We start from the raw sequence: 72089 nt of genomic DNA on the forward strand, positions 1-72089 counted from the left end.
AATTTCTTTATTTACATATCAAGTTATATATTATTAAAGAAATATAGTAATATTTGTTTATGCATCTTTTACAAAGACATTTTGTAGCACCGAGCGTGCTAGAAAAACAGACTTTTAAGTCTATTGGGAAGCTCTGGCATGGGTTCAAAACAAAATTGAGATCAGGAATTTATGATGTATATGATACTGACCAAGCTAGAATTGCGCATTGTCCAACTGATGTAAAGTTACCTGATTGGAAAGCATTTATTGCAAATTGTTCACGCGAAGGATACAAGGTATTCATCATATATTATATTGGTTATAAAATCCATTTTGCATATCAAGACTCATATATTATTTTTTTGTAGAAACTAAGGGAAAATGGGAAGAAGGCAGTTCAACACCACAAGATGCCCCATACTTGTAGTCGTAAAGGTTATGCAAGATTGGAAGATGAGTTGGTAATTGAATGATCTATTTTTGACTTGTGAACATTTTCCCCCTTAAGAGTACTTAATATATATGTGAAATGTTTTATTTCCTTGTTCTGTAGAGACGTAAAAAGGGTAAGGTTGGTAAGCCCATTACAAAGGTAATCAGATGGGTTGCAGGCCACAAGAGGAAAAACGGAGAACTAGTAAATGAGTTTGCTAAAGAGAAAATAGTATGTCCTTCACTATTCATAAAATATTTTCTAAGATAAAAGGCATGCTTATTCGATTTTCATGCGACTCTAGTTATATTTTTTATTCTTGTTGTTGTTGTTGTTGTTGCTGTTATAGGATAAGTTGAATGAAATAGATTGTGATATAGAATGTGGAAGAGGAGATGCCCTCTCACAAGTTTTAGGTCCTGATCCTAATGGGCGTGTGCGTGGAGTGGGATATGGAGTTACTCCATCTACTTTGTATGGTATCCAACAATGCAATGGGAGAATGAGTGAATTGCGGGGAGAAATATGATCTTTGTATTGGAAGAAATGTCTTATGTCAAGAAACTTGTTGCCAAACTATTGAATAGTGAAGAGGTATTCAAATTTGTTTGGGGATTCCATATATACTTTTGTTTTGATTTACTAACATCAAAATTATTTTCAGCCAAACCATTAGATGCATTCAACCTTCTCTAGAGGTGGCAATGAACCCTCAAAGTCCATCTTCCCAAAGCAATCACAATCTAAATTCTGTATGTATACAATGTTGGATTCTATTTTTTTTTTTAAAATTTCAAATTCCTAGATTTACATTTATATTATTGTTTCCTTATATTCATACAGGGACGGACTAAATCGAAAGATGTGTCTACTGAAAGATCTCTTGAGGGTCGACGTGACCACCAAAGTCCATCTGCCCCAAGCAATCAAAATTCAGTAAGTTTTCCATGTTAAATCCTATTTCATTAAATTTGAAAATTTCATGTTTTTTTTTTAATTTTCCCTTTCATGTTTTCGTAAAGGGTGGGGCTAAATCCAAAGTTGTATCTATGCAAAGACCTACTCATCAGGCTCAACGTGACCATCAAAGTCCATCTGCCCAAAGCAATCAAAATCTGATTTCCGTATGTTATCCTTGCTAAATGCTATTTCATTTAACATGTGAATTTCTAGAGTCATGTATGTATATCTTTTTGTTTTCATACAGGGTACTAAATCCAAAGTTGTGAAGTGCAAGTTGTTTAGACTTGTTCCTGAAGATGTCGTGGCATAAGGATTGTGGTATCTTGATGATCCAGCAGCTACAAAGATGCATACTAAGCCTTTAGGCCCGGTTATTCAAAGGTTTCTGTTGAAGTTGCAATTCAAAAGGATGCACTGCTTGTTAGGGGGAATAACGCTTTGAAGACGATAGAAGATGCTGTCTCTAGTTTTGTGGCTTGGCCAACCAATTCCATAATTAAGTTGTGATGTGCACTCAATTTTAAGAGCTAGTCTTTTGTTGTTTGAAAACACTTAAATTTTGAAGACCTTTTAACTATGCGTGTTTTGGGCAGTTGTGTTAGTTGGAATTGGACTCAATGAATGGTGAATGGTTTAGATTCTTCTACTCGGTGCTATATGTATATGTTTTCTTTATTATTCTTAGCTTTGTTATTGATCCGTTTGCAGGTTTTAGAACTAATCATTATTCATATATCCATACTGATTGTTCTATATTGCTTCTTGCAAGCCAACACTTTTTAACTCCGCCTTTGTAAAGTTGTCGCTAGCTTTACAATGCCGGTCCCAAGCCCGGATAAAGGAGGAGGGGAAAGGGAAGAGTATAGGGTATTGCAATTAAAATTTTCACTTTTTAAAATATATCAAAGTTTGGGAGTGAAGCAAATGATCTACTGCTGTAACACGGTATTTACTTCACCTCTTTTTGTATTTAGTTTTATGTCATAACCAAATACTGTTACTCATTAGTTCCAACTACTACTTGATAATTTTTAGGAATTAGTTTGATAATTACGGTTTGCATTATTTGATTGTTCATTTGTATTTGTGCTCAATAGGAGCTGAAGTTGTCGACGCATAAAACTTTGCTTGGGAAGTCGAGGCTTTGAAAAGTATGAACATGGATTTTCATGAACCTGAAAATGTTTATCTTGTCGCATTACAGACTATATATATGTACATTTACACAAATGTGGATTCTCGGCTACTTCGAATGATGTTATTGTACCATAGGTGCTGCTATGCTTACTTTTGAAGCTCTTTTCAGACGCGTCCAATTTGCAAGGAAGTGGGTTACATTCTGCAAAAAGTTCAATATAGAACCTCGAGCCCCTGAGTGGTACTTTTCTCAGAAGATTGACTATCTAAAAGACAAAGTCCATCCAAAGTTTGTGAGAGAACGACGTGCAATGAAGGTTTTAATCTTTTGTCCATATTTGGTTTATTTTTGTCTAGTATGTCAGTTCCCAGACACAGCACACACACGCACCCTGTTAGAAGAAATTATGTTGTTGGCCTTAGACAAATTAGTTGGATGTGTTGTCCGATCTTATCTTAGTGTTATCTACTTAAACTATGTTTTACTGATGGTTATGAAACCATTCAAGTTCAAATTAAGTGTTTGATTGCATCATTTCGTTTTCAGAGAGAGTACGGAGGCTTTAAGGTTCGGATAAATAGTTTGGTTGACATGGCAAAGAAGGTTCCCAAGGAGGGTTGGACAATGCAAGATGGAATGCCATGGCACGGGAACAATGTCCGGGATCATCCCGGAATGATACATGTAATTCGCCATGTATATTATCGTGTTTCCTACTATTCTTAAAACCTTAGTCCTTGCATCATCCGCTTTATCAATGTTATGCAATGTGCCCTGTTTCCCTCTCTATGTTTTATCTTTTGGTAGGAGACTATAGACTAAATTTGTAATACTTGTTATCTTGGTGATGTAATTGCATTGATTTGTGTAACCTGAGACCACCTTAGATACTTTTTATATCACCAAGAAACATGAAGACCTAGGGTATGCAAGTTGATCACGAGGGACAAAAGTGGAATGTTTCAAATGATTGTATTTTCTCATTGTTGCTTTTCTATCACCAATATGAAGACCTTTACTCATGGTTGCTATCTCATGCTTGCTTTCTCATAGGCAATCGCTTTTTCTTATGGGCAAAACCAACAAGTGGGAAAACACATACGATCGTGGGTTAAATTTGTTGAACCGTGGGTTATTCGACTTGCCATTCGGGATTTGTTTGATATTATACAAGAGGTAGCAATATTACAAATATGAGCCTGAAAAAAGTTTCTCTATCTTTTTTTGTATATATATATGATAAATGATGAAATGTATAGTTTACCAACGAAATGAACGATGAATTCACAACGTAAGTAAACTAAAACTGGACTTAATAGTCTCAATTATCAAAGCTTCTACTCTCAATGCGAATTGCACTAAGTGGAGTAGGAAGTTCGTTCCACTCCTAGTTCCCTAGCATGGATTGTTTTCTAAGTCTAAGAAATCAGTCGTAAGTCAATGAGAGCTTTACGAAGGGAATTATACTACGATGCAATACCCACGAAATGCAACTAGTCGATTATCAGACAACTAAGGGAATGCTACGTTGATTCGATGATAAGGAGTTAGAGGGGGATTGATTCCACCTTAACTCAACTTAATCCACTAGCGGCGAAGTCGTCAGTAATCGAATTGAACTGCTACACGTAACAATCGGTTCTTCCTAATCCCTAATTACACATGGCATTTCTACCAATTAATAATTAGCATGTGAACGATTAAACCCATTCTCATGGTGAACTAAACATTTCTAGAGTGGAAAGGAAATTACGACAATCTCCGATATATTGGAATCAAGCTTTCATCAAGGTTTCTCAACCCCTCTAATGGAGGTTTAGCCTTGAATCATTCATAATCATTTCCATTTAAATTAAATCTAAACATAATATAAAGCATTGAAATTTACTTAATTAAACAATAATGAAATCTAAATTAATGACTAAAATGAAATAAGAACAAGAATTGAAATTAGATCTAGAATTGAAATGACAAAATCGAAATTGATAAAGAATACTACTTTATTTATCTAATCAAATGAAGAACAAGATTCAAAGGTTTAATCTAATACAATGAATTGAAACTAATTAAACTAAGTTCTAAAACTAATTAATGGAGGCTAACTAATCTAGGTCTAACTATTTACCTAACCTAACTGCCATTAACAAAGAGCTAAGCTTTTGTTTTATACATTCAGATCCAAAAATCGTGCATGGGCTTGGAGCCATGTTTTGGGCCGAGAATCGTGCCCAAAACCCAATTCTTCAAATCCAAAAGGCCTCTTCAGCTGCAGTTGGCTTCCACAGACTTTTGTCCACTTCTGCTCCTCTGATTGGGTCAAGGCTTGGACCATTGCAAAGCTCTTTCCGAGCCGGTCGTTTTGACATAAGGTAGGCCTCAATCCGGTGGTCTGAGTCCAAAGATATGGCATTCGAAGTTCTCAATGACTTTTTCTCCTTTATCTCGCTAAAGTGGGCACATTTCTGCACATAATGGACTTTGAAGCCCGAAATGCATAAAAACACGTAATCGAGTATTAACTCTTACTTATTATTCACATAATTGGTCTAACAAGATGATTATTAAGGGGTTAAAACTACAGTTTTGGGCTCTTATCAAACCACCCCCCAAAACAAAGATTTTTTTGTCCTCAAGCAAAGATGAGAAATTAGAATAAGTGACCAAAAATGGAGTTCTAACTACTCTCGTTTCGTTGAGTGAGACTGCATTGACCATATGCAACAAGGCCTTAAACCACTAGGAATTCCCTAGTGGACGAGTTATAGCCTCGTGAGAGTTTTCCAGTGAAGGTACTCACAAACTTCATCTATACTACAACGACTAAGAAAATAAAACTATTGTTTCCTTATTCATGCTCAACTATCTATACATCTCTCTAGCAATTGAATAAGAATAACCAAGTCAGAAACCTAAGCTAATATATGCATAATAATATATCATCTACAATAAACATATACACAATGAGTAGTACTATAAAAATGTTTAGCGGGTTTGTTTCGAGAACTTCGAATAGCGTCCTTAAGTAGGTTCTCACAATAATAGTCAAGAAACAACACTCTGATTTTTCCACTCAAGTTTATTACTCCAGGTGTACAGTGGGCACACTTTACCTTACAATCTCAATGAGACACGGAAGCGGAGTCGATCAAACACATCGCCACTTACTATCACACTAACCTATTCCTAATTGAGCTAGAGGTCTTTATTAGGTGTTACGGGGGATTAGGAGATGGTTTAAGAAGGAAGGAAATGGATATTCAAAAGGACAAGTCTGAGATAATAGAGTCTTCATATTATGTAACTAGAGAAAACCTTGTTATTTACTTTTGCTTCTACACTTTGTTTCCATCCTTAGCCATATTTTTTTTCTTTTCTTTGGCTTTTGACTCCCTTTTATTCTATTTTTGGAGTTTTTATTTTATTTCTATTTTTATTTTTTCTTTTCTTTGGATGGAAACTTATTTTCTTTATTTTCTGAAGCACTAACTAATTTTTGTTTACACAGTTTTTTCTCTTCTTCTTTCTTCATCATTCTATTCTCAGACTTATTCTAAATTGGGTAGGTTGATTTTTTTTTTTTTTTTTTTTGTTTTATTTTTGTAACAGGGTAAAGGAATTGTGGTTTATGGAAGGGCAAATGAAAGACTTCGATTAGGGCTTACTAAGCGGAAAATAATTCATAGGTTTGAATTTCTGGCTATATCGATCCAAAGAGGGCCTAAATTCTCGCTTAGGATATGGTTTAGTGATCAAGCAAGTGGACGTGTGAATTCTCTATCCGGATTTTACTTCTCCCTTGTGTCATTTCTCAAATGTTTCACTCATATAAGGCTTTAGGCTATATTCTCACAGGATTTGTAGAATAAGTACTCTAGCCTAGATTTCAGAAACTTCATCGCTAACAATCATAGATACTCATGTAATATATTTATAGATAGATGTAAAGATTATTACCTATATATTAACCTAAGTTTCTAACAATTATTCTCGACGCGAACAAACTACGAGAGACTTCTAGATTGTTAAGAGCATGGAGAAAGAAACAATACCAATATTCCTAAGTGTATAGCATAACTTATTTATTTATATTTTTAAATTTTTGAAATTTTAACTAGAAAACAAATGCATATTATATATATTTATATCCTAGCAGATGTCTTAATTACACGTGTTTCTATGCCCCCCAAACAAGAAGCATGCTTTGTCCTCAAAGCATTTAAATAAAGAGGGTAGGAAAAATACCATTGAAGCGCGTTGAAATTCAGAAACATCTGCAAAACAAGGTTAGAACGTACTAATATAGGAAATAAAAACTAACGCAACTCTATAAGAGTTCCACCCATTATGGGGTTAACAGAATTAAATTGCTTGGGACATAAGCAGACACTAACAGAAACTAAAACTTACCTCCACTCCATTATTATTATTCAATATCTTCGTCATCCTCTACTTCTATAAAGAAGTGAGGATCCTTCGCGTCCTGCCATGCTATGATAATTTGCCAGGCTTCACGCCATTTATCATCTATGGTTGCTAACCTATTAAGTGCCACTTGGTCTGATGGGGTTGATAAATGTAAAATGAGTAGTTTACCTACGAAATGAACGATGAATCCAAACGTAAGTAAACTAAACTTGTCCTTTTACGAGTCTATTATCAAAGCTTCTACTCTCAATGCGAATTGCACTAAATGGAGTACGAAGTTCGTTCCACTCCTAGTTCCCTAGCATGGATTGTTTTCTAAGTCTAACTAGTCCCTCTTAAGTCAATGAGAGCTTTACGAAATATTATACTACGATACTTAATTAAGATGATTACTAGAAATGAACTACAAATGCTATGGAAATACTATTGTTTGACTCTAGATAAGGAATTAGAGGGGAATTGAATCCACCTCGAATCTAACTTAATGACCTAGCATAGATTGTGGTATCTCAATTCTTACGGTTTCACGGCAAGAATTCCGAGTCTAATCCCTAGTTTTCATGGCATTTCTACCAAGTACTAACTAGCATGTGAGGTCGCCCACCCATTCTCATGGCGAAACACGACCTTCTATAGTGGAATAGATTCTACAACGTTTCTATACTAAACAACTAAGTTTTCATCAAGGCTTCATCAACCCCTCTAATGGAGGTTTAGCCTTGAGTCATCAATCTAACATTTACCATTGAATCTAAACTAAACATAATGTGAGAAATTGAGAATTACTTAATTTAGCAATAATGAACCTAATTTAATGGCTGGAATAAAACAATGACAAGAATTGAATTTAGATCTAAAATGGAAATGACAAATTCGAACTTGATAAAAAATACTACTTTATTTATCTAATCAATCCAGAACAATGATTCAGAGATTTAATCTAAAACAAGAATTTAAATGGAGCTAAAACTTAATTTAATTAAATAAACTAGATCTAGAATTCTATATTCTAATTTAGGTCTAACTAGCTACCATTAACAAAGAGCTAAGCTTTTGTTTTTATACATCCAGATCCAAAATTCGTGCATGGGCTTGGAGCCATGTTTTGGGCCAGAGAATCAGGCCCAAAACCCAATTCTTTTAGTCCAAAAAGGCCTCTTCAGCTGCAGTTAGCTTCCACAGACTTTTCGTCCACTTCTGCTCCTCTGATTGGGTCAAGGCTTGGACCATTGCAAAGCTCTTTCCGAGCCGGTCGTTTTGACATAAGGTAGGCCCAATTCCGAGGTCTGAGTCCGAAGATATGGCATTCGGAAGTTCTGCTGACTTTTGCTCCTTTATCTCGCTAATGTGGCACATTTCTGCACATAATGGACTTTGAAGCCTGAAATGCATAAAAACACGTAATCGTATTAACTCTTAGTTATTATTCACATAATTGGTCTAACAAAGATGATTATTAAGGGGTTAAAACTACAGTTTTGGGCTCTTATCGGGGTGTAGGGTGCAACCCGTGAGGTTGTATCCGCCACCTACCAAGTCATTACCGGAAAGATCGAATAAGACTATTGGTGGGTCGCGACCGTGTCTACCCTAATCCAATCCGTGAAAACGTGTACAAAAAATAGGAAAGAAACATAGCATAATACGTGAAATTAGAACAGGCATAAGAAGGTACTTATGCCTCATGGTATGGGCTCGTGCTAAACTAGACATCAAAGTTAAGAATGTCATAGAACAGCGCCCCGTGGGCTAAAGCAAGGAAAAACGCTGCAAGTGGCATCATTCACGTAAGAAAAAAACGCCATTCCCCTAAAATGTTTAGCATAATCCAAAACATAACAGTTCCTATGTTCATGGACAGGCTACCAAGGGCAACGTTATAGTCCCCTTTGGTCCTCAATCTGGAAAATGCCCCGCCCCCATAAGCCTCGTGCAAAGACTCATAAGTGTAGACATGCATATTATCGAATCAATAGCACCATGGGTCTTGTATCTCAGCCGGGCATAGCAAGTCCAAGAACAAATGCTAGCAAGAACACGGTAATTTCCATTGGTTCATCGTCAATGTTGATAGAGAATACTTGTTCTCCATCCAAATCTCTCAAAGAAAATGCAGTTATTATAAAAATAAGATGCAAGTCTTTGGAGAATAAAGTTCACCGGTCTTACCATAAGAGGTTCCCAGCAACGTATGTGATCACCTCACAAACCAAGCACCGTAAGTAGTGCTTTGGAACAAATCTTCAAAGACTGTTCCGGTATTATTATAGGAGATGTCATCTCAAAACTACGCCTGAAACAAATTTGCAAAACAACCCTCGTACTACGCCAAAAAACTGGAAAATTTCTGGTCCACGGAAGTCGAGGTGCGAAGCGCTCAACTAGGGCGCCAAATCGCTTTTTTTGTATTTTGGAATTCCAGTGTTTTAGCGAAGTCGCTTTGCCTTGGCGCTTGGCCAGCTCGAGTAAAATTTTCTATCGAAGTGTAGTGTAGGCCTTCCTCCGTAGGCGCCATCTCGAAAGTTGCATTTGCAAAAATGGAGACGAAAACGTGGGAATCGCGGGTGTGAAAGGTGCGTGATGGCGTTTAGGTGTAGTGTGAGTTGTGAGGATAGATTGTATCAAGTTTATATAGGTTTTAAGTTGCTAAAATGGGTCGGAAAGTTGCCAAAACTAATTCACGGCAGTTCAGGAGATCCTAAAATTTCCAAACCCGAAAACGAAACAACTCATTTTCTTGATTCTAATTCAAACCCAAGATCTTTTAGGTTGATTTTATGATTGAATGTACCTATTTAATCTAGATTTCATCCTACAATGATTCTCACTCATAGATATGCCTAAACGGCCATATTTTCACCTTACTCAATAAAAATTCTAACACTAGGGTTATATATAAAAATAAAGCTTGAATTGATAAAACCACCCCAAACAAGTTGGGAAGGTGGGATCAATATGAAACAACCACACATACTGAAAATAACCCCTTATATTAAAATTTTCATTCAGAGTACCTTTCACTACAAAATTCAAATTACTAAAAATAAAAGTTACATTACAATAAAACAACAAAAATAAATAAAAGAACAACCACTATCAAACCTCGGACTCTCTAAACACCTCGCCATCGGGTGGCGGAGGGCACACTCTCTAGTGGTGGCTCCCGGGCTCCCGGCGGTCCAAAGCAGCGTCGCCTTCGCCGACGACGCCATGCCTCGAAGTTGTGTCCTCGGCGAGTCCATGTATGAGGTGGGAAGCATGCAAGCATATCCACTCTAAACCGGCGCTGGGCTTCCATCTCACCTGCTCCCCCCATCTCATCCTCTCTCTGGGTGCGGATCTCGAAGTTGTGATGAATAGTCGCCTGTCGAGTCCGGAGGTCTGCACAGATAGTGTTTAGTGAACGCATGCCCCTATGAAGCATAGCCATGCGTTCTGCATCAGACCAACACCTCTGGAAGGCATCCGTATCAAAGCAAGTCACGTCCTCCTCATCCTCCTCCGAATCATCCTGATGTCCCCCAGCCTCCTCTTCATTCTCAGCTCCACCATCCTCTTCTTCTTCTTCTCTATCCTCAGCCCTCCTCCAAACTTGTTGGACACACTCCCTATAGATACGCGTGTTACGGTGCAGGGTAATGTAAATCCTATCGACGGAGAGTCGCTTTCATCTTCTTCAAGATGATCTTGGTGATTAACACAGGAAGAGGTGCCAAAGACTTTCCGACCCCCTAATCATGCTCAAAGAAAAACTCCAAGATACAGAAATCGTATTACGCCCCCCGAGTACCCATAAGACGGGAGGCAGGTCGGACCGATGTCGCTAACCTTGTCCTTCCCTAGGACATTCCGACCAATCCACCATTTGAAGCCACCGGTTGGTCCCGAGGATGCTGGCGAACACAATGGGAGTTTGTATTGTAGCTCCCATTGATGATCCCACGCCCATCGAGGCTCTACCCGACAAACCGGGGCTCCCTGTAGAGTGGCATCGGATGGATTCTAGGCGGAATGCCTAGAATCTCACCCAACGATCCCATCCAAAGAGTCAACTCCTCCTCTTCTTCCTTACCATCACAAAAATCCTACTCCCTCCAACTCCCCTCGGTGTTGTAGAACCGTCCGGACCAAGTCTTCATGGTAGAAGGCTTCGGTCGAAAGTACCACAAACTACCCCAGTCTCTACTAGCCATTTCACACCGTAAAAACGGCGCGAAGTGGTCGGCGAAGAAAAACTGCTCCGGTATAATTCGGCGTTGTTGAGCCATCTAGTGTTTGGAATGGAGTGAGGGTTTAAATATGATGTGGTGGTGGTGGTTTAACTTGACCGACTGAAAGAACAGTGGTGGTGGTGGAGGAGTGGTGGCAAAGACCAAAATTTGTAAATTTCGTGGTTTTAGTGATTTAAATCGGTTGGGGTTGTGGTGCTTTGGTTTTAGAGAAGATTTGGGGTTAGGATTTGATTTTGGGCGTGGGTTTATTGTATTTTCTTTTTAATTTTTATTTTGTTTAGGTTTGGAGCTTTGTTAATGGCGGAATGGAGGAAAAAAAACGATGAACTGTTGCTAGCTAAAAAGGGCCGCTACCGGGTCGTGGGGCTGGGTTGGGCCCAAGCCCAAAATCGAAATTTTTGATTTTTTTTTTCGATTTTTTCGCGAATTTCAATTCAAAATTGCCGCTTCGTTACCGGTCCGATTTTGTGAATGAGATATGGAAATCATCAGGAGAGAATTTCCTATCCAATGATCCATAAAACACTCTCTTCCGACTTCAGATGACATACGAGATAGTGGAAAATGCCTCGAAGTGCGTGTATGACGTAAGTTATGCGAACTAATAAACTCTAAATTAATAGATTATGTCAATCCGAATCGTAATACAATAAAATGGCCTAAGCAACTCTAATGGGACATAAAACATTTTAGTACGGAAATTTAACACCCGACCCCAAAACAAATTTTTTACAACGGCTTAGAAAATTTGTTTTAGCAATGGTCTTTTAAAGTCAGATTCCCGAGACTTCCTAGATTACTATGTGTATTTTTATTTTTATTATTTTTATTTATTTATTTATTTTATTTTATTTTATTTTATTTATTTATTTTATTTTATTTTTATTTTTTATTTTTTTATTTTTTTAGAAGGAAAAACAATAAGCAATAAAGACATAATTCACACCATAGAGAAACATGACTCAAAAATCCGAGAAAAACATGCAAGAGTGGAAAACGTGAACTATGTGAACCGTGGACTTAGGATCCGGTACTTACACCCCACACACTCCATAGGGAGGGCCTCAGTTACCTTAATGGTACACTCACCAATATATTAAAGTGAAAGGAAGTGCACCAAACACGAAATTTGAGTCGTTTATAGTCGATACTTTCGAGACTTTATCTAAAACATATGTATGAACATGCAGTTGATTATATATCAACAACCTAAATAGTTGTGGATCATTCCATAAATAAATATCACAAAAACATATCCAAACACAATCAAGCACCAAGATTTCCCTACGACGTAGCCTAGTGGAATGAAAACGAAAGTCGGATAACCCTATTGTGTAACCTATCATGCACCTTCTTTTTAATTTTTTGAATGAGTGGGTGTTTTAGTAAATAAGTGTGGAAAAGTGAATGGTTGTGGAGAATATGGTGGATATGGATAAGTTGTAGAAAGACAGCCCGCACATACAATGAGGATGTGGTTTTAGCACCGAACTCATTCATTGTGTGTGTAGGGACTGTCTCAATTCTAAAAATGAAGGTGTCAAATAGTTTGTCCTTCTGAAGTATCTGTTTGCTAGGAGGATTTAAAAAATTATGAAGCACAGGAGAAACAAAAGGATCGAGTGCAAACTCGAGATTCCTTTGAAAGGGTGGAAGGAGGGGAATCGAGGTGGATGTTGTGCAAGTTAGTTCTTGATAGGGTGAATTGTCACCTACTCGAAAAAACTCATCGAATTCCTCATCTAGATTGGTCATATCCACATTACTATGGTAGTCCTCTACATCTTTGAGAAAATCATCTATCCCTTCCTCATCAATAATATGTGTATCGACTAGTGTAGGAATGAAAATGTTGGAGTCTGACTTTCCAAAAGAAAGAATTTTGGGCATATGACTATCGGGGAAGCGTGTTGTTGAAATAATCTCGAACAACGCTTTTCGATCATGCTTACCTCTCCATCCATAGATCGAATCGGGTAATCGCGTGTCCTTGTTTTAAAACATTGACTTCAAATGCAAGATGGCCAAAAGACATGGACATTGAACCATCACGGCAATTAATGAGCGCGTTGGCGGTTGCCCGGAAAGGGCGCCCTAAAATGATCGGGACAGAGTCGTTAGCGACTTACGTATCGAGGACTACAAAATCAGCGGATAGTAGAAATCCTGAACTTTTACCAAAGACATTTTCGACTACACCCTTAGGATACTTAATAGACCGATCGACTAATTACAACGCCATTTTAGTGGGTTGCATCTTGTCTAGACCTATTTGTCTATACAAATAAAATGGGAGTAAGTTAACACTAGCCCCCAGGTCTAATAACGCGGTCGTCGTATAGGAATCTCCTAAGGTGCATTGTACAGTAGGACGACCAGGGTCCTTGTACTTAACAATTCCATTATTTTCAGATAAGGTTGGGAATTGTTACGTTAAAAAGTCTTTTGGTATATTTGTCTTCGCCTAGTAGTACACAATTCCTTAAGAAACTTAGCATGATGTGGTAGCTTTTAATAGCTTCGAGGAAGGGAAGGTTTATAGTTAGATTCTTAAAAACGTCCCTAATCTCCTCGTAATTTGTATCCCTAGTTAACATGGCTAATTTTTGTGGAAACGGTGGTTTCGTCTATATTTAGCAATGGTATCACCGGATGTTTTACCGTGGCTTTCTGTTTCTTAGGTTGTGTTGTAACCGGTACCTCTACGGTGGTAGGCTCTTGGTTTCTATTTCGTATCTAGTAAAATAGTAGGTGTAGGGGACTATCTTGGTGGGGTAACTATAGGCATAGTTACCTTGTTATCAACCACTCTGCCAGAACGGAGAGTGGTGATGGCATTTATCTCACATACATTTTCATATTCATTACTAGTATTATCGGTTACCTCAAAGGCTGTGTTTGTTGTTTTAGGATTAGGTATTGCGTGACCTGGCAACACACCTTTGGTTTGGGCTTTATCTTGAGCCAACTGTTGGGTTAAATTATTAACGGATTGTAGAAGCTGTTGGTTAGATTGAGCCATGGTTTGGAAAAGTTTTTGGCTCACTTGTATGAAGGTGTCAAGGCGATCCGGTTGTGTGGGTGTAGTAGTCACGGGTGGTGTGACTAGAACTATTTCACTTGAATTATTTATGGGTGGATTTTGATAATTATTATTGACCGGAACGATACCTCTATTAGCATTATAATTGTTATAATTACCTTGACCTTGTCGAGGTTGCACTTGGTTGTTATAATTATTAAAATTACCCTGACCCTGTCCTTGTCGTAGTGGAGCTTGGTTAAAGCTGTTCGTTGGCCTAACATATTGATTATTGTACCCTTGAGGTGTGACGTGTTGGTTATTTCTCCAACCGGAGTTGGGATTTTGTCTCCAAGGGGCGTTAGGTTCACTATTAATGGAACAAGCCTGTTCATAGGCTATAGGACAGTGGGAGTCGGGATGCTCAGGACTCCAACAGAAACTACATGGGTTTGAATTTACATTCATGACGGGGATAGGCTTTTGTTGTACAGAAATGGCCTCTACCTTTTTAGTGAGTGATTCGATTAGAGTTTTAAGCTCGAATCGTGTTTAATTTCAAACATACCGGGCGGCCTTAACTGTTGAAGAAGAACTAGCAGAGCGAGTAATCGTCACTACCCCCAATTATTATTTCGCTTAGTTTGGTCCTCTAAAATTTATAAGCCTCCGAGGCTCCTTTGCTTAAGAAACTACCCCATTCATTATGTCAAGGACTTCTTTATGGTGGTGTAGAAGTCCTTTGAAAAAGGCACGAACTAACGTGTCTTTAAGCTAAGTTATGGTGTGGACACTCTATAAGCGGATCGGTGAAACGATTCCAAGCCTCAAAATGATTCATGAGGATTTTGTCGAAAGAAATGAATCTTGGAAAGCAATCTCATCCGTCTTTAGGGGTGGGTAAAAATGTTCCATAAACAGCTGAACAAGTTTAGCCCACGAGTCCACAGAATTAGGCGCTTGGGCAGTTAACCAAGACGCCGCCTTATCGGCTAAGGTGAAAGGGAATACCCTTAATTTAATTTGTTCCGTACCAACCGTAGGATGGTGGAATGTTGTTAGGACTTGTTCAATCCTACGCATGTGTTGATAAGGTTTTTCATGGTCTAAACCATGAAAAACGGGTAACAAATTAAAAATATTTGGAGGGATTCTGAAATCCCCACCGGTCCGCTAGAACGATGCAAGATTTGGGGCTATCGCCAAGGCTTTGTAGAAGTCCGAGAGAGAGTCTCTTTCTTCCCCATTATATCAGGTGGTATGTGTGAAATAGTAGTTAGAGGTGTAGTGGGTGGTATACTAGATAGATTTGATTGTTGATGTTGTTGTGTATTTACGTTCGATGTTTTTGTTCGGCCGGACCTTAATCTCATGCAAGACTAAGTACTTAACTAAACATGCAACATTCCAAACAATTCTGATATACTAGTAGAAACCTCTAACTGGAGATGCGAGGTGTGGAAGAAAGGAATACCTGATTGCGTCCTTGCTTCGCTTATGAATAGCGTCTTGTTTACGCTTGTTCAGTGTATAGAGCAGGTTAGAACACTAAAAAATATGAAAGATCAAAGTTCGAATCAAAACTGTCGAAATCCGAAAAATTTAACCGCGGAGCTTCCCAAGGCCGCATAGAAGCGCCAAGTCAGAAGCATTCGAAAGTAATTGTCAAATTACAGTGTTTTTAGCGCTGGTCGCTACCCAAATGGGGGGTGGTCAGCGGTGTAAATTCAATTACAGTGTTTGAGCTGGTCGCGATTTGGTATGCTGCTGGCGCTGGGTAAACGAAATTCCAAGTAACTTAGCTGGTCGCTCTCCTTGAAGCTGGCGCTATCCGCGGTATTTTCTCACGGAATTTGTCACGCTGAAATGGGCAACCACAGTATGAAACAAACAAGGGTGGGTGGGTTTAATGGGACTTAAAAATGAGAACTTCTACAAGGAAAACAATGCTAAAGTGTAACTAAGATGGCAGCGGCGCCATTTGATAGGCGCGAAAAAGAATAGTTTACCTACGAAATGAACGATGAATTCACAACGTAAGTAAACTAAACTGGACTTAATAGTCTCAATTATCAAAGCTTCTACTCTCAATGCGAATTGCACTAAGTGGAGTAGGAAGTTCGTTCCACTCCTAGTTCCCTAGCATGGATTGTTTTCTAAGTCTAAGAAATCAGTCGTAAGTCAATGAGAGCTTTACGAAGGGAATTATACTACGATGCAATACCCACAAAATGCAACTAGTCGATTATCAGACAACTAAGGGAATGCTACGTTGATTCGATGATAAGGAGTTAGAGGGGGATTGATTCCACATTAACTCAACTTAATCCACTAGCGGCGATTAGTCGTCATCGAATCCGAATTGAATCTTGACGCTGAACAATCGGTTCTTCCTAATCCCTAATTACACATGGCATTTCTACCAATTAATAATTAGCATGTGAACGATTAAACCCATTCTCATGGTGAACTAAACGCGTTTCTAGAGTGGAAAGGAAATTACGACAATCTCCGATAATTGGAATCAAGCTTTCATCAAGGTTTCTCAACCCCTCTAATGGAGGTTTAGCCTTGAATCATTCAATCATTTCCATTTAAATTAAATCTAAACATAATATAAAGCATTGAAATTTACTTAATTAAACAATAATGAAATCTAAATTAATGACTAAAATGAAATAAGAACAAGAATTGAAATTAGATCTAGAATTGGAAATGACAAAATCGAAATTGATAAAGAATACTACTTTATTTATCTAATCAAATGAAGAACAAGATTCAAAGGTTTAATCTAATACAATGAATTGAAACTAATTAAACTAAGTTCTAAAACTAATTAATGGAGGCTAACTAATCTAGGTCTAACTATCTACCTAACCTAACTGCCATTAACAAAGAGCTAAGCTTTTGTTTTTATACATTCAGATCCAAAAATCGTGCATGGGCTTGGAGCCATGTTTGGGCCGAGAATCGGCCCAAAACCCAATTCTTTTCAAATCAAAAGGCCTCTTCAGCTGCAGTTGGCTTCCACAAACTTTTGTCCACTTCTGCTCCTCTGATTGGGTCAAGGCTTGACCATTGCGAAGCTCTTTCCGAGCGGTCGTTTTGACATAAGGTAGGCCTCAATCCGGTGGTCCGAGTCCAAAGATATGGCATTCGGAAGTTCTCACTGACTTTTGCTCCTTTATCTCGCTAAAGTGGCACATTTCTCGCACATAATGGACTTTGAAGCCTGAAATGCATAAAAACACGTAATCAGTATTAACTCTTACTTATTATTCACATAATTGGTCTAACAGTATGATTATTAAGGGGTTAAAACTACAGTTTTGGGCTCTTATCAATATATTACCTATGTGAATCATTTTTCAGATATTGATTATATAATAGATCATGCACTTGAAACTTTGGAACCTGATGATATGAATTTTCTCGTATTTTTTTTCCCACATAGCCTATTGGCAAGTACTATCACATACAGGATTAAGACATTCTCTCTGTTCTGCCTGTAAGATGCTAAAATAACTTATTAAAATGACATAGCATCACCATCTTCTTTTCCTCTATGTGGAGTATAATACTTTTGGTACATTTTTTGGTATCTCAAAAGGCTAAGCTTTGGTTTCTTAGCTTTTGAATGGACGAGTAAATGGAAAATTTACAACTGAGTGAAGGATTAGTGAATCCTCACATGAATAATTCGTCCATGACTATGTTCTTCTCTTAGTGGCGAATTCTGTGGCAAGTATGTTGAAATTGTCTCAAGGGTGGGACTTTTCTTCACCTTTGAAGTTTTGATAGGGGAGAGGTTGTTCAAGTTTTCTTATAAGTTTTTCTCAGAAGTGTCACCACTAACATTTAGTGTACTGATGTTTATTTAATTTCAGGTTGGATCGGGAATTTCTTCTGCGCATGTCCTACATGGAAATTTACAATGAGGAGATCAACGACTTGTTAGCTCCTGAACATCGAAAATTATAGATTCATGAAAACCTCGAGGTACCTATCTCCTAATTTAGTAAATGAATATGGTATTACATATATCTTTGAATAATAGTTAACATTGGTGATTGATTATATTCTTCTGAAGAGGGGGATATTTTTTTCTGGATTGAAGGAAGAGATTGTTGCCACCCCAGAACAGGTTCTTGATTTGATGGAGTTTGGAGAATGTATTATTCTTCCCCGTCTTTCTCTTCCTCATTTGTTTTTTGTGTGTTTTTTTTGGCAGTCAAATTGGTAGTAAAGTTGTACTTATTGATGCTATATTCCTCTTTGCAGCTCATTGACACATTGGCGAGACTAATATGAATGTTTATAGTAGTAGGTCTCACACAATTTTTTGAATGGTATGGCATGATTTACGATATCTTTGTTGGTACTGTACACACTGCATTTACCAAATTTCTCAAACTTAATTACTTCTTATTTTGTTTATATTCTCCAATTTGGTAAAACTACAGATTATTGAGAGCCGTTTAAAACGAAGATGACAATGTTGGGGCCTCCTGCGATGTTGTTAGTGTTTAGGTTGTGGTACATATCTACTAAAACGATCCTCTTAAATTTCGTTCGAATAAATTTCTGAACCAGTCCATGTACTTTTTATTAAAGATGGGCATCCAACTTAAAACCGGTTGGTGATAAGTGGAGAAGCCGGAACTTATATTTTTTTATGCAAGGCTTAACATATCCCATGTGGGACATCTTAACATACTTATTCATGTTTTCAATATTCTGTTAGTCCTAATAAATCTTGTTTGTAGAATTTAGTTGACCTAGCTGGTTCGAGCGTCTTTGCTAAGACTAGTCTTTGAAGGAGTGCGCTTTGAAAGAGGGATCTCATATAAATAAAAGCCCGATGACACTTGGGACTGTGATAAAGAAGCTAAGTGAAGGTGTTGAGAGCCAAGGGTAGGTTTTATTCAGTTGTTCTAACACATAGATTTATTGGGATTTATCTTCTATTTCCTTACATTCTTTACCATCTGATATAGGGGACATGTCCCATATCGCGGACAAAGAAGAGGACGCCAAGATTTTGCAACCTTCCCTTGGTGGAAATGCAAACACTGCAATCATATGTAATATAACCCTTGCACAGGTAGTCTTCTCTAAATTTACTATGGTTCTTACTAGTTTCCCTGCATAATGTAAGATAAATATATGGGCAACTCTATGCTTATACTATTTGCCATGTGATTGCAGATTCATGCTGATGAAACAAAAAGTAGTCTTCAGTTTGCAAGTAGAGCGTTACGTGTTACAAACTGTGCACGTGTGAATGAGGTCTTTCTGCACTTTATCTTTCATTGTTTGCACTTTCTTCTTTTCTTTGGGACCTCTTAAAGTCTCCAACTCTTATTCTTATGAATTTCGCTCTCAAAATATAATAGAGATAGAACATGTGCATGGCGCTTGAGTTGGTGTGGTGAGATTTTATAGTGATTTTGGTAACAACTCCTATCATTCTTTTCTTTTGCAGATTTTGACAGATGCAGCTTTGCTGAAGCGTCAAAAGAAAGAGATTGAAGAGCTTCGAGCAAGACTGTAGGTTTGTCTTTTCTGGTACATTTCACTTTCTTTTGTAATAGTTCCAAACATTTGCTTATGTGTGAACTTTAAATTCGTGCAGAGCATTTTGGAGAGGAGATTCTCAACTTGTGGAACACATTGTTATAGGTTCTATTATGTTCTGGTCCACTGTATTTTTTTGTTTCCAAGAATTATGTTGGTTAACTCTTAGAAGTTCCTTCCTATATTTTGAATGTAGAGTGAACTGGCCGAGAGCTAAATAGCTTTGGAGTTGCAGGAGGAAAAGAAAGCTCAAGCCCTTAGAGAGAGAAGGTTACAAGAGCAGGCCAAGAAAATTGAAAATTTAAGCTCAATGGTGTTGAACTCAAGTGTAGATGAAAATCGCTTTACACATAAAAAGGTTTCTGGGTTTTAATGAGAATGGCGTAATCGATAGCAATACCTTTCATTTTCTTTCCTTTTCTTCTTCCTTTGATTTGCATTGTCGTGTCTCGTTCTTATTTAGTTATTTACCTTCATTATTTTCCCCAACTCCGTTCCTTTTTCTTGTTGTAGTGTAAGAGGAGGGAAACATGGTGTCCAAATGTTATGTCACATGATACTCGTGGAAAGGTAACTTTTTTAAGTGTGCAGTTAGGTATACTATGAGGAAATATTTTTAATGTATGTTCACTAATCCTATATTATGTAATCTTCAACACAAAGTTTGTTTTGAAAATATTATGATTAGTTTGGGTATCAGTAAGCTTTTGTGGTTCCCATGAAATATTGTGAGTGTTTTAATTGCAAGTATTAATACTGATAATATAAATAAGCATGATAAACACACTCAATTGTCTTCAAGCTCCTATACAGACTTTATGAAGTACTTAGTGAACCTACTAACTCTGTTCCGAGTTCTAACACAATCATGTGTGAGAACTACCTCTAACAGTGAGGTTCTTTTACAAGTTCTTGGTATTGATGAGTTCAATGTGATTGAAAGTAGGTTAACAAGTTCCAGTTGGTTCCAGGTGGGGCTATGCCTTAGGCAGGCGATTTTTTCCCTACAAAAAAAATGAAGAAATTAAACTTTACTTCTTAAAAATGCACGAGAGTTTGTGGTGCCTGACCAGTATAATCTGTTTTCTTTGGACTTTTACTGATAATGTCTGATATTCTGGAATGTTGATAGGGTAATGATAGGTACTTGGAATGTTGCTGGACGACCTCTGGGTGAGAATCTTGAGATTGGTGGCTGGCTTTATTTGGAAGAACCTGCAGACATGTACATTCTCGGGTGAGTCTTCCTTGTGTTGTGAATCCTATAGGCAGTTCTAATTTCTGAGACCTAGCATACATCTGTTTGAAGTAAGCCCGAAAAGTGGATTCCCGGTTCTATGAAGATAATATGTTATAGTGTTAATTGAGGCCGAGCAATCTTCTCTTTTCTTGCCGCACATCACTTTCGCACAACAGGTAAAAGGTCCTATTCCTTTGCATGACCTTTTATTGTGCCAATTTCTTGGTTCCTACCTCTTACCACTTCGGTTGATCCAATTCATCTAGGAAAAATACTAGGATCATGCTATGTTCTTCCAGATTTTATTCTCGTTTTGAGTATGGTCGGTGTCATCAATAGTTTACCTTCACGCTTGTGGTTGTCTGCTTTTGTCGACCTCCAATTGTCACATTCTCGCATCAATCCGAACGCGTCGATCATAAAACTCTAAAGAGCACTCTTCAAGATTATTCAAAACAGTTGAGTTATATTATTACTAACGGCGTCGAAGAAGAAAGTTCGAGAGAAAAGAGAGAACTGCTTAATTAGTTCCGCCCTTCTCTCACTACCCTGGGACACTTCCCCACCCTTCGGGTGGGCGAACGAAGTGTCCCACCTATTGAATGACTCACGCATAACTCAGGATTTTCATGACTATCCTGGTCGGAAGTATATCTGTCAGTGAAGTATATCTTGTTTACTACATGACTATCTTGGTTTATGTGAAAACCTTAAAATTGTTTGATTCAGCCAAACTTGACTAGCCTATTTCACCCATAGTGATATACTTTCCACTTTCATGAAGCAAAGTTTTTATTAGTACAGAATTGCTTTGTTTTCAAGATTTGGAAGGTTGAAGGTATGTCAAGATTTTTTTCACTCCGTATGCTATTCCTTGTTAATCTTTTTATTTGCTTACCGATTTGTTGATAATTCGATTGGAAGCTGAAATTGTCATTATTTAGTACTGTTTTTTTTTCAGTTTCCAAGAGGTGGTTCCTTTAAATGCTGGGAATGTACTTGGAGCTGAAGATAACAAGCCAATTCCTAAATGGGAGGCAATCATTCGCAGAACTTTGAACAATTCTTTGCAACCAGAAGTAAAATATAAAAGCTATAGTTGCCCTTCTTTGTAGTCAAGCTGTGGTTGACATGGTAAGTGAGCTCTTTACATTTATTTTTATCCTCGTTCTAAATCTGCTCCTGCAACTTAATATTTGTTCGATATTGTCCCCTTTAGTTTATGTGTATACACATTTAAGTTTGTAGCTATAGCTTGCAGATAGGAACGATCCAGTTTGGAAAGGTGGACAAATATCTTCACCTACAAGAACAGTAGGCAAACCCAATTTAAAAGGAAAAGAAAAAGAAAATGAAACAACGAAAACAAACAATAGGCATAGGAAAAAGAGAAAAAGGTTCAACACCATTAACTTCCATATCTGTTCATCATAAAAATTTAGTTGTCGCTTTTATTAACTTCAGAAAATGTTAAATAAAAGTTACGTCGGTATAGTATATAGATATAGAGTTGACTACTTAAAGAGTTACATATGGGTTTATTATCTTGGAGGCTGTCTTCTTTAATAGACCATCTACACCATGAATCAAAGACACAACTTATTTTATCTTTGCCGATACATGAAATTGTTTCATTCTTGTGAATGTTGAGCTCAATTGTTTGAATGATACTTGACACGAAATAAAAGCTTAATTAATGATTTTCTTGTTCAAGCCTAATCATTGATCTGCATAGCCATAGTATCGATGGTACCTTTTCTTCCATAAGCGGGTAGCATGGTTCCTTTTGCAAGAATCTGTTCTTAAATTTGTTCTTGAATACAACATGTCTTGATGTTGTGGTAGAGGAAATAGGTTGGTTGCTTTTACTTGAATGAGAACAAGCTGCCTAGACTTACGGAATCTATTTGAATACATTTAAGGACTTACCAGTTAGAAGAGTTTTAAGCCTCCCAAAATTTAGTCATACTCAATGTGGCAATGAGATGGAGAAGTTTGTATTCTCTCAGATCCAGCTTACGTTATCAAATGGGAACCTAATTGAACAAGGAGAACTTGAGGTATTTTTAACATCTTCTGGAATATGGACTGGAACTGGAACTAAATCATCTTCATGTTAGTTTTTTCACTTTAATTGTTGTCTCATTCTGTTGAAGGGTGGTATACATTATGTTCTCTGGGAGGACCCATTCAAGAAACCTTGCTACTTGTTTGCGTTAGTTGCTGGAAAGCTGGAAAGCACATATGAAACATTTGTCACTCACTCAGGTCGGAAGGTTTCCCTTTATCGATTATATGGTTCTGCGTAGAAAGGATATGTACACTTGGATGGTATCATGAATATGGAAACTCATTTTTGTACTTTTATGTTTTGCAGCACTTGGAGGCAGTTATTAGGGCACGCATACCAAATATCACATCCTTGATTAACAAAACCATTGATGAACTTTAATCTGAGATGGACCACCTTAGCAGGCCTATTGCTCTTGACGCAGGGGTATGAACAATGTTATCTCATGTTTGTCTTGTAGTGACTTTTATGCTCAATCGATCTAGCTATCTCAGATAATAGAGTTTTGAGTTCTTAGATCTAGCTATATCTATGAGAGTTCAAGTTCATAACCAAATTTGCTACAACTTTACCTTGCAGGCTCATTTATATACTATCTTGGAACTTTGTCGGGCATTTGACCAAATTTTCAAGGAACATCTAGATGAAGGGTAAGCCCTTCTCAAAATCTTTGATCTTCCCTCTATTTAACCTAGCCCCATGTCCCCACTGCTGATTTTCGTAGACCAAATAAGAGTTTTTAATTTTTTTTCATTAATCAAACTTTTCTTTATGATGCAAAGTAGAAAGAAGACGAGTTCATATTTCCAAATATATTTGAGAGACCAATTCCATCTATCTTAAGGGACTACAGTGCACCTATTTGTCTTGATTCTGATCTCACTCAAAGTGACCTGCTTTTTCTACTTGCGCATGATTCAGATGAATTTAATCGGTATGTCTTGTCTATTACCCTTTTCTTGATATTGTCAGGAAATACATAATATGTTAAAACAAAGCACATTGTGATGGGTATATATGTGTTATATAGTTGGGAGGCAGGACAAGTCTTTGGCGAAAGCTTATGCTTAACTTAGTCGCCGACTTTCAAAAACAAAACAAATCACCGGTTTTGAACCCAGAATTTTTACATGGACTCAAAAGTCTTCTATCTGACTCCAGCTTGGATAAAGTCAGAGCTGTAACGATTACTTGAGATTTAATAGAGTTTTTGTCAAACCCATATATATTTACTAGCATTGTGGAACATCTCCCTCGGGCGGATTCCTCCTCTTAGAATTCTAACAGGTTGTATAGTTGCATACCAATGACCGAGGCAATCAGATATCTCTATTTCTCTGGGTAGTTTATTCTTCATAAACCGGATTGTTTCAAGTTGATTCTTGCAAAACAGATAAATGAACTAAATCCACTAAAAATTTCTACATCATGAAACTTTTTGTGTATAAAACAGATGATATTGGCTCCCCATTCTACATCGTCCGAGAGTTGTTAATCATGGTGTTTTATACTTTAGGAGATGGGAAACTTGACCTTTTCGATCGACATGATGGGCTATCTCTCTCCTAATTCTTGGATTGGCTTTTTGTGTCCGTGTTCGCCTTGGCGACGAGGGACTGGTATGATACATTTTACTTGATGGGGGCATTGAGAGCCTATTGTGTGAAGTTGTGTTAGTATATTTAGAGTCCTAACGGTCACTTTCACCGTTAAGGCACTTTCTACATCTTTGGTTACTTCTTTGTCAACTTTGGCTCTTCACTCTCCTCTCAAGAAAAAAACTTAACCAAGTTGGACTCTTGCAGGATCTGTTCGACGCGACAACACCGGGTTCGCCCCTCTCTTGCATAGAAGGTTACCGCTAAAATAGGTAGATCCATATTGATTTCTCATCAAAACAAAGTACATCTTTGTCGGTCTTACAAAAGCCGGAATAAGTTACAATGCAGATCACTGTTCATTAGTTCTAACTACTACTTGATAATTTTTAGGAATTCATCGCAAAGGTGCTTACTCTTCCCGGAGATGGGGAGATCATGGATATGATGGAGGTTGCAAATCCGATGTTGTTCATCTTTGTCGACTCTTTCATCGTGAAACTTCTTGCTTCGAAATGAAAGCTGAATTTCTTAGCACAGTATGACATCTTCAAATATAAATATATGTTAAATCAAAATAGTATTTTCTTTTATTGTTCTTATTCTCTATTCATTTGGTCTTCCTCGCTTCATTTAACGCATCACATGTTCTAGGTTGAAAATAATAGGAGTATTGAGCCTTACATCTTTGACCATGCTAATATCTCCAGACGTGCTTTGAAGAATATTTCTCTTGGTGACTCTCCAAGGGTTTTGTTTGTGTAAGATGGATGCAGGAAAACTTGTTATGCTATCAAGTACATTATATGACTGCCTGGTTTTGTTCCTTGTATAGCCTATCTTGCTTCTCATGAAGATCTAGACATTGTCAAACTATTCTTGCATGAGTACAAGTCTGCATTGATTTTCTAGTACAATGTTTCGTACTGTAGAAAAAAGAAAACAGAGTGGTTTGTTAGGCTGTGATAGGTTCTTGGATTAAATTGATTGCATCAAGTCAGGCTGTGATAGGTTCTTAGTTGGGTGATTGTGTTTTCTTTGGCTCAGTTCGGTACTGCAGATTAGATTTTGTTGGTATATGTTGGCTCGTTACAATTTTTTGTATTTAGTGTAATATTTGTAACTGGAGATGATATTTGTGTGATGAATGTGATTTTATGATACATTTCATCTTTATTTGATGATAAATGACTAGGAAAATGGTATTATATTTGGATGATATTGGTAATTTTATTTTATTTATTTTATTTTATTTTATTTTATTTTTAATTATTTTGATAAATGGGACATCACTTTTAAAGTGATGTATAGAGTTATTTCACATCACTTTACAAGTAATTTAGAATCTGAATGAGACGTCACTTCCTAAGTGATGTTAATCGGCCTTATTGATTTCACTTAAAAAGTGATGTTAAACGTTATAACATCACTTGTGGACATCGATTAAAAAGTGATGCAAAGTTATAACATCACTTGTGGACATCGATTAAAAAGTGATGCAAAGTTATAACATCACTTGTGGACATCGATTAAAAAGTGATGTGAAGTAACATCACTTATGGACATCGTTTGAAAAGTGATGTGGAAAACCCTGACTTTTCACGTCGCCACCAGTTATATCACTTGCAAAAGTGACATCGTATATTTTTGACATCACTTATGGAGTGATTTTAAATGTCTTTTCTGTTGTAGTGATTAGATAAATGTAGTTCTAATTTAGAACGCATGCAAGTATTGCAAACTGCCTTGCGTTGCGTTTATGGTATTTGTGAAGATATCCGAGATAGACAGATTGTAATTCGAAAGAAGCAAACGAACCTTCAAACGAGACTTGAAATGCTCGAAGGGGTTCAGGACGATATCCTGTCTAACATGGAGACTATCCACCAGCATCAACAAGCCCAGTATGCATTACTCAGGACTGAGATGGAAGCACAGTGCTTGTTCCGAATAGAGATGCTACGACGCATGCCACCCGTGGAGGACTCTGTTTCAGCCGAGTCCGACAGGCATGAGCGTCGTCGCCGAAGGACAGATGGTTCAAACCATTCTCCATCCCAGGGCCAATCTCCATCTCAGGGTCCATCTTCATCACATAACTAGGTGTTCACCATCAGTTGTGTTCATTTGTTATTTCATGGTTTTGATTGTTTTATTAGTTGGATTTTAATTAAGTAGTTAAATTTAAATATTAATGTGTTTGTTTTATGTTGTTTGGATTTAAATTTTATTTTTAATATAATTGGTTAATTTCGAAAGTAATCGCTTGTTTTATCATTAATCCCACCTTCCCGACTTGTTTGGGGGTGGTAATATTTATACCGAGCATAATTCGTTATATGATCATCCGCGGTAAAGTAGTCTTGAAGGAAAGGTTGATAATTTGGCCGATATCGGCATATCTATGATTTGTGTGGTGGTAGCATGAAATCTAGGGGAGTTTAGAAGTTACTATTCTAAATCCAGTATGAAAGATACCAGGATTTTTAGAAAATCACGAAAATGGTTTTTTTCCGTTTTCGGGTTTGGAATTTTTCTATTTCCGGAAATTGCCTTAAAACAATTTGGGACCTTGCCGATTCATTTTGGAAGCTCAGAACCTATCTAAACTCCTTTCATTCTACACTAACAAACCACAATACACCCCACCATCATCCCGCACCTTTCACTCCAAGCTTTTCCTTCTTTTTCCTCTAAATTTCTGTTTCAAGATTCTACGAAGCGCCAGCGCCTGCCTTCGTCGAGCGCCACTTTTTACACTTCCGAAATTTTGCTCGAGCGACCCGCGCCCTCCTTGAGCACGACTCGCTCCCAAACACTGTAATTGCAAAAACCCGCGAGCGACCGCGACCTTTAAAGGAGCGCACTACCGCCTTCTTCAGGAACGGAAAATTCCAATTTTCAGAGGGTCATTCTAGGATTTTTTTGGAATTGTTCAAAGAGTCATTGAGATGACATCTCCTATAGTCATACCTGAACCGTCTTTCGAAGACGTGTTGGGAACCGAGACCTATGGACATTGGTTCCGGCCACGATCCTACGCAGATTAGGATGGCGCCATCTACCGGTAAGTGATGACGATTCATATTCACCACAGCTTACTGCTTATTTCTACGACCACGTTAAATTCTATTGTAATCAGGATGGAGAACAAGAATTCTCCGTCGTAGTCGATGCCACGACATATCAATTCAATAAAAATGTGGTCGCTTTAGTTTCAGGATTACCAATACCTGATCCTGTTCACCCATGGGCATATATGACCGATAATGCATATCTTTATGATTATACATATTTCCATGAGTATTATGGGGGAGGGGTATTTCGAGTAATGGACCAGGGGCGATATAGCATTGCCCTTGGTAGCCTTTCCCTAAATGTAGGCACCACCATGTTATTCATCCTGATGAATATTTTGGGGGAATGGCAGTTCATTTCCATAAACAGTACTGCTGGTGACATTTTCCTCGCTTTAGCTAAGGGACGTCGCCGATATGACATTCCCCGAGTTTTAGTCGCTAGTCTTAAGCGAGCCCAAACCATAAGGCGTAAGTATCTTCTTATGACTGTGTTGGTAAGCCGCATCATGCGTAGTTGTTTACCAGATTCGTGCACAATTCACGATTGATTGAAAAGGGTTGAAGTCATGAGACCCACCAATTGGGTGGTTCGCTCATTCGCGAATAATGACTTGGCCGGGATAGCAGTGCAGCCTCAATTGGTCGCCTCGCACATCCCATCGGACATAATAACACTTAACAAAGTTAGCATTAGTAGATGATAAATGGCGGCAAGCTTGGCAAGTTATAATGGATGGCAGGGATCGCGAAGGAACCTCATCTCTTTACTAAGGAGGAGGACGCGTTTAAAGCGGAGATAAGGTAAGTTTTAGTTTTGTTATTGTCTGCTTATGTCCCAAGCATATTTAATTCTAACCCCATAATGGGTAGAACTCTTATAGGGTTCGTCGGTTTTATTATTAGTACGCTCTAACTTTGTTTTGCGGATGTTCCTGAATTTCACACGCTTCAATGGTATTTTTCCTACCCTCTTTATTTACAATACTTTGAGGACAAAGCATGCTTCTTGTTTGGGGGCATAGAAACACGGTAATTAAGGCATCTGTTAGGATATAGATATGTATAATATGCATTTGTTTTCTAGTTAAAGTGTCAAAAATTTCAAAAATATAAATAAATAAGTTTATGCTATACACTTAGGAATATTTGTATTGTTTTCTTTCTCTATGCTCTTAACAATCTAGAAGTCTCACGTAGCTTTTGTATCAGAATAATTGTTAGGAACTTAGGTTAATAAGTAGGTAATAATCTTTGCATCTATCTATAAATATATTACATGAGTATCTATGATTGTTAGTAGTAAGTTTCTGAAATCTAGGCTAGAGTACTTATTCTACAAATCCTGTGAGAATATAGCTTAAAGCCTTATATGAGCGAAACATTTGAGAAATGACACAAGGGAGAAGTAAAATCCGGATAGAGAAATCACACGTCCACTTGCTCGATCACTATGCCATATCCTAAGCGAGAATTTAGGCCCTCTTTGGATTGATATAGCCAGAAATTCAAACCTACGAATTATTTTTCGTTAGTCGCCCCTCTGAGCCTTTCTTTAGCCTTTCATAACCCACAAATCCTTTACCCTGTTACAAAAATAGAACAAAATAAAAAAATCAACTTACCCAATCTAGAATAAGTCTGAGAATAGAATGAGTGAAGAAAGAAGAAGAGAAAAACCTGTGTAAACAAAAATTAGTTAGTTGCTTCAGAAAAAGAAAAGAAGTTTCCATCCAAGGAAAAAAAAATAGAAATAAACAAAAACTCCAAAAATAGAATAAAAGGGAGTCAAAAGCCAAAGAAAAGAAAAAGAATAATATGGCTAAGGATGAAAACAAAGTATAGAAGCAAAAGAAAATAACAAGGTTTTCTCTAAGTTACATAATATAAATACTCTATTATCTCAGACTTGTCCTTTTGAATATCCATTTCCTTCCTTCTTAAACCATCTCCTAATCCCCGCAACACCTAATAAAGACCTCTAGCTCAATTAGGAATAGGTTAGTGTGATAGTAAGTGGCAGATGTGTTTGATCGACTCGGTTTCCTTGTTGTCATTGAGATTATAAGGTAAAGTGTGCCCACTGCACACTGGAGTAGTGAAACTTGAGCGGAAAAATCAGAGTGGTTTTTGTCTTGACATTTATGTGAGGACCTACTTAAGGACGCTATTCCGAGTTTTCAGAAACGAACCTGCTAGGCATTTCATAGGATTACTCATAGTATATATATTTGTATCATAGATGGTTGATTATTATGCATATATTAGTTTAGGTTTTTGACTTGGTTATTCTTATTCAATTGCTAGTAAGATGTATAGATAGTTGAGACATGAATGAGGAAACAATAGTTTTATTTTTTAGTCGTTGTAGTATAGATGAAGTTTGTGAGTACCTTCACTGGAAAACTCTCACGAGGCTATAACTCGTCCACTAGGAAATTCCTAGTGGTTTAAGGCCTTGTTGCATATGGTCAATGCAATCGCACTCACCGAAATGAGAGTAGATAGAACTCCATTTTTGGTCACTTATTCTGATTTCTCATCTTTGCTTGAGGACAAGCAAAATACTGTTTGGGGGTGGTTTGATAAGAGCCCAAAACTGTAGTTTTAACCCTGTAACAGTCATACTTTTAGACCAATTATGTGAGTAATAATTAAGAGCTAATACCGACATTTGTTTTATGCATTTCAAAGCGAAAAGTCCATTATGTGCAGAAATGTGCCACTTTAGCGAGATAAAGGAGCAAAGGTCGGTTGCTAAGGAGTTCTATGATTAAAGGCCAAGATTCAAGAACACAAAGCCTTTCTAAAGCCCGGTCAAAAGCTGAAAAGTCGACACGGGCGTAAAACAAAGACTCAAAGTCGCCAGAATTCGGCGGCCGATCTTTGGACTCAGACCTCGGAATTGGGCCTACCTTATGTCAAAACGACCGGCTCGGAAAGAGCTTTCTAATGTTCTAAGCCTTGACCCAATCAGAGAAGCATAAGTGGACGAAAAGTCTATTGAAGCCAACTGCAGCTGAAGAGGCCTTTTTGGACTGAAAGAATTCGGTTTTGGGCCTGATTCTCTGGCCCAAAACATGGCTCCAAGCCCATGCATGATTTTTGGATCTGAAAGTATAAAAACCAAGGTTTAGCTCTTTGTTAATGGTAGCTAGTTAGACCTAAAACAATATAGATAATTCTAGATCTAGTTTCCAGTATTTTAATTAAGTTTTAGTTCCATTTTCAATTCTTGTTTTAGATTAAGTATTTGAATCATTGTTCTTGATTGATTAGATAAATAAAATAGTTATTTTGTCAATTCCGATTTTTGTCATCTCAATTTATAGATCTAGTTTTAATTCTTGTTGATTATCATTTCGTAGTTTAAGTAGATTGAAACATTGTTAGTTAATTTAGTTAAGTTAGAATTTTAATATGATGTGTAGTTATAATTCAATGGGAAATAATGGTTTGATGACTCAAGGCTAAAACCTCCATTAGAGGGGTTGGTGAAGCCTTGATGAAAACTTAGTGGTATAGTGTAGAAGCATTGTAGAATCTATTCCAATCTAGAAGGTCGTGATTCGCCATGAGAATGGGTGGACGACCTCACATGCTAGTTAGTATTCGGTAGAAATGCCATGAACACTAGGGATTAGAACTCGAATTTCTTGCCGTAAGAACGTAAGAATCGAGATACAATAATCTATGCTAGGTTATTAAGTTGGATTCGAGGTGGATTCAATTCCCCTCTAATCCTTTATCTAGACTCAAAAACAATCATATTTCCATTTCATTTGTAGTTTAAATTCAAATAATCAATTTCATATTGTATCGTAGTATAACACCCTTCGTAAAGCTCTCATTAGACTTAAGACTGATTAATTAGATTAGAAAACACTCCATGCTAGAGCACTAGGAGTGGAACGAATTTGTTACTCCACTCTATTTCGATAGAATTGAGAGTAGAAACTTTGATAAACATAGACACGTAAATTAGTTTTAGTTTACTTACGTTTTGAGTTCATCGTTCATTTCGTAGGTAAACTATCAATTTTACATTTTATCACTGTCTTTGGGGCAATGTTTGTTGACGTTTGTGAAGTCTATGCAGAGTCGTACCTAGCCGTTCTTCTTTGGAACGGCTACGATGTTAGCTAGCCAGGTCGGGTACTCAACTTCTCTGATGAATCCAACATTTTTGAGCTTTTCTATCTCTTCATTGATGGCTTTTTAAAATTTGAGTGCCAGTTTGCGAGGTCGTTGTTTGATAGGCTTTACAGTTGGATTGACATTTAATTTGTGGCAAGCGACCTGTGGGTCGATTCCAGGCATATCGATATATGACCAAGCAAAAATATCTTTATTGAGAGATAGAAATTTGACAAATTGCTCCTTAAGTTTGGGGTCTAGATCATCCCCTACATAAACAAACTTTGGGTCATCATTTGTGCCCAAATTAACTTTTTCTCCTGGTTCTATTTGTGCTTGCTTCCCCTTTAGCTTGTCTGCTTCTAATGTTGGAGGGCTGGAAGCTTGAGGATCTTGCAGTTTTGGGCATTCTTTTGCTTGGACGACCTGAGGTTTGGCCGTGGTTGTTGTGTTGACTTGATTGCATCTATGAGCCTCTATTTGGTTGCTTCTTAGCTCCATGATGCCTCGAGTCTGAGGAACCGCAACACTTGGTGCAAGGTGGATGGAACTGCTTGGATCTTGTGGATCCACCTGCGCCCTAGGATGGCAGTGTATGACGACTTGACATCAATCATGTTGAAACGGGTTGAGGTTTTGACCATGTCCTCTTTTTTGCCAATGGAGATTGGTAGGATAACGTCTCCAATGGCATTTGTGTGGTCTCTGTTGAACCCATAGAGTGGTGCATTTTATTCTATCATAACTGAGTCTGGCAGGTGCATGTCTTTGTACGTTTGATAGAAAAGGATGTCGCAGGAGCTGCCTGGATCGATGAGGACTCTTTTGACTATCCACCTATTGATTTTGACATGCACTACCAGGGCATCATTGTGGGGTAGGCACACTTTGTCTAGATCTTCCTTGGTGAATGAAATTACTGTTGTTGTTTGAGGGTTGGTAGTATTGATCACCTCAGCTTTGTGGGAGAGGTGGTAGATCTCCTGAAGCGCTCCTACCCTTCTGTGCTTTTCGCGACCTGAGGTTTCATCGTTGGAGGTGTTTGTAATCATGTTGATTACCTTTTCCTTGTCGTGGTCGGAGGAGTGTTGTCTCATGTTGTGCCTCGACTGACCTGGAGATTTAGGTCATCGGGCAATTCTGCTCCTGCTCCTGTTGTTAGCAGGTTGTTCATGGCTTTGGCTCCTGCTTCTGTGGCGATTGGCATTCATCTTATGCCTGAGGTCGGTTTCTGGCAGGAACTCTTTCAGTTTTCCCTCTTCGACTAAGTCTTGGAGATAGTGTTTGACGCTCCAACATTCATTCGTGTCATGGTGGTGGAGTTTGTGAAAATGGCAGTATGGACGTTCTGATATGGCGATCACCTTGTTGATGTTGGGTTTGAAGTATGGTGTTGTATATATCTTATTTAGGATCTGGCTTGGCATCCTGGAGAAGTTAGAGAATTCTCGTTTTGTGTAGGAAGGCTTGTGGGAGCTGGAGCCCTTGTTGTTGTTGCTTGAGTAGTGATTGTTTTCTTTGGGTCCTCGCTTGTCACTCATTGCGATGACTTCTTTGCCCTTATGCTGGGCCCACCAGTCTTCGTACTTGATGTACTTGTCTATTCTGTGGTACATGTCATCTAAGCGTTCTTTCTTGTTGCACATTAGAGACCCTGCTAAGTCAGAGTCGTCCAGGAGGGCGTTGGTGAATGCAGAAGTGGCAAAACTGTCCTTTAGGCCGTGGCTCCATTGATAGGAGTTCCTTCTTGAAACGTCCTAGGAAAGCGTGGATCGTTTCGCCATGTGCTTGCTTGAGTTGAAATAAGGAGTCCAGGTCAGCTTGTTTCTTCCTGTTGTGGGCGAACTCTGCTGCGAACGTCTCAGCTAGCTTGTCGAAGTTGCTGATTGAATCAGGAGTGAGCATGTAGAACCATTCTAAGGCTCCTTCCTTCAGGCTGGTTGGAAAGAGTTTGCACTTCAAGTAGTCGTACTCTGGAGCGCTATATAATGTGAGGATCAGAGTGAAATGAGCTACATGTTGGCCTGGACACGAGCTACCGTTGTACAACAGGAACTTTGGTTGGATGAATTATAAGGGAGGCTGCTTGTCCCTGACTTCACTTCGGAAATGGTGATGCATCAGACGCTTTGGAGTATCTTCGAGAGCGATCCGATCGCGACTGCTTTTGTTGTTTGACTTCTCCAACCTTTAGGCGAAGTCTTCTAGTCTTTGATTGGTGGTGGTGGTGAGGGATGTGACAGCGTTGTTCTCCAATACGTCTGGAGTGTCGTTATTGGCGTTGGAGGTGGCCTGTTCGTGCATCGTTTGGTTTTCTTGTTGTAGGGTGATGAAGACCTCCTGGAGCATCTTCATCTGGTCTGCTAACATTTGAAGTGATGGGTCCATGGTGGTTTTTCTAACCAGCTTCGTGGGTTTGAGAAAAGAGTATGTGTTCTTTTCTTAAGGAAATGAACCGACAGACGGCGTGAATATAGAGGTTTGGTGTTTTGGGGTGAACGACCTGATGTTCTATTTGATAGGGAATGGCTGTACTCTTCTTGGGACAAGAGCTGCCTACGTATCAAGTTTCTAGGGGTAAACTTGAATAAAGCCTTTCATAGTTCATCTCTCTCTACTTATAGATATTTGAGCTGACCTTCTATATTTGCTCTAGGCTGTTTGTCAAGTGTAGATCCATATTGTGTGCTATCTTGATGATTCACCATTACTCTTGATGTTACAAAGTTAATGTCTCCTTGATTGGTGCGTTAATTGAGCTCTAGGATTGCGCTGGTTGATTTGCTTCCATATATGGTTGTAACTAAGATTTGGGACGACCTGCGTCTGAGTTCTTCTGACGTACTGGCAATGTGGTACGAGTTGATGGAGATACGGCCTGGATTATGGACATTTGTACTGTATTGACATGAAATGTAGAAAGGAGGGTACTTACAACAAGAATATGGTGAGGATATAGGAGAATATATGGTGGCTAGGATATAAGGTATTATAGAATGATTTGATATAATGAAATCTAGGGAATAAGTAATTAATGGAAATTGGGATATTTAATGTGGTGAAAATGGTAAGAATATATGGTGGTAGTTGCAATTATCCTTTCTTGATTTCCTTCCATTCTTGATAGCACAATTTATTACATGAGCTCTCACTTACTGATTCTCTAAATGATCCTCTTTGGCTTATGGGCTCGGGCTTTGATTGGGCTTTGACCAATATCTTTATTTCCTACAAAAAATATTAAACCAAATTAATAAAACATATTTTCCATTGGACTTTTCCAAAGACATGCACATATATGCAAATAATCCTTTATGACAAAAAAATGTGCATAATGTCATGGAATAAAGCAAATGTATGGTTTTACGTTAAAAATACACAATTAAGCATAAATGATATTATAAAGTTCCTATAAAACTATATATAAAATATACAATTTTAGGCACTTATCAACTTGCTCAAAACCTAGCTTGCTCAAGAAGATATGAAAAAGCAAAAGCATAAAGGAAAAACAGAAAGTAACTAAGTGAGGTGTCTTGACTGTAGAGGGAGAGGGAAAATCAGTTTTTTTGTAAAAATAGGGGTATAAGAACCTAAAAGTAGGAGGAGAGAATGCACCTAGATGCATTCTAGTGTCATGTAGAAGTAGAGTGGGATTTATTTTCAAGTAATTTACATTCAAGTCTTGTTTTTTTTACTTTTTGTTCTTCAATTCAATCTTTTTCTTTTCAAGTTTATGTTTCAATCTTCTATCAAAGTTGTTTCTTTTCAAGTTTATGTTTCTATCTTCAATCAAGTTTTTCATTCATCAATCAAAGTTGTTTCATTTAAGTTTAGGAATTTTCAATACAAAGTTTGAGTCATTCAAAATGAGTCATGAGTTCTAGTTAAGAATACTGCCTTTTCTCCTTCATAACTCCCATCAATCCATATTCTAAATAATTTATGGTGAGCCTCAACTTCAATACTCTTTGAAACTTACTTCCATAATCAACAACTTCAAATGGCGTCGCCGTCATGGATTGAAAGAACATGGATTCTTGGTTGAGCAGGAGGGAAGCACCATTCTATCCTTCCATTTCTTTTCATCATTTCATTTCATTATTTTTCAATACTGACCTATTTTATTTCAAATCCAGGTTCGAGGTTGAACTACTGGAGAGGAGCTGGAGCTACTGCCGGAAGCTGACACAACTTTGCCGAAACCGGTGGGGCGACTGCCCAGCCACCTCCAAGCACTCTGCTACCATTTTTTCACAGTTTGATCCAATTTGTTTTGTGGTTGTAACTACAGATTCGGATTTTGTAATAGAATAGTATAAATCAATGGACTTTGTTGTAATTTTTTTTTTAAAAAAAATGAAAATATATATAAAAAAAAAAAAGAAAATAGTTTATGTTAGTTATGTAGATTAGCATGAGTTGAGCACTTGGTTGAAGTTGTGCAACTTACCAAGGATTAGAGTTTTCATTACCTTGGGAAGTTCAAGTGTGCGAGGCAAGTCGTGAATCATACGCTCGCGCACTCTGAATCAACTTTGTAATTAACACTCTAATTACGATTAGCTCTAGTTAATCTTGGTAATCTATTAGTCTTAGTATTAGTATTAGTTTACTTTTATGTGTTTAGGCCCTTGAAGGCAAAGTTGTATAATTATTAAAAACCTGAATTGTGGGCTTTTTAAGTAGACCTTTTTTGTAACCTAAAACAGGGAACGCTCGAACGGTTGGGCCTGATTCTCAAATCACATGCCAACTAACGTCGCCTTCTCCTCAAGCAGCGCGTAAGCACGGCTTGAGAGGTAAACTCTAAACCTCATCAAAATCCATGTAAGAGGATACCTTGTTTGTTCAAGCATGCTTACGTGAGTGTTTGAATTTTAATTTATGCACTGTAATTTCAATCCGTGCATAAGGCTGAACCAGAGCCACATAACAACCATTTGGAAGTCATTCCCCAATGTAGATAAATCGGACGTTGCTTGATTCTTGAAGCCTAGACCAAACAATCAAATTAAAATCAATCAACTAGAGCATAAAGTAGTCACGCTCCTCTAGAAAAGGACAAAAATATAGCCACAAAGATTTAGAGTAATAAGTTACTAGATTTTGGTAGACCAACTACCTTCCTCACTCCCCTCCCCCAGATTCATCATGAGTGAGATTCTTGGTAGCACACCACTTGGTGAAGTGATTGCTTACTCTTATGAGTCGTGTAGTAGATCTATCTTAGTTTGGAGCCGAATTGTTCGTTTGAACAGGGCATACTAATTTATAGACCCAGCAAAGATTTTCTAAACTCCAACTTGCAAAAATGAATTTCGATTGTTTGAGCATCCACTGCATCGTTTGTGCATGTTAGGATAGTTTTGCTATCTTGCTAAAAGTGCATGATACTGCATTCATGCACTACAAAGTTTAGCGAGCATAAAACTTACTCACGTAGGAGAGCACGTCGTCCTAGACAATCTCCAATTTCTCATCCCCCATCTGCTAAGATGGCCATCGAAGTCGTGCAAGCTAAAAAGCCTCTTTCCAACTTCTACACACCATTGCAAGATGGACCTCCATCTTGTATACAACTCACACCGTTCACAAGCGATTTTCGCATTCCACCAAACGTGATCAATCTTCTACCCATCTTTCACAGGTTTGAACACGAGTTACCGTACGAACATCTACGCCAGATACATGAAGTATGTAATACCTTCCACCATTCGGGCGTCACCGATGATCAAGTGAAACTACGAGTGTTTCCTTTCACTGTAGCTAGTAAGAGTCACACATGACTTCTATCTCAGAAGCCTAATTCCTTTAATACATGGGAAAAGGTTATGCTCTCTTTCATGGAGAAGTACTTCCCACCAAAGAAAACAAAAGAGATAAGAAGTTAGATACAGTTCTTCAGATAGAGTCCGAGTGAGACATTTTCCAAAGCATGGGATAGATTCTCTGACCTAATCCATTCGATCATGTCCTCACCATAAACTATAAAAAATCCACTCTTGTCCAATGTTTCTTCAAAGGTCTTCTCCAAGAACACAAAGTAACCCTCGACATCATGAGTAATGGTAATTTTTTGGATAGAGGTGCAACCAAAGCGTTAACCTTTCCTGAAAACCAAGCTGAAAAGAGTACCCATTGGGGCGATATAAACAATTACAGAATAAACCAACCCAGTACATCTAAGGCTAGTGGTATTTTTGAGGTGAAATCCGATCCAAAAATCAAACCTTTAATTAAATCCCTCACAAGAAAGATAGATGCCCTCACGACCAAACAAAAAGACCAAACTCCTCATCCTGTCATGAGCATAAATACCTCGCCATGCAATTTCTGTTTAAGCTTAAATCATATAGATGCCACTTGTCCCTTGATCACAAACCTATCATCACTTCAACCCAAAAAAGTATGTGCGTTCAATGTACCAAATGCACCATGGAGACAACACCCAAACTTCGCATGGACTAATAATCCACAAAACCGGCCACCTTTAAGTTTCAACAACCACATCAAACCACCAAATACATTCAGACAAGGACAAGATAACTATAACAATCAGAAAAAAGCATTGGTTCCATCCCAGTTTAACTAAAACTACCAAAACCCACCTATCAACAACCAAAGAGACATAGTTCCAGTTACACCACCAACTAGTGTCCAAATAGATAAGCTAACCGAGATAATGATATCTGTCATGCAACAACAAACTCAAATCCTAGAATCCATGCTGTAGGAACTGTTATGGTTGCAACGAATGATCTACGAACCGCGAAAACCCACGCGTAGCAGAATAAGGGGTTCTCACGATTTTTGATAAAAAGCATACCTTTTAGATCGGCTTCTTATCTCTGAGAATTCAAGCTCTATGAAATCAGCAACCTCTTGATATTCTGTTGTATTCCTATCTTTAGAATAGACGTTGTGTGGGCAACGATCAACCAACCTTTTCCTTATCTCTTTCCTTGCCACTCTTTTTCAAATAATGAATAGTAAATTCAGCCAGGAGAGAAGGGTTTCTATTTATAGGCTACAACAGAGACCATGAGGTGAAATTAGGGTTAGGCCTCCTGACGGGCTTGGGCTTCCCATGTTCACCCAGAACACATTGCCCAAGTTCGTCAACAAATGGCTTATTCCACTAAAGGCCATTGTTGCACTACTGCCCTAATCCCAAATTGTGTGTTACGTTTATGGGCTCCATATTATATGCTTGTTGATCTCCCCGTGTTTAAGATATCGAATGCCTGTTGATTAAGTCAAGTTACTGACAACTACATTAATCAACTTCTTATGTCCTTGAGTAGTACCACTCAACCTCATTGTCATGTTGGATTAAATCCACCTGCAGGGTTTACATGACAATCCTTATAAGCTCCTTAAGGGGACATCATCAACCCGACTTCCTGCGGGTCATAGATTCCTTCTATAATGAACAGCACACCTTACATACAATGTCATTACCCAATCCATCAAGTTTGTTGATTCACAAATGAATCTCACTCATTGATGATTTAAAGCAATGTACAATGCATGTAAGTGTCCGTTATTATATCCGGATTAAGAGGACAAGCATCCATAATAACAGAGGTGTTTGTTCTCTTATATAGTCAGTATAAAGAGAAACAACCTCACTTGGTCCTGTTCAATACACACAAAGTGTACTAGTGTAATCTTGTAGTTAAGATAAACTAATACCAGATTATACTACAACCGTACCAATGGTTTGTCGAAATCTATTTAGGTTGTGAACGTTTACTTATACTTTATAAGGTATTGATGATATGATCTTTTGTGTGTCACCACACACCATATCATCTACAACATAAAGTATTAGACACATGCATATAACTAATAACATATATAATATACATAACATTTACCCATATGATTCTCATTCAAAATATAAAGAATTAGAGTTAATACAAAAGTAATGCTTTAAGTATATAATCCTATCACATGCAACAATCTCTGAACTTGTTAGCCTAAGACAAAACCCAAAAAGGTATGTTCCCAGGACAAGCAATCCCAAATCCTAAATCAACAAACACAGCCTTTGAAGCAATAAGTGATGTGAATGAAGCTGGAGTGCAAAAACTTCTTTCATGAGTAATCTTGTCTACGATGATTAAATCATCTTTTCTGCGATATATTCCTTCCCCTTTTCCTTCCATCTTTTACTTAAAGGGAATATATCAATAATGTAATCGGACCCTCCATTTGGAGTGTGTGGTTGTAAGTGTCAGAGCCTTAGTCCACGTATATCTCACATATTCTTTGTAAAACACTTTTTACTAGTCGTTTGAGTAAGTGTGAACCTGTGGAGCGAGTATACAATTTTTCTTTTCTTTCTTTTACATTTCTTTTTCAAAATAGTTGTTTTCTCCATTCTATTAATGCAAGATTCTCGATATATCATTAGTCATGTGATTTTCCAAAAACAAAACGGGCAATGGATTCTACACTAACCAACCCCTAGAACAATGCAATCTCTGGGTGGTTTGAGATCAGTTTTGCTTACTAAGGGTCGCCTATATCACCGAGGTATTCGCATGGGTCAGGACATTCCATGTATTGCATAGTTAATCCCCCAAACTCGTGTAACTGAAGCTCTATCTGTCTGTATTGGGTTCACCCCAGAGCCGACACGAAAGTTCTCTAAGATTACTGTTATAATTGGTTTTCAAAAAAATTAGCGTTTATAATCACGACTTTTTTAGTACGAATATCTTAAAACATCTTTCCATAGTTTTCAAAACTAGAGGATATAAAAATGAAAATTATACGCCCCGGAGTAACCAAAATGATATCGGACTCACGTATAATTTTATTTTCTTGTGAAAACCTCTATATGGTTAGAGATATCTTTTTCTTGGGAAAACCAACAAAAAAAATGAGGCATCTCCAAACGTGAATTAAACAAATAGTGTAACCCAAAGTGATATTATTCTCTGTTTAATTCTATCTTTTGCATCCACCTCTCTATTTGTGTCGAGAATATGACGTTAAAAGACTTAAACTTGTACAAATTTTCAAAAATTCTCCCTTTCTTTTCAAATTCTTTCCCTTTCTCAAAACTTTAATTTTTTTTTCAAAATGTCTTCTGTTATGAACAAAAACCTTCCACCTAGCAAGACTAGATAGATCAGTTTCAATGATCGTGTGTAAGCACTTCTTAGAGAACTTCAACTGATGATATGGACACATATACCAAAAACCATTCCTGGTTTGAGTAAAAGTTCATACGCACATAATAGACGAGCTATGAGAGAAGGCTGGTGCTCAAACTGTCAAACACCAACTTGTCTCTGTCCTCAACCTTATAGTGAAAATTCAGTTTTCAAGGTTTTCATGTGCTAGCCACCTGCTCACCGAGCATAGCTGAAGAGAGTAATCTAACCATCTGGTTGGAATTGACTCAAGTTTTCAAAAACTTCAAAAAGTCTTGGGAATCTGACTTAAAATGACCTACCTTTTAAAATTTCAGTTCAAACATATTCAAAACCTAAAAAAATTAATTAAAATTTTTCCTTATTTTATTTGTATATATTTCCATTCAGTTCTTTTTCGTTTCTTTTCTTTATGTATTTTTCATCCATCGTTTGATGTGAGTGTACCCTATATCGTTGCGTAGCATTTTTTATCCTGATCGTTTTGGTACCTCACGGGTCAGGATCAGATGAGTAATGAAGTGCAGATCGGCTTTTGAGTTTGGCAAGGCACTAAGGACATGATCGGAATTACCTGATTTCATTTGGACTTGGGCCAAATTTTCATTTTAACTTAAAAGGCACGTGTGAGGCACGTGTCATCAACTCATATTTAAACCTCGAGACCGCCCAACCTAATCATCGTCCCCAAATTTCCCAAACCCTAGCCTCACCAAATCAGCTCGCGCCCACCCTATATTAACTCGTGATCGCCCACCCAGCTTAAAACACCACCACTCCAATTTTTTTTTACAGTAAACTCCATTTTTACCCTCATTCCAACTAAAAACCCTGATTTCATCAACTCCTACTCAAAATGGCTCGAGTCCTAAAAATCATGCCGAACCAAAATTTCGAACCCCTCTTCAATTATGATATATTTGAAGTGCACTCCAAGGCTGAGATAAGAAGAAGAGGATGGGAGTCTTTGGTTTTGTTGGAGGGCGCGAGTTATTCTCCCTCTCTCACTCTTTCATTTTACAACAACACACAACGAGGGGAGGATGACCGCGTCATGGTTGTCAGGGATGGCCACACGTTTGAGCTCACTAAGGAGGTGGTGAGTGAGGCTCTGGGGATTCCTCTGAAGGTCTATACTCAGACGGAATAGTCCCTAGACAACAAGATGCATCGATGTGATGATGGTAGAAATTCTTCTCGATGGTAGGAAGAACCCTACGTCACACTACGCGTTTAAGAGTTCGCTGCGAAGGAATCTGCTGGCGATATCTCAATGGACAACCTACAACTTTTTAGGCTAGGCCAAGCCTTCTGATATCTATAAGGTGATGCTCCACATCTTATTGATTCTTTAGGAGTATAAGAACAACTTCTAGACCGCCACCTTCGTCTGGGAGCAACTCTTTGAACCCAGGAGGTCCACCGCTTTTTTACCAATGTTGGTTACTAGGATTATGCAGCACTAGGGGTTCGATGCTATAAATGCTCTAGTGGAGGTCAAGGATGCTACCATAGGTCCTATCTATGCCCAATGCGTCCAGAAATTCTGGTATCCACCTGCTGCCAGAGCCGCTGAGCAAGCATGCATTACCGAGCCAGTGGACTACTTCGCTGAAGGTGCCACTCACCAGTTCACTCAGCCCATGGACAAAATTCATTTCCTCCATGAGAGCTAAAGGATTCTGCACCAACACGTCTACCACCTCAGGCAAGGGTAGTGAGTCATTATAGCGGCTCAGCAAACCCTCGAAGAGAAGCAACAATCTTTCCAGCAAGATCAATAATGTTTTCAGCATAGTGTTACAAGGACACAACATAACATTAGAGATGCGCTCCCGCGTAGTGATAGACACTCTAGGACCCAACGTCAGTGAAGAGAAGAATCTTCTCGACATCATGATGAGTCACGCATGGATTCTGACTAGTGATAAGAGCCCAAAACTGTAGTTTTAACCCCTTAACAATCATACTTTTATACCAATTATGCGAGTAATAAATAAGAGTTAATACTGATTACGTGTTTTTATGTATTTCAGGCAGTAAAGTCAATTATGTGCAGAACTGTGCCACTTTGGTGAGATAAATGAGCAAGGGTTGGTTGCTAAGAAGTTCTATGATTAAAGGCCGAGATTCAAGGAGAAAAAGCCTTTGTAACGCCCGGTCAAAAGCTGAAAAGTCAAAGTCCACGCGGGCAGAAACAGTGCACAAAGTCAGTAGAACTTCCGCAGACCGTATCTTTGGACTTAGACCTTTGAATTGGGCCTACCTTATGTCAAAATGACCGACTCGGAAAGAGCTTTCCAATGGTCTAAGCTTTGGCCCAATCAGAGGAGCAGAAGTGGACTAAAAGTCTTTTGAAGCCGAATCCAGCTGAAGAGCCCTTTTTGGACTGAAGAAATTGGGTTTTGGGGCCGATTTTCCTGCCCAAAACATGGCTCCAAGCCCATGCACGATTTTGGATATGATTTCTTCCATATCAGCAAAGAAGACTTAACTCTGAGCGGATTGAGTAGCTTAGGATAGAAAGTAGCCATTAGAATAGCTTCTAGATCTAGTTTTCATTAGAGTAGCCAATTCGAAGTTTTACCCTTAGTATCAATATCGAAGTTAAATTTACTCTTAGTTGTTATTCTTGTTTTAATTAGAGTATTGAATATTGTTATTGCTTGATTAGATAAATAAAATAGTTTATTATTGATCAAATTCGATTTTGTCAGTTAAATTTGTTAGATCTAATTTTATTTATTGTTTGTTATTCTTTTCGTAGTTATTGATTTTGGGTTGGATTATTGTTTAGTTAAATTGCATAAAGTTAGAATCTTTCTATTATGTCGTATTCAATTTCATACGGAAATGATAGCATAATGATTCTTGGCTAAACCTCCATTAGAGGGGGTTGAGAAGCCTTGATGAAAGCTTGATTCTCGATTAGCGTAGAGTAGTTGTAAATTCCTTTCCACTCTAGAAACGATTAGTTCACCATGAGAATGAGTTTGATCGTTCACATGCTAGTTATGAATTGGTAGAAATGCCATGTATAATTAGGGATTAGGATGAACCAATTGTTCTCAAGCGCTCAATTCGGATTACTTAACGATTAAATGGTTAGTAAATTAAGTTGAATTAAGGTGGAATCAATCCCCCCTAATTCCTTATTATAGAATCAACGTAGTATTTCGTAGTTTGAATCAATTATAGTTAGTATCTTGTTATGCGTATTTGCATCATAGTATAAGTCGTAAATCTCTCACTCTCATTAGACTTTAGATAAGACTGATTAGGTTATGAAACATCGCATGCTAAAGAACTTGGAGTGGAACGAATCATCTACTCTGCTATATCTCAATAGGATTGAGAGTAGAATCTTTGATAAAGCTTAATAGCAAACAATTTTACTCTAGTTTTACTAGCGGTTAGAGTTCTCGCGAGCTTTATTCATTGGTAAAACTAGCGTTTTAGAGAATTATCAACCATAGATAGCGTTTTAGAGTTTTATCAAATGGCGCCGCTGCCATCTTAGTTCCCTTTCGCATTGTTTTCGTAGAATAATTAGTCTTCCAAAAGTCCCATTACACCCACCCACCCTTGTTGGATTCTAATTGTGGTTCTCCGTTTCAGCATTGAAAAGTTCCTCAAAAAATTACACGGAGCGCACCTGCACCCAAACAGAGCGCGACCTGCGCCCAAACGCCTGGAACCCTGAGTGTGACACGCGTCCAAATCGAGCGCGACTCGTGCTCAAAACACTGTAATTCGAAGTTACGCTGAGCACACCTGCGCCCTCTGCTGGAATTGCCCGATTTCTTCAGGTTTGTTTCAAACTTTCCATTTCTTCAAGTTTTTTAGTGTTATAACTTGTTATATACACTGAACACGCGTAAACAAGACGCTATTTATAAGCGAAGCAAGGAGGTATTCAGGTACTTTTTTCTTCCATTCCTCGCATATTATGTTAGAAGTTTATACTAGCATATCAGGATTGTTTGGAGTGTTGTTGTGTTTCGTTAAGATTGGTCTTAGCCTTGTATGAGATTATGGTCAGGCCGAAGAAAAACGCCTAACGTAATTAAATGGCAACGTCAACAAACACGTCTCTCTAGTATACCACTCACTACACCTCTAACTAGCATACCACACACAACACCTGAAATAATGGGTGAAGAAGGAGAGACTCCTCTCTCTGACTTTTATAAAGCCTTGAGCGATAGCCCTAAATCTTGCATCGTTCTTGCAGACCTAGTGGGGGATTTCTGAATCCCCCCAAATATATTTAATTTGTTGCCCATTTTTCATGGTCTAGACCATGAAAAATCTTATCAGGACATGAGTAGGATTGAACAAGTCCTTACAACATTCCACCATCCTACGTGGGTGCTGAACAAATTAAACTAAGGGTATTTCCCTTCACTTTAGCCGCTAAGGCAGCGTCTTGGTTAACTGCCCAAGCGCCTAATTCTGTGTACTCGTGAGCTAAACTTGTTCAACTATTTATGAAACATTTTTACCCACCACTGAAGACAGATGAAATGCTTTCCAAGATTCATTTCTTTCAATAGAATCCTCATGAATCATTTTCTGAGGCTTGGAATCGTTTCACCGATCTGCTTATAGAGTGTCCACACCACAATCTTGTGAAAGACACGTTAGTTCGTGCCTTTTTAAAAGGACTTCTACATCACCATAAAGAAGTCCTAAGACATAATGAATGGGGGTAGACATAATAAAAGGACCACGAAGATTTGGTCCGACAGTTTTACAACACGAGAGAGTTGGATAGGAGGAGAATTTTTGTTCAGGTGGATGGGAGGAGGCGAGAAGTATCTACGAAGTTGTTGGCTGAGATTTTGGGCATTCCGCCTAGACTCCATCTCGATGCCACATTGCAGGAGTCCCAATTTACTGGGGTGGAGCCGTTGATGAACGCGACTATTTTCGAAGGGAACTACAATGCGAGCTCAGACAGTTCGCCCGATCGTCTATCGAGAACCAACCAGCTAGTCAGAGCTTCGCTGGATTGGTAGGAATGTCATAGGAAAGGAGAAAGTCAGCGACATCGGTCTGAACTGCCTCCACGTTCTATGGATACTCCAGGAGCAGAAGTATGAGTTTTGTATTTTGGAGTTTTTGGGTAACATGATTAGGGGAGTTGGAAAGAGTATTGCACCTCTCCCTGTTTTGATAACAAAGATCATGATGACCTTCAACGCGACTCCGACGTCTGATAGGATTTGCCTGAACCAACACCAAGATCCTCGTATTTATACGGAATGTATCCAACGAGTTTGGAGGTTGCCTAAGGATAGGGTAGTCGAAACGATTGACTCGGAGAATGAGAATGACTCGGAGAATGAGGATGACATGGCATGTTTTGATGTCGATGCCTTGGAGAGGTGTAGGTCAGATGTAGAACGCATGGCTGTGATTCATCATGGTATGCGTTCTCTCAATACTATTTGCGAAGACCTCCGGACTCGGCAGGCTACTATGCATCATAACTTCGAGAGTCGTACCCAGCACGAGGATAAGCGGTGGGAACAGACGAGGGCTGAGCTAGAATCTCAGCGCCAATTCCTCGCCGATATGCTTGCACGCTTCCCACCCCAAGGGAGTTCTTCTGAGGATACAGCTGTGAAGCACGAGCGTCCTCGCCGAAAGACGAAGGGCAATGACCCATTGAGAGCTCAGGAGCCATCTCCTGAGTATGTGCCATCCGCTACAAGCAGTAGACGTGTTTAGGGATTGTATAGGTTGATGATATTTTATTTGTAGTTTTAATGGTTTTTATTTCCTTTCGATGTAAAGTTTATGAATTCCGTAGTTAAATTTGAATTTTGTAGTGAAAAGTTGTTTGAATGCTAATATTAATATAATGTGGTTCTTTTCAAATTGTGCGTGGTTGTTATTATGGATCCCACCTTCCCGAATTGTTTGGGGGTGGTTATTATTTATTCTACCATGATTTGTATATGATCATCAAGTTTAGAAGTTGTTTTGGAGTAGGGGTTGAAAATATTGCCGATATGGGCATATCTATGAATAGATATTGGATAGGATGAAATCTAGAGAAGTTAGGCAGTTTCTATCCTAAATTCAACCTAAAAGATATTAGGGTTGTTTTAGAATCAAGAATATGATTTGTTTCCATTTTCGGGTTTGGAAATTTTATTATTTCCGAAAAATTGCCTTAACGCTTTTTGGCAACTTCCCGATTCGTTTTAACAATTTAAAACCTATAAAACTTTATTCATTCTACACTCACAACTCACATCCATCTCTCACCTTTCACTCCCTCGTTTCCCATTTGTTTTTCACCATTTTCACAACTCGCATTTCGAGGCCTTTTGCTCCCCGTAGGAGCGCTTTTGCTATTTAAGCATCGCCGAAATTCTAGTCGAGGCGCTGTTGCCCTAGACAAAGCGCACCTGCGCTTAGAGTACTATAACTCGAAAATCATCAGAGCGTACTTGCGCCCTGACCTCTGTAGACACAAAAATTTCCAGTTTTCTGCAGGTTGTTCCCGGATCATTTGCAACTGTTCCAGAGCGTAGTTTTGAGATGACATCTCCAACGATAATACTGGAACAGTCTTTCGAAGATTTGTTCCAAAGCACCACTTATGGTGCTTGGTTTCGCGAGGTGATCACACACGTAGGCTGGGAACCGCTAATGGTAAGACCTGATGAACTTTATTCTCCTACACTTGCATATTATTTTTATGATAATTGCATGTTCTTTGAGAGACCGGATGGAGAACAAGTGTTCTCCATCAACATTGACAATGAACCAATGGAAATTACCAGGTTTTTGCTAGCATTTGTTCTTGGACTTGCTATGCCAGCTGAAATACAAGACCCATGGTGCTATTGGGTAGATAATATGTATGTCTACACATAAGAGTTTTTGCATGAGACTTATGGGTCAGGCATTTTCCGTATCGAGGACCAAGGGGAATATAACGTCGCCTTTGGTAGCCTGTCCATGAACATAGGAATTGTTATGTTCTGGATCATGCTAAACATTTTAGGGGAATGGCGTTTTTCTTCTGTGAATGATGCCACTTGCAGCGTCTTCCTTGCTTTAGCCACGGGACGTATGTTCTATGACCTTCCCAGAACCTTGATGTCTAGTTTAGCACGAGCCCATAGCATGAGGCATAAGTACCTTCTTATGCCTGTTCTAATTTCCCGTATTATGCTATGTTTCTTCCCTATTTTTTGTACACGTTTCACGGATTGGATTACGGTCGACATTGTGCGACCCACCAATAGTATTATTCGATCTTTCCGTGCAATGACTTGGCAAGGGTGGAGGATACAACCTCATCAGGTTGCACCCTACACCCGTCCGGACAAGTATCGCTTAATAGGTTAGCAATAATAGATGATAAATGGCGGGAAGCCTGGCAAGTTATCATGGCATGGCAGGACGCGAAGGAACCTCACTTCTTTATAGAAGGAGAGGATGAGGAGAATGATGAATAAAAGTGGGAGATAAGGTAAGTTTTTAGTTACAGTTAGTGTCTGCTTATGTCCCAAGCAATTTAATTCTTGTTAACCCCATAATGGGTGGAACTCTTACAGAGTTACGTCTGTTTTCTTTTCTATATTAGTATGTTATAACCTGGTTTTGCAGATGTTCCAGAATTTCACGCGTTTCCATGGTATTTTTCCTACCCTATCTATTTAAATATTTTGAGGACAAAGCATACTTCTTGTTTGGGGGTGGGCATAGAAACACGTGTAATTAAGACATCTATTAGGATATATGTATAATATGCACTTGTTTTCTAGTAAACTTTCAAAAATTCAAAAATATAAATAAAAAAGTTTATGCTATACACTTAAGAATATTGGTATTGTTTTCTTTCTCTATGCTCTTAATAATCTAGAAGTCGCACGTAGCTTTTGCATTATAATAGTTTTTAGAAACTTAGGTTAATATGTAGGTAATAATCTTTGCATCTATCTATAAATATATTACATGAGTATCTATGATTGTTTGGCAATAAGTTTTTGAAATCTAGGCTAGAGTATTTATTCTACAAACCCTGTGAGAATATAGCCTAAAGCCTTATATGAGTGAAACATTTGAGAAATGACACAAGGGAGAAGTAAAATCCGGATAGAGAAATCACACGTCCACTTGCTTGATCACTAAACCATATCCTAAGCGAGAATTTAGGCCCTCTTTGGATCGATATAGCCAGAAATTCAAACCTATAAATTATTTTCCGCTAGTCGCCCCTCTGAGCCTTTCTTTAGCCTTTCATAAACCACAAATCCTTTACCCTGTTACAAAACAAAACAAAATAAAAAAATTAACCTACCCAATTTAGAATAAGTCTGAGAATAGAATGAGTGAAGGAAGAAGAAGAGAAAAACATGTGTAAACAAAAATTAGTAGCTGCTTCAGAAAAGAAAAAGAAAAGAAGTTTCCATCCAAAGAAAAGAAAAAAAAAATAGAAATAAATAAAAACTCCAAAAATAGAATAAAAGGGGGTCAAAAGCCAAAGAAAAAGAAAAATATGGCTAAGGAGGGAACAAAGTGTTGAAGCAAAAGTAAATAACAAGGTTTTCTCTAGTTACATAATATGAAGACTCTATTATCTCAGACTTGTCTTTTTTGAATATCCATTTCCTTCCTTCTTAAACCATCTCCTAATCCCCACAGCACCTAATAAAGACCTCTAGCTCAATTAGGAATAGGTTAGTGTGATAGTAAGTGGCAGATGTGTTTGATTGACTCCGATTTCCTTGTGTGTCATTTAGATTGTAAGGTAAAGTGTGACCACTGCACACTGGAGTAGCAAAACTTGAGCGGGAAAATCAGAGTGTTTGTATCTTGACTTATATGTGAGAACCTACTTAAGGACGCTATTCCAAGTTTTCATAAACGAACCTGTTACTACATTTCATAGTATTACTCATTGTATATATGTTTATTCATAGATGATTGATTATTATGCATATATTAGTTTAAGTTTAGACTTGATTATTCTGTATTCATTGCTAGTGAGATGTATAGATAATTGAGGCATAAATAAGAAAACAATAGTTTTATTTCTTAGTCATTGTAGTATAGATGAAGTTTGTGAGTACCTTCACTGGAAAACTCTCACAAGGCTATAACTCGTCTACTAGGGAATTCCTAGTGGTTTAAGGCCTTGTTGCATATGGTCAATGCAATCACACTCGGCGAAACGAGAGTAGTTAGAACTCCATTTTTGGTCACTTATTCTAATTTCTCATATTTGCTTGAGGACAAGCAAAATGCTGTTTGGGGGTGGTTTGATAAGAGCCTAAAACTGTAGTTTTAACCCCTTAACAATCATACTTTTAGACCAATTATGCGAGTAATAAATAAGAGTTAATGCTGATTACGTGTTTTTACGTATTTCGGTGCATAAAAAGTCAATTATGTCTTGAGAATCGCCCACTTTGGCGACATAAAGGAACAAAGGTTGGTTGCTAAGAAGTTCTATGATTAAAGGCCAAGATTCAAGGAGAAAAAGCCTTTGTAAAACCCGGTCAAAAGCTGAAAAGTCAAAGTCCACGCGGGCAGAAAAAGTGCACAAAGTCAGTAGAACTTTCGAAGACCGTATCTTTGGACTCAGACCTTGGAATTGGACCTACCTTATGTCAAAACGACCGGCACGGAAAGAGCTTTCTAATGGTCTAAGCTTTGGCCCAATCAGAGGAGCAGAAGTAGACTAAAAGTCTTTTGAAGCTGAATCCAGCTGAAGAGCCCTTTTTGGACTGAAGAAATTGGGTTTTGGGCCCAATTTTCCAGCCCAAAACATGGCTCCAAGCCCATGCACGATTTTGGATCTGATTTCCTCCATATCAACAAAGAAGACTTAACTCTGAGGGGATGGAGTAGCTTAGGATAGAAAGTAGCCATTAAAATAGCTTATAGATCTAGTTTTAATTAGAGTAGCCATTTCAAAGTTTTACCCTTAGCATCAATATCGAAGTTAAATTTACTCTTAGTTGTTCTTCTTGTTTTAATTAGAGTATTGAATATTGTTATTACTTGATTAGATAAATAAAATAGTTTATTATTGATCAAATTCGATTTTTGTCAGTTAAATTTGTTAGATCTAATTTCATTTATTGTTTGTTATTCATTTCGTAGTTATTGATTTTGGGTTGGATTATTGTTTAGTTAAATTGTATAAAGTTAGAATCTTTCTATTATGTCGTATTCAATTTCATACGTAAATGATAGCGTAATGATTCTCGGCTAAACCTCTATTAGAGGGGGTTGAGAAGCCTTGATGAAAGCTTGATTCTCGATTAGCGTAGAGTAGTCGTAAATTTCTTTCCACTCTAGAAACGATTAGTTCACGATGAGAATGGGTTTGATCGTTCACATGCTAGTTATGAATTAGTAGAAATGCCATATATAATTAGGGATTAGAATGAACCAATTGTTCTGCGAAGCAGTTCAATTCGGATTACGACAATTCGTCATTAGTAAATTAAGTTAAATTAAGGTGGAATCAATCCCCCCTAATTCCTTATTATAGAATCAACATAGTATTTTCGTAGTTTGAATCAATTATAATTAGTATCTTGTTATGGGTATTTGCATCGTAGTATAAGTCGTAAATCTCTCACTCTCATAGACTTTAGATAAGACTGATTAGGTCATGAAACATTTCATGCTAAAGAACTAGGAGTGGAACGAATCATCTACTCCACTATATCTCAATAGGATTGAGAGTAGAATCTTTGATAAAGCTTAATAGCAAACTAGTTTTACTCTTGTTTTACTAGCGGTTAGAGTTCTCACGAGCTTTATTCATTGGTAAAACTAGCGTTCTAGAGTTTTATCAACTAGGCAGCTCCCTAGTGTCCGTATAGATAGTTTATGTTTTATTTCCATTTCGTTTGTTTTCTTTTCTTTTTGCACTTATGTATATATAATTATAACTATTAGTATAATTTTAATTTTATCTATTTGTTTTAATTGTTCGTATGTGGAATTTGGTTTATGAGTAGAATGTAATACAAATACATCATGCCAAAATTTTCCATTTTTTTTTGCATTACATATGTTTTCAAAAAATACAAAAACCCAAAAAGTTTATAGTAGAATAATTATCCCTAGTACAATAAACCATGTATTTCTCGATCTATATCAAAACAACCCACGCCCTAAACTTATTTAGGGGTGACATATTTTCATCCTGAAGAACATAATACAGGTGTATCGCTGTTTTTGCTCATGTTTATATGGTAATCTCTTTCCTTATTTCTTCATACTTTGAGGACAAAGCATATTTCTATTTGGGGGTGGTATAGTAACGTTTTGCATAAACTAGGCATTTCTTATAAAGATATAGTAGTATATTTTTTTCCTTTCTTAAAAAAAATAAAAATAAAAAAAAGACCAAAAATATTTTTCTGTTTAGTACTAAAAGTCTTATTTCATTTTTCTATTATGAATAAAATTTTTAGAAGTCTCATTATAGCAATAGAGTGAGGATTCGTTCTTCGAACTTAAACTAATATACATACAATAGTTTCTACATCTTTTCATGAATGACATGCATAAACATTTGATTGTATATAGTAGTGAGTTTCTGAGACCAAGGTTAGAACAATTAAGTTCCATATCCTGTGAGAATCTAACCAAAAGCCTCATTTGAATGATTATTGAGTGATGACACAAAGGATGCCCGGATAGAAAGACCACATGTCCACTTGCTTGATCACCATACCTTATCCTAGGAGAGAATTTAGGCCCTTTTTGGATCGATATAGCCAAATAAATATTAAAAACCCAAAAATATAGTTTTTCCTCTAGTTACCCCTTTTGAGTCTTCACAATTTTCTAAAAGACTTTTTATTTTTTGCCATAAATCCCTGACCCGTTACAACACACAATAAAAAGCTTACCCAGCTGACAAGTTGAGAATTTGCTGAATATTAGAAAAAGAGAAGAGAAGACCTTGTACAAAAATAGATCAGTTATTTGCTTGGTAAAGAAAAGAAAGAAAAGAAAAGAAAGACCCATAAAAAACCAAAACTCCCAAAAAATCGAAGGAGTCAAAAATTGAATCTCCCAAAAGTTCAAAATCAAAAGGAGTCAATATCAAAAGAAACAAAAGAAAAAAAATACAAAAGCAAAGTTAGAACTCCCAAAATTCAAAATCATATGGAGTCACAAAGACAAAGGGCTAAAGAATGAATTACAATTCAAAAACAAAGAACAAAATGAGGTTTTTCGATCTCTAGTTACAAGTATCTTGAAGACCCAATTTATCAACTTATCAGATTTTGTTTTTCCTTTCATTTTTCTTTCTAAACCATCACCCTAACCCCGTAACTCCTAATAAAATACCTCTAGCTCAATTAGGAATAGGATGGTGTGATAGTAAATGGCAAGTGTGATCAATCGACCTCGGTTTCTTTTGGACGTCATTCGTGTATGTGAGGAATATAAATGCTCACTGCATTTGAGGGAACGAAACTTGAGTGAATCTATCGGAGTGTTTGTATTTTAACACATCCCTGTGAGAACCCACCTTAAGGTGTCCAAAAGTTTCGGAAATGACGACTCTACTTTTGCATTTCATTGCTCATGTTTGCAAATTTATCTTTACATGATTAAATTATTGTACATATGTTATTCTAAGTTCAAAGGAGCTTGTCCTTATTCCCACTAATGAGATGTATAAGCTTCTGAGAATAAATAAGGAGACAAGACCCATTGTATTAGATAGAAAAAGTTTGTGAGTACCTTCACTGGAAAACTGTCATGAGGCTTACGCTCATCCACTTGGGAATTCCTAGTAGTTTAAAGCCTTGTTGCATATGGTCAATACAATCGCACTCTATGAAACGAGATTAGTATAATAAATAATAAATCACTCATTTGTGATTTTAATTTTTTTCTCTCATCCTTGGTTGAGGACAATAAAAATTCTATTTGAGGGTGGTGATCAGCTCCCAAATGTGTGTTTTATTATCCTTACATTACTGTATTACAACCTTTCTTACGCATAATGAAAAAACAACTCATAGCTTTTACTGCCTTTTTATAGTTACAGGCCATTTCAGACCACTTATCATAAAAGCTGCATCTTAGTGCTAAAAGGAGCCTTATTAACGCTTATTATGAAGATTTAAGTTGCTATGAAAAAGTGCTGAAAAAAGTCAAAGGTCAAGGACTCAAAACCAAAGTACTGAAAGTCATGTCCTTAACTTAGAAGACTAGATATGGATGGTCTTGTCACAAAAGAAGACTTGCTCAAAACCTAGCTTGCTCAAGAAGATATGAAAAAGCAAAAGCATAAAGGAAAAACATAAAGTAACTAAGTAAGGTGTCTTGATTGTAGATAGAGAGGGCAAATCAGTCTTTTGTAAAAGTAGGGTTATAAGAACCTAAAAGTAGGAGGAGAGAATGTACCTAGACTTATTCTGGTGTCATGTAGAAGTATAGTAAGATTTATTTTCAAGTCATTTACATTCAAGTCTTGTTTTTTTTTTACTTTTTGTTCTTCAATTCAATCTTTTTTCTTTTCAAGTTTATGTTTCAATCTTCAATCAAGTTTTTCATTCATCAATCAAAGTTGTTTCATTTAAGTTTAGGAATGTTCAATACAAAGTTTGAGTCATTCAAAATATGTCATGAGTTATAGTTAATAATACTACCTTTTCTCCTTCACAACTCCCATCAGCCCATATTCTAAAAAAATTATGGTGAACTTCAACTTCAATACTCTTTGAAACTTACTTCTACAATCAGCAACTTCAACTTTCAAAGATGAAATACTAGTTCAATTCCTCATGCTAGCAGGATGCACTTAGAGATATGTGTATTTTTGTTAAGGATCAACGCTCGCGTCCGCTCGGGTTTGTCTATGAACTACAAACGGATTAGAGACAACAATGAATTGGCCTTCTAAGTTAAGGTAACTAATCTTGCACGAGTAGATTAATTCTCCACCCTTCTTTCTCTCTATCTCTCTTGTATTAAGTAAATTATATTTTTGTTAAGTTTTAGTAACTTGAACTTCAAGCAACGTAATAGGGTAGTAAAAATAATCACAAATCAAATCAAATCACAAGTTCCCTAGTGTAGTAATTCTAGTGAAGTAAATCAAGGGTTCTAGTCTTTAGGTTTGGGACGATACCCTTGCTCGAAGTGTATTCCAACGTGCACGTGAGCGAGGTACTTGAATTAGTTGTGTTTGTGTGTGTGTGTATGAAATCATATATCTACGCAAAGAAACACTATCACACCTATTTAAAGAATTCAGCATCAACGAATTCTAAAATGGTATTGTTATATATATTAGCATTATCAGACTTTATAACTAAAAATCTATAAGTTGCACTATTGATAGCATAACCAATAAAGACACAATCCACAATTTTAGGTCCTAGTTTTGTTCATTTAGGCAATGGAATAAACACTTCTGCAAGGCACCCCCACAGTTCAAGGATTTTGTACGAAGGTACTCTTCCTTTCCACAATTCGTAAGGAGACTTGTTAGTCTTCTTATGTGGTATTTTGTTTAGAATGGTATTTGCAGTAAGCAAAGCTCCCCCCACAAGTTTTGTGGTAGACCAGAACTATTCAACATGCACTTAATCATGTCTTTGAGTGTTCAATTTTTTCTTTCTGCTATTCCATTCTGTTGTGGTGTTCCAGGTGTAGAGGTTTGATGAATAATGCCATGTTCAGTGCAATATCCAGCAAAGGGTGTAGATTCATACTCCCATCCTCTATCTGATCTAAGAACTTTGAGTTTCTTATTTAGTTGATTCTCAACTTTAGCCTTATAAATTTTGAACACATCCAAGGTCTCATATTTAGTACATAGTAAATAAACATAGCAAAATTTACTACAATCATCTATGAAAGTAATAAAGTAGTTTTTGCCTCCTCGTGTGGTAGCCATTTTCAGGTCACACAAATCACTATGTACTAAGTCTAAAACTTCAGTGGATCTCGCAACACTGTGAAATGTTTTTCTAGTCAACTTAGATTCAGCACGTACACACTTCACATTTGTGATTTCTATCAATGCTAAACTTAGGCAAAATACCGGAGTTAACCATGTTATGCAAGGAACGATAATTAACGTGTCCTATAGTCTAGCATGCCAAACATTAGATAACTCAATGATATAAGCAGAAACATCTTTATTAAAGATAATATAGTCAACTACAACATTGAGTTTGAACAACCCATCACACCAATATCCTTTTCCCACAAATATTCCTCCCTTAGTGAGAATAAACTTATCAGATTTGAAACAAAACTTGAAGTCTTGCTCAAGAGTGAGTCCCAAACCAAATTCTTTCAAATTTTAGGAACATGGAGTACATCAAGGAGGGTGAGTTCCTATGTAGAGTTGTTCACTAGTATGGACTTGCTAATATGTTGAGAACATATTTCTGTCACCATATATGTGGCTAGTGGAACCAGTATCAATCCACCAGTCCTTAGTGTCACAGACAATGTTTGTTTAAGAAACGACAATAACAAGGCCAGAATTATCAACGAGATTCTCTTCATTTGGATTGTTCCCAGGGTCTGAATTTTGATCTTGCTTTTTGAAACGACAATCATTTGCTTTGTGTCATGGTTTCCCATACACCCAGCAACTGCCTTTCATCTTTTTGAAAGTCTTGGTCTTTGGGCAGAAGTCAGAATTCTTCCCACCTTTCTTCTTTTTGTTTCTCTTTTGGGAATTGAACTTTGGTTAAGAGGATTCTCCCTCAACAAAGTTGGCATTAGCATCAAATATGCCACTATTCTTCTTCTCATTCTTTTTGTTATCTTCTTTAATTCGGAGACGAGCAATCAATTTTTCATTGAAGTCATTTCCATTGAACTTCTCTGGCTTTTCAGAGGCAACATTCAATTTTCCAATATTTGGTTCCATTTTACAAAATACAATTCATCTTTAGATTGTTGGAACCACACTTCAATAATATGGAAAAATTGAACAAAACAAAACTTTATAGATAACAGTAAGAATAAATAAGATGATGTTTCACAGAATAAAACAAATAGCAATAAAAGAAATTACTCTTGATGATTAAGGATTGCAAATGTCATGTCCTAAAGATGAATTTCACCCCTGTCTGAGTGCTCACAGTTCTTCAGGTGTCGTCTTCCCAGGATACAACAATCAGTTAGTTCGGAATCATAGCACCATAACTTCGATGCCCTAATGAACCTTTTAATGGATTTTTGTACTCTCAATGAAACTTCATAAATCGACAAGGAGAAAAGACATGGACGGTGTTTGTCACTCTCAAAAGTTATCTTCTTTTCTTCAGAGATCTTTCTTAAGTGTATTTTTAAATAACAAGACAATTGTTTAAATAAAATGAAAGTGTCTCTTCAAACAATCACCATGTCTGTTCCAAGAGTCACTTTGTCTCTTCAAGCTTGCCTTTCCAAGATAATGTTTAAAGAGTTTTATAACAAACAAAAAATAGAATGATAGTTATCCAAAAAGTAAACATCAGTAACTTCTTGATAACTGTCTATGAAATCCGAAAATAAAAAACTAAGTCCCAACCATACAAGTCCAAGACCAAGACCCCCAAGGCCCCAAGGCCTAGTCATAGATCATAGAATATTCAATATATTCCTATGTCTATTTTGTTGGCCTGGGGAGTGGGTTTGAACCTGATAAGAGCCCAAAACTATAGTTTTAAACCCTTAACAATAATACTTTTAGACTAATTATGAAAGAAATAAATAAAAGTTAATGCTGATTATGTGCTTTTATGCATTTCAGGCATTGGAGTCAATTATGTGCAGAAATGTGTCACTTTTGCGAGTAAAGGAGCAAGGGTTGGTTGCTAAGAAGTTCTGTGATTAAAGGCCAAGATTCAAGGAGAAAAAACCTTTTTAAAGCCCGGTCAAAGCTGAAAAGTCAAAGTCAACGCGGGCAGAAACAGTGCATAAAAGTTAGTAGAACTTCCAAAGACCGTATCTTTGGACTCAGACCTCGAAATTGGGCCTACCTTATGTCAAAACGACCGTCTTGGAAAGAGTTTTACAATGGTCTAAGCCTTGACCCAATCAAAGGAGCATAATAGGATGAAAAGGCTACTAAAGTCAAATCTAGCTAAAAAAGCCTCTGTGGACTGAAGAAATTGGGTTTTGGGCTCAATTTTCCGGCCCAAAACATGGCTTCTGGCCCATGCACGAAATTGGTGATCTCTTTATTCTTCTTGAAAAGGGGAAAGAAGGCAAACTCATTAGCTAGACCTAGATTAAAAAATAAATTAGCTTAGACTCCATTAATTAGTTTTATTTACTTGTTTTTAATTCAGTTGTTGAATCAATACTCTTTTATTTCATTAGATCAATAAAGTTAGATTGTTACTCATAATCTATTTTAAATTATTAAATCATTTAGATCTAATTTCAATCATTTAGTTATTAATCATTTCTTAGTTGTTAATTTAGTTTTGAATTCTTGATTATATCATTATAGTAAATTTATAATCTTTATATCATGTCTTGCTTAAATTCATATAGAAATGATAGTTTAATGACTCAATGCTAAAACCTCTATTAGAGGGGTTTGAGGAAGCCTTGATGAAAACTTGATTTTGTTAGCTAAGAAATCGTCATGATAATTTATTTAATTCTAGAAAGTAATTAGTTCACCATGAGAATGGGTTTGATTGCTTCACATGCTAGTTATTATTCGGTAGAGATTGCCATGAATAATTAGGGATTAGAAATACCAGTTTGTTATGCAAAAGCATTGATATTTGGATTACGACATTTCTTTGTTACTTGATTAAGTCGAATCAAGGTGGAATCGAATTCCCCTAATTCATTATCTATTGTCAAGTTAGTATTTGAATTCCATCATTTCATTATTCGCATATTGAGTAGTAGTTTCCCATCATAGTATATTTCTGTCGTTACTCTCATTGATTTTGATAGACTGATAATCGTAGTTAACTTAGAATTCTAAAGAACTAGGAGTGGAATGAATCTTATATTCCAACTATATTGTAATAGTATCGAGAGTAGAAAACTTTGATAATATAAGCACGTAATAGTTTTAGTTTTACTTACGTTTGAGTTTCGTTACTAATTCGTAGGTAAAACTATCATTTTCCCTTTTATCAAATGGCGCCGCTACCATCTTAGTTCCATTTAGAATTGTTTTCATTAGTATTGTTAGTCTTCCCAAAACTCCCATTAAACCCACCCACCCTTGTTTGTTTCTAACAGTGATTGTTTGGTTCAGAAACTAAAAAATTTAAAAGAACAAGCCTGAGCGCGACCCACGCCCATACAAGGCTAACTTCGAGCGCCTGGAACTCGAATTGGACTTGAGCATGACCCGTGCTCTACCAAAGCTAAGTTCGAGCGCCTAGAACTCGAGTTGGACCTGAGCGCGACCCACGCCCTACCTAGGCTAATTATGAGCGCGACCCACGCCCTTTTATGGAAAAGCCCAAATTTCACTAGTTAGTTCAAACTTCCATTACTTCAAGTTATTCAGTGTTTCTAACTTGTACACATACTGAGCTACCGTATACAAGACACTATTCATAAGCGAAACAAGGAGGCATTCAGGTACTTCTTTCTTCCACTCCTCGTATCTCCTGTTAGAGGTTTATACTAGCATATCAGGATTGTTTTAAGTGTTGTCGTATTTAGTTAAGATTAGTCTTAGCCTTGTATGAGATTAAGGTCAGGTAGAAGAAAAACGCCTAACGTAATCAACCAGCAACGTCAACAAACACGCCTTTCTAGTATACCACTTACTATACCTCTAGCTAATATACCACACACTACACCTGAAATAATGGTTGAAGAAAGAGAGTCTCCTCTCTCTGACTTTTACAAAGCCTTGAACGATAGCCCAAAATCTTGCATCGTTCTTGCAGACCCAGTGGGGGATTTCCGAATCCCCCCAAATATATTTAATTTGTTACCCGTTTTTCATGGGTTAGACCATGAAAAACCTTATCAACACATGCGTAGGATTGAACAAGTCTTTACCACATTCCACTATCCTATGGTTGGTGCTGAACAAATTAAACTGAGGGTGCTTCCTTTCACCTTAGCCGATAAGGCGGTGTCTTGGTTAACTGTCCAAGCGCCTAATTCTGTGGACTCATGGGCCAAACTTGTTCAACTATTTATGGAACATTTTTACCCACCACTGAAGACAGATGAAATTATTTCCAAGATTCATTTCTTTCAAAGGATTCATTTTCAGAGGCTTTGAATCGTTTCACCGATCTTCTTATAGAGTGTCCACACCATAACCTCGCGAAAGACATGTTAGTTCGTGCCTTTTTCAAAGGACTTTTACACCACCATAAAGAAGTCCTTGACATAATGAATGGGGGTAGTTTCCTCAGTAAAGGAGCCTCAGAGGCTTATAAATTTTTAGAAGATCAAACAAAGCGTAATAATAACTGGGGGGGTAGTGACGATATCTCCCGCTCCGCTAGTTCTTCTACAACAGTTTAGGCTGCCGGTATGTTTGAGATTAAACCCGATCCTGAACTAAAAACTTTAATCGAATCTCTCACTAAAAAGGTAGAAGCTATTTTTATTCAACAAAAGTCTATCCCCGTCATGAATGTCAACTCTAATCCATGTAATTTCTGTTTGAGTCATGAGCATCCCGACTCCTATTGTCCTCTTACTTATGAACAACAAACATCACAACAAGATAACGTTTGCTCAATTAATAGTTATCCTATTTCTAACGCCCCTTGGAGACAATATCCTAACTTCAGTTGGTGAAATAATCAACAAGTAACACCTCCATCGTTTAATAATCAAAATATTAGGTCAGCAAACAATTACAACCAAACTCCACCACGTCAAGGACAAGGTCAGGGTAATTATAATAATTATAACAATAATAATTATAATGGTAATAGAGGTATCACTCCGGTAAATAATAACTATCACAACCCACCCATTAATAATCAACGTGACATAGTTCCTATCACATAACCTATAGCTAGCACTCCTCCACAACCAGATCGTTATGATGCCTTTCTGCAATCCCAATAATAGATATTACAAGCCATCCAACTTTCCTTACAGCAGTTAGCACAAGAGAAAGTATAACCGAAAGGTGTGTTTCCAGGTCAAGCGATACCTAATCCTAAAACAACAAACACAGCCTTTGAGGTAAACGGTAATACTAGTAAGGATAATGCAAACGTAAGTGAGCTAAATGCCATCACCACTCTCCGTTCTGGCAGAGTGGTTGATAACAAAGTAACTATGCTTATAGTTACCCCACCAGTAATACCTACACCAGATATTGAACTAGATACCGAAATAGAAACTGAAGATCCTACCCCTGTAGAGGTACCAGTTAAACCACAACCTAAGAAACAGAAAGCCAAGATTAGACATCCTGTTGATCCATACACGAAATATAGAAAGAAACCACCGTTTCCCCAGAGATTAGCAATGTTAAACAAGGATACAAACTTTGACAAAATTAGGGAAGTTTTCAAAAATCTAACGATAAACTTACCCTTTCTTGAAGCAATTAAAAAGTTACCTCACCATGCTAAGTTTCTTAAAGAGTTGTGCACTACTAGGCGTAAGACAAATATTCCTAAAGACGCCTTTCTAACTAAATAGTTTCCAACTTTATCAGAACATAATGGAACCGTTAAGTACAAGGACCCTAGTCGTCCTACTATACAATGCACCTTAAGAGATTCTCACACGACCACTGCTTTATTAGACCTGGGGACGAGTGTTAACTTACTCCCGTATTATCTATACAAACAAATAGGTCTACAAGAGATGCAACCTACTAAAATGACGTTGCAATTAATAGATCAGTCTATTAAGTATCATAAAAGGTGTGGTTGAAAACGTGCTTGTTAAGGTTCAGGATTTCTACTATCCTGCTGATTTTGTTATCCTCAATACGGAAGTCGTTAACGACTTTATTCCGATCATCTTAGGGCGTCCCTTCTTGGTGATTGCCAACGTGCTTATAAATTGCCACGATGGTTCGATGTCCTTGTCTTTTGGCCATCTTTATGTTGAGGTAAATGTTTTTAAAATGATGAAACAGTTACCAAATTCGTCTGTAGATGGGGAGGTTAGCATGATCGAGAGCTTAGCTCAAGACTATTTTAATAACACGTTTCCCAAAAAACAGATGCATAAATTCCTTTCTTTTGGAAGTTCAGATTTTGCTGATGACTCCTACTTAGAAGAAGTCAACACCATCTTCGAGTCTACACCTATCGTAGACCCTTCTGTTGCTCCATCAACTGAGTTTGAAGACTTGCTGCCTAAGAAAGTTTTCACTACTCAAGATGAAGACCCTCCAGACAAGGACTAAAATATTGATATCGGTGAATATATCGGTGTACCCAAACACCGATATATATCGGATATATCCATGTTTTTTGTGACCACTCCAAACTATTTAAAATATCAGAAATATTGGATATATCGGAAATATCATAAATATATTGGAAATATCGGATTTATATTAAAAAATGGTCAAAAAGTCAAACGATATATATCGTAAATATCAATTATATCGGCGATATAAAGTTTTATATCGGAAATTCCGATATATATCAGGAAAAAAAGGGTTCAATATTCGGTGGATATATGTCGAAAATATCGATGTCGGTGTACCAAAAAAAATGATATATATGGGCGATATATCGTTTATATCGGTGATATTTTGGTCCTTGCCTCCAGAAGCATTTATCGACATTCCTTCCACCCCGGTGCTTAAACCTCTTCCTTTTGAGTTAAAGTATATTCAACTTGATCCGGATGGTAGTCATCCGGTAATTATATCTTCTTTCTTATCTGAAGAGGAAGAGACACATTTGATTAGGGTGATTAGGAAACATCGTTCTGCGATTGGTTGGTCTCTAGACGACATTAAGATTATTGACCCTAATGTTTGCACTCATCGTATCCATTTGGAGGATAACGCAAAGACTTCTCGCAAACCTCAGCGTCGCTTGAACCCTGCTATGAAAGAGGTGGTCAGGGAAGAAGTCTTACGGTCACTCGATGTGGGTATCATATACCCAATTTTTGATAGCGAATGGGTAAGTCCCATTCATGTAGTTCCTAAGAAATTAGGGATTACCATGGTACGTAATGCCAAGGGTGAATATGTTTCAATGCATGGTTCAATGAAATGGAGAATTTGTATCGATTACAGACACTTAAATGCCATGACACGAAATGATCATTTTGCTTTACCTTTTATAGATCAGATGCTTGAACGTCTAGCTAGTCATGCTTTTTATTGTTTTTTCGATGGCTACTCTGGCTATTTTCAGATTATTATTGATATTGATGACCAAGAAAAGACTACCTTCACATGTCCGTTTGGAACATATGCCTATAAACGAATGCCTTTTGGCCTTTGTAACGCTCCTGGTACCTTCTAGCGGTGTATGCTTCATATATTTAGTGACATGGTAGAACGCTTCATGGAAGTATTCATGGATGAATTTTCTATCTATGGAGACTATTTCACTGACTGCCTGTCTAACCTATCTAAGGTTTTGACACGGTGTGAAGATAAGAGTCTGGTTTTAAATTGGGAAAAATGTCATTTCATGGTGAAAAAAGGAATAGTGCTAGGGCACATTGTATCTAGTGATGGCATCGAAGTAGATAAGGCCAAACTAGATAAGATAACATCTCTACCTATACCACGGACTGTCCATAATATTAGAGCCTTTCTAGGCCATGCAGGTTTTAATAGGCGTTTTATCAAAGATTTTTCAAAAATAGCTAGGCCTTTAACTAACCTGCTTTTAAAGGATGCCATCTTTGATTTTAATTTTATCTGTAAACAGGCTTTTGAAACTTTAAAAGCCGCCTTAACCTCTGCACCCATTATACAGCCTCCCGATTGGTCTAAACCTTTCGAACTCATGTGTGATGCTAGTGATTATGATGTTGGTGCTGTCTTGGGACAGAAACTAGATAATAAGTCCACTGTTATTTATTATGCTAGTAAAACTCTAAACGATGCTGAAAGGAATTATACAACTACGGAAAAAGAATTATTAGCTGTCGTTTATGCTTTAGATAAGTTTCGTCCTTATTTGGTTGGTTCTAAGACTTTAGTTTACACGGACCATGCAGCCTTTAGGTACCTTCTCGCAAAGAAGGATGTTAAGCAGAGATTAATCTGATGGATTCTTCTCCTACAAGAGTTCACATTAGAAATAAAGGATAAAAGAGGGGTCAAAAATGTAGTTGCCGACAACTTATCTAGACTAACAAATGACGATGATAGTGATTCTGAGTCTATACCAGACTCTTTTCCTAATGAGCATCTGTATGCTATTTTTTCTGCACCATGGTATGCTGACATTGTGAATTATTTAGCGTATGATATTCTTCCTGATGATTGGTCAAGAAATAAATGTAAGAAGTTCTTGGCCAAAGTTAAGCTATACTACTGGGATGAGCCCTACCTTTTTTAGTATTATACGGATCAAATTATTCGTTGTTGTATTCCCCAGTGGGAATATAATGAGGTTCTATCATTATGCCATGACAAAGAGTGTGGTGGCCAATTTAGTGGTATGAAAATAGCTGCTAAAATTCTTTAATGTGGGTTTATTGACCTACTCTTTTTAAAGATGCCAAAGTGTATTTCAAGACGTGTGTTCGTTGCCAACAACTTCGGCGAATCACGAAGCATAATATGATGCCATTAAATCCAATCATGGTGGTAGAAGTTTTTGACGTATGAGGCATTGATTTCATGGGTCCTTTTCTTGTTTCCCACGATTTTATATATATTCTAGTTGTCGTGGACTATATGTCTAAATGGATAGAGGCCATGGCTTGCCGTAGCAATGACCATATGATAGTTGTGTTTTTTTGTTAAGGAGTATATTTTTTGTCAATTTGGCATTCCTAAAGCCATTATTAGTGGTGGTGGAACACATTTTTGCAATAGAGTTGTTGCATCTCTAGTGAAAAAGTATGGAGTTACACATAAGGTAGCAACTCCATATCATCCATAAACTAGCGGACAATTAGAAGTTTCTAATAGAGAAATCAAAAAAATCTTAGAAACAACTGTAAATCCTGATAGGAAAGATTGGTCTAAGCGTCTAATTGATGCCTTATGGGCGTATAGGACTACTTTTAAAACTCTTATAGGTATGTCTCCCTTTAGACTTGTATTTAGGAAACCTTGTCATTTGCCAGTTGAATTGGATCACCGTGCTATGTGGGCTATAAAAAGCCTTAACTTCAATTTTGATGAGGCGGGTGTCAAATGCAAGTTGCAATTGAATGAGCTTGAAGAAATCCGTAGCGATTCTTATGATCTCGCGAAGGATTATAAAGCTAACATGAAACGTGTTCATGATAAACAAATCTTGCGCAAAAAGTTTGTGGTAGGTCAAAAGGTCTTGCTTTACAACTCCCGTCTACATATTTTTCCAGGGAAATTAAAAACCCGTTGGTCTGGTCCTTTTCTTGTTATTGAAGTCACCCCTTACGGGGCAATCACCTTGGTAAATCCCAAGGACAACAACACCTTTCAAGTCAATGGCCAACGGTTAAAATATTTTCACGAGCTAATGTCCCCTGATATGGAGGAAGTCCTTTTGCAGGACCCTGTCTATGAGGACTGACCTTTGTTGCTTGGTGTACTTCCTTTCATGTCCATATATTGGTAAGTGCACCATTCAGATAACCGGGCCCTCCCTATGGAGTGTGTGGCTGCAAGTACCAGATCCTAAGTCCACGTTTAACATAATTCATGTTTTCCACTCTTGCATGTTTTCTCGGTTTTTGAGTCATGTTCCTCTATGGTGTGAATTATGTCCTTATTGCTTTTTATTTTTCCTTATATGAATCCGTAATTATAAATATATATATATATATATATATGAAAACCATAAAAATAGTAATCTAGGAAGTCTCGGGAATTTGACTTTAAAAGACCTACGTTTAAAACAAATTTTATAAACTCTGTTGTCTAAAATTTGTTTGGGGGTGGGGTGTCGGTCTTTCCATCCGTGATTGCTAAACGTTTCATTTGTGTTGCTTATGCTGTTTAATCGTATTTTGATTCGGGTTGACATTATCTATGAATTTAGATTTCATTCGATCTCATAACTTACATCATGCACGCACTTTGAGGCATTTTTCATCTTTTTATATGTCATCCACGGTTAGAATAGAGTGTTTTATGGATCATTGGATTGGAAATTCTCTCCTGATCGTTTCCATATCTCATTCGCAAAAATCGGACTTGTAACGAATCGCTAATTTTAGTTTGAAGTTGTGCGAAAAAAATCGAAAAATTTCAGAAATCGAATTGGGCTTGGGCCCAAGTCAACAGTACAACCCAAGAACGCATCGCGTTCTTCTTCTTCATCTTCTCACTTCCGCCATTACCAAATTTTAAACCCTAACCAAAATAAAAAAAATAATAAAAAAAAACCTAAATACCACCACGCCAACAGTTTTAAACCACTCCAAAACTTCTCCACAACATCTCCACCACCATTTTCAACCTTTTGCACCACTAAAACAGAAAAAAAAAATTTCCAAAACTATAAAAATTTTGAACCACCACTGCCACCACCACGCCACCTCCCAAATATTTAGTGAGTTTGCTTCAATCTCGTTCCCTACATTGTCTTTATCCCACAAATCATTTCAAAACTTCAATGGGTCAAAGTCGAAGAATTTTGCCGAAACAAGCTTTTACTGCCGCCCATTTTACGCCATTTTTTCGTGACGAGATGATTAGGAGGGATTGGAATAAGTTGTGGTATTCAACAGATGATTTCTGCCACTCCAATTTGGTCGAACAATTATATAAGAAGAGGGAGTTGGAGGGTCAGAAATTTTTTGTGAAGGTGGCTGGGACGAGGAGAGAAGTATCGAGAGAGTTGTTAGCTGAGATTTTAGGCATTACGCCTGACCACCACCTCGAAGCCACCTTGCAGGAATCCCAGTATACTGGAGTTCCTGCATTGATAAAAGACACTGTCATGGAGGGTCAGTACAATCCGAATTCTCATTGTGTTCGACAGTCATCTCTGCGAACCAACCAACTGGTTGTAGCTCAGTGGATTGGTAAGAACACCATCGGGAAAAAGAAAGTTAGTGACATCGGTCTGATATGTCTGCACGTTCTCTGGATATTACAGGAGAAGAGGTATAACTTCTGCATCCTCGAGTTTATTTTAAATATGATTAGAGGCGTTGGAAAGAGTGTTGCGCCCTTTCCGGTATTGATCACTAAGATCATGCTGTCTTTTAGAGTTGTTACAAAATTTGTTCGTATTATGATAAAATTGCATTCAAATGCAATTATTTATATGGAGTGTATCCAAAAGACTTGGAAGTTGCCGGAGGATAGGGTGGTTGATTTGGATGAGGATATGGAGGATATGCCATGTGTGGATGAAAATGCCTTGGAGAGGTGTACTTCTGATTTAGAACGCATGTCAGTGCTGCATAGTGGCTTGCATTGCATTTATGGTATTTGTGAAGATTTATGGGCTAGGCAGATTATAATTTGAAATAAACTAAAGAACCTTCAGACGAGTTATGAACAGCTCAACGATGGTGGGAAGGAACTCCAGTATAGCATGGAGACTCTCGTTCAGCGTCAGGATGCGCATTGGGTAGAAATGAAGGCAGAGATGGAAGCACAGCGCCGATTCCGAGTAGAGATTCTAGAACGAATGCCACCCATGGGGGGTTCTTCTTCTGAGGAGGTGTCTGTGAGGTATGAACGTCGTCTCCGAAAGACGGATGGCTAAGGCCCATCTTCATCTCAGGCCCAATCTTCATCTCATGGCCCATCTTCATCTCGTGGCTAGCTGTTTAGAAAAAAATATTGTTTTGATGTTAATTTTTATTGTTTTTTATTAGTTCGGATGTTAAGTTGTTAAATTTGAATTCGGTAGTTAATTGTATTTTGAATTTCGATTTAATTTAATGTGATTCTTTTCTACGTATGCGATAATTTTAACATTAATCCCACCTTCCCGAATTGTTTAGGGGTGGTATTATTTCTTTTAGCATTGTTTTTATATAATCCACAAATTTAGAAGTAATTTTGCGATGAGTGTTGGGAATGTTGCCGATATTGGCATGGCTATGATTAGATATTGTGGTAGGATGAAATTTCAATGAGTTAGAAAGTTGCTATTATAAATTCAACCTAAAAGATATTAGGTTTGTTTCGGAATAAGGAATATGGGTTGTTTCCGTTTTAGGTTTTGGAAATATTTTGTTTCCGGCAATTGCCTTAAATTCTGAACTAAACCCCTATATAAACTTCCTTCATTCTCCACACAAAACCCACACATCTCACTTTCATCTCTCACCTTAAACCTCCAATTTTTCCTTTTATTTTTCACTTCACCTTGCTCAGAACACAAGGAGCATGACCCTGCCCCCAAGACAAATTGTGAGCGCGCCTAGCGCTGACACACCTGTTACTCCATTTGCACCTGAGCGCGACCCGCGCTCTAACCTCCGTAGGCACGAAAAATTCCAATTTTTTGTGGGTTGTTCCAGGATCGGTTGCAGCTTTTCTAGAGAGTAGTTTTGTGATGACATCTCTTACAGTCATACCTGAGCAGTCTTTCGAAGACTTGTTGGGAAGAGAAACCTATGGAGGTTGGTTCCGCGACAGGATCTTGCAGTTAGGATGGAGGCATCTACTGGTAAGTGACGACAACTCGTACTCACCTCAGCCTACTGCTTATTTTTACAATAATGTTAAATTCTATTGTAACCAAGATGGAGAACAACAATTCTCCATCGTAGTTGATGACACGCCACAAGAATTCAGTAAGAATTTGGTAGCTTTAATTTCGAGATTGCCTTTGCCTAATCCTACACACACGTGGGGATATATGACTGATAATGCATACCTCTATGACTATGCATATTTCCACGAGTATTATGGGGAAGGGGTGTTTCGTATAATGAACCAAGGGCGATATAACATAGCCCTTGGTAGCCTGTCCCTGAATGTAGGCACCACCATGTTATTCATCATGATGAATATTTTAAGGGAGTGGCAGTTTACTTCGGCAAATAGTACCGCTGGTGATGTTTTCCTTGCTTTAGCTGAGGGACGTCGCCTATATGACATTCCCATAGTTTTGGTGGCTAGTCTAAAGAGAGCCTATAGCATGAGGCATAAGTATCTTCTTATGCCTGTTTTGGTTTGTCGCATAATGCGCAGTTGTTTACCTGTATTCTGTACCCAGTTCACGGATTGGAAAAGGGTTGAAGTCATGGGATCCACCAATTGCGTGGTTCGGTCATTTTGGGTTATGACTTGAGTGGTGATAAGAGCCCAAAACTGTAGTTTTAACCCTTTAACAATAATACTTTTAGACGAAATATGCAAGTAATAAATAAGAGTTAATGCTGATTACGTGTTTTTATGTATTTTAGGCATTAAAGTCAATTATGTGCAGAATTGTGCCACTTTGGCGAGATAAAGGAGCAAGGGTTGGTTGCTAAGAAGTTCTGTGATTAAAGGCCAAGATTCAAGGAGAAAAAGCCTTTGTAAAGCCCGGTCAAAAGCTGAAAAGTCAAAGTCAACGCGGGAAGACACAGCACACAAAAGTCAGCAGAACTTCCGAAGACCATATCATTAAACTTAGGCCTCGGAATTTGGCGTACATTATGTCAGAATGACCAGATCGGAAAGAGCTTTCCAATGGTCCAAACCTTGACCCAATCAGAGGAGCAGAAGTGGACAAAAAGTCTGTTGAAGTCAAAGCCAGCTGAAAAGGGCTCTGTGGACTGAAGAAATTAGGCTTTGTGCTCGATTTTCCAGCCCAAAACATGGCTCCTCAGCCCATCCACGAAAATATGGATCTGGTCTCCTCCATTTCCACACACAAGACTTAGCTCTTAAGAATAAATGAGGTTAGGTAGAAAGTAGACATTAGAGATTTCTAGATCTAGTTTTGAGTTTTATTTCCATTAATTAGTTTTTTATTTTAGATCTAGTTTTCCCTTTCAATTAATTATTATTAGAACAAATAGATTGTTATTTTAGAATCAAATATTAGTTTATAATAAAGTATTCAATTTCATTCCAATTTAGTTATTGATTAAAGTCTTGTTAACTTTACTATTGTTAAATTCTTAAATTAGTTGTCTTTATTTCATAATTAGTTAATCATAATCTAGTTCAATTATTAAATTCATTAGAATCAATTTCATTTCTTAGTTGTTAATTTAGATTTGAATTATTGATTAGTTAAATTAGTCAAGTTAGAATCTTTATATGATGTCTAGTTTAATTTCGATTGGAAGTGATAGCATAATGATTCTAGGCTAAAACTCCATTAGATGGGGTTGAAGAAGCCTTGATGAAGCTTGATTTGTGTTAGTGTAGAGTAGTCATAATTTCCATTCCATTCTAGAACATATTTAGTTCACCATGAGAATGGGTTTGATTGTTTCACATGCTAGATGTTAGTTGGTAGAGATTACCATGAACAACTAGGGATTAGGAAGAACCAATTGTTATACGAAAGCAGTTCAATTCGGATTACGACGATTCTTCGTTAGTGAATTAAGTCGAGTTAAGGTGGAATCAATCCCCCCTAATTCTTTATCTAGTATCAAATTAACATTTCCGTCATTTTCATTATTCGTATCTTGTTTAGTATTTGAATTGACATCGTAATATAATTCCCTTCCTAAAACTCTCATTGACATTGGTAGGATTGATAGTCGTAGAAAACTTTGAATGTTAAAGAACTAGGAGTGGAATGAATCTTTTACTCCACTCTATTTTGATAGATTCGAGAGTAGAAATCTTTGATAAACATTGTCTTCCTAAAGAAATAGTTTTACTTTCATTTAGAAGTTTAATCTTTTATTCGTGAGTAGAATTATTCATTTTTTACGTTTTATCAAATGGCGCCGCTGCCATCTTAGTTCCCTTTAGTATTGTTTTCTTTAGAATTGTTAGTCTTCCAAAGTCCTAAAAACCCACCTACCCTTGTTTGATTCTAACTGTGGTTGTCCATTTCAGCATTAAAATTTTCCTCGTAGAATTACACGGAGCACGAGCCGCGCCCTAGGCAGCCTAAATTGGAGCACCACCCGCGCCCAAACGCCTGGAACTCCAATTTTTAGCTGAGCGCGACCAACACCTTTAGAAGGCAAAACTCGAGCGCCCTCCACGCTGAAGTGCCTGGACCTTTCGTTTTTCCCTGAGTGCGACCCGCGCCCTACCAAGGCTAAGTTCGAAATTACTTCACTAAAAACACTGAACTCCAACTTGACTGAAACGACCCCCTACCTAGGTCTATTCTCGAAATACTGGCCCTCTCTCTGAAAACTGCCCAATTTCCATAGGTTTGTTTCAAACTTCCATTTCTTCAAGGTTTTCAGTGTTCTAACTTGTTATATACACTGAGCACGCGTATACAAGACGCTATTCATAAGCGAAGCAAGGAGGCATTCAGGTACTCTTTTCTTCCACACATCGCATCTCCTGTTAGAGGTTCATACTAGCATATCAGGACTGTTTGGAGTGTTGTTATGTTTTGTTAAGATTGGTCTTAGCCTTGTATGAGATTAAGGTCAGGCCGAAGAAAAACGCCTAACTTAATCAATCGGCAACGTCAACAAACACGCCTTTCTAGTATACTACTCACTAGACCTCTAGCTAATATACCACACACACCACCTGAAGTAATGGCTGAAGAAAGAGAGTCTCCTCTCTCTGACTTTTACAAAGCCTTGAACGATAGCCCTAAATCTTACATCGTTCTATCAGACCCAGTGGGGATTTCCGAATCCCCTCAAATATATTTAATTTGTTACCCATTTTTCATAGGTTAGACCATGAAAAGCCTTATCAGCACATGCGTAGGATTGACCAAGTCTTTACTACATTCCACCATCCTATGGTGGGTGCTGAACAAATTAAACTGAGGGTATTTCCTTTCACTTTACCCGATAAGGCGGCGTCTTGGTTAACTGCCCAAGCGCCTAATTTTGTGGACTC

At 37.6% G+C, this 72089-nt stretch overlaps 2 protein-coding genes and 2 long non-coding RNA genes across 5 annotated transcripts in view; all 4 read left to right on the forward strand.

Moving 5' to 3' along the window:
- The window catches only part of LOC147503829 (uncharacterized), a 1304-nt gene extending 360 nt beyond the window's left edge, over positions 1–944 (forward strand). Inside the window, exons 2-5 of the mRNA XM_086604972.1 lie at positions 77–278; positions 351–443; positions 536–646; positions 765–944. Coding sequence (XP_086461098.1) covers positions 77–278; positions 351–443; positions 536–646; positions 765–944 — 586 coding nt within the window. The remainder of the gene's footprint in view (positions 1–76; positions 279–350; positions 444–535; positions 647–764) is intronic.
- Positions 945–1239: 295 nt separating this feature from the next.
- LOC147503830 (uncharacterized) lies at positions 1240–1700 on the forward strand. Its single transcript, XR_015221174.1, has 3 exons — positions 1240–1351; positions 1438–1539; positions 1623–1700. It is a non-coding gene; the product is annotated as an uncharacterized LOC147503830 (long non-coding RNA).
- Positions 1701–19233: 17533 nt separating this feature from the next.
- On the forward strand, positions 19234–19780 carry LOC147503831 (uncharacterized). The gene is made up of 3 exons (XR_015221182.1): positions 19234–19299; positions 19404–19484; positions 19681–19780. It is a non-coding gene; the product is annotated as an uncharacterized LOC147503831 (long non-coding RNA).
- Positions 19781–19994: 214 nt separating this feature from the next.
- On the forward strand, positions 19995–24611 carry LOC147503832 (type I inositol polyphosphate 5-phosphatase 2-like). 2 transcript variants are annotated; one of them, XM_086604002.1, is made up of 8 exons: positions 19995–20130; positions 20905–21009; positions 21974–22146; positions 23169–23280; positions 23390–23509; positions 23663–23733; positions 23869–24017; positions 24537–24611. In XM_086604002.1, exons 1-3 carry the CDS (start codon positions 20105–20107, stop codon positions 22125–22127), a joined length of 285 nt encoding a protein of 94 aa, XP_086460128.1. In that variant the 5' UTR covers positions 19995–20104; the 3' UTR covers positions 22128–22146; positions 23169–23280; positions 23390–23509; positions 23663–23733; positions 23869–24017; positions 24537–24611. The 2 variants fall into 2 exon arrangements, 1 of the variants encoding a protein (XP_086460128.1); XR_015220274.1 differs by lacking the exons at positions 19995–20130; positions 20905–21009; positions 21974–22146 and adding an exon at positions 23033–23072.
- The last annotated feature ends 47478 nt before the right edge of the window (positions 24612–72089 follow it).

Source organism: Coptis chinensis, chromosome 4, assembly GCF_015680905.1.
Source record: "Coptis chinensis isolate HL-2020 chromosome 4, ASM1568090v1, whole genome shotgun sequence".
Lineage (NCBI taxonomy): Eukaryota > Viridiplantae > Streptophyta > Magnoliopsida > Ranunculales > Ranunculaceae > Coptis > Coptis chinensis.

Coding starts and splice junctions, on each gene's coding strand:
- LOC147503832 (XM_086604002.1), top strand. CDS start 20,105: ATGAAAATCGCTTTACACATAAAAAG. Junction 20,131..20,904: donor ATCGCTTTACACATAAAAAG/GTTTCTGGGTTT, acceptor GAATGTTGATAG/GGTAATGATAGGTACTTGGA. Junction 21,010..21,973: donor GCAGACATGTACATTCTCGG/GTGAGTCTTCCT, acceptor TTTTTTTTTCAG/TTTCCAAGAGGTGGTTCCTT.